The sequence below is a fragment of the Impatiens glandulifera genome, chromosome 1, assembly GCF_907164915.1.
Source record: "Impatiens glandulifera chromosome 1, dImpGla2.1, whole genome shotgun sequence".
NCBI classification, from domain to species: domain Eukaryota; kingdom Viridiplantae; phylum Streptophyta; class Magnoliopsida; order Ericales; family Balsaminaceae; genus Impatiens; species Impatiens glandulifera.
The window spans coordinates 26,779,326-26,851,414 of NC_061862.1; the positions used below are offsets into that span (position 1 = coordinate 26,779,326).

The 72,089-nt window shown below is 29.6% G+C and overlaps 3 protein-coding genes across 3 annotated transcripts in view; all 3 read right to left on the reverse strand.

Annotated features, from left to right (window-relative positions):
- Window positions 1-9,745: 9,745 nt before the first annotated feature.
- Window positions 9,746-10,438, reverse strand: LOC124922048 (secreted RxLR effector protein 161-like). The gene has a single exon (XM_047462777.1). The coding sequence runs from the start codon at window positions 10,436-10,438 to the stop codon at window positions 9,746-9,748; it is 693 nt and encodes a 230-aa protein (XP_047318733.1).
- A 982-nt stretch (window positions 10,439-11,420) lies between these two features.
- On the reverse strand, window positions 11,421-40,290 carry LOC124922058. Its single transcript, XM_047462788.1, has 4 exons — window positions 40,150-40,290; window positions 39,816-40,052; window positions 12,017-12,565; window positions 11,421-11,582 (listed from the first exon to the last, which is right to left on the reverse strand). The coding sequence occupies exons 1-4, from the start codon at window positions 40,288-40,290 to the stop codon at window positions 11,421-11,423; spliced, it is 1,089 nt and encodes a 362-aa protein (XP_047318744.1).
- A 31,038-nt stretch (window positions 40,291-71,328) lies between these two features.
- The window catches only part of LOC124921031 (N-acylphosphatidylethanolamine synthase), a 2,607-nt gene continuing 1,846 nt past the window's right edge, over window positions 71,329-72,089 (reverse strand). The window contains exon 5 of the mRNA XM_047461630.1: window positions 71,329-71,776. Coding sequence (XP_047317586.1) covers window positions 71,483-71,776 — 294 coding nt within the window. The 3' untranslated portion in view covers window positions 71,329-71,482. The remainder of the gene's footprint in view (window positions 71,777-72,089) is intronic.

The window sequence follows — 72,089 nt, forward strand, 5'->3', positions numbered from 1 at the left end:
GCATGTTTAGCGCAGTCTAAGGTCATGTTCAGCGTAGTCTAAGGTAATATTCCTTAAAAAAAATATAACTACAAATATAATTATTAAATTAACACTTTCATTTCTATAAATAATAAATACTGGATTATGAAATTAAAATTTTAATTTTTATAAATTATAACATGCGCAGTCAAAGTCAATGTTTAGTGCATTCTAATGTCATGTTCAGTTTAGTATAAGGCATGTTCAACACAGTTTAAGGTCATGTTTCTTAAAAAAACATACCTACGAATAGAATTATTAAACGGACACTTTTATTTATATAAATAATAACATACTAGATTATTAAACTAAAATTTACATTTTTATAAATCATAACATACTAGATTATTAAACTAAAATTTTTATTTCTATAAATCATAACATGTTTAGTATAAGTTAATGACATGTTCAATGCAATCTAAAGTCATGTTCAACGTAGTCTAAGACGATGTTCAACGCAGTTTAAGGCCATGTTTCTTAAAAAAACATAACTACAAATAGGATTATTAAACTAACATTTTTATTTCTATAAATTATAACATACTAGATTATTAAACTAAACTTTCATTTTTATAAATAATAACATATTAGATTATTAAACTAACACTTTTATTTTCATAATTCATAACATTTTAGTGCAAACGAATATCATGTTTAGCGTAGTCTAAGGCAATTTTCAGCGCAATCTAAGACTATGTCCAGTGCAGTTTAATGTCATGTGTCTTAAAAAATATAACTATACAAATAAGATTATTAAACTATCACTTTCATTTCTACAAATAATAACATACTGATTATTAAACTAAACTTTCATTTTTATAAATCATAGCATACTGGATTATTAAACTAGAATTTCATTTTTATAAATCATAACATATTTTAGTGCAAGTGAAAGTCATGTTCGGCACAGTCTAAGGCCATGTCCAATGCAGTCTAAGGTCATGTTTAGTGTAGTCTAAGGCCATTATCAATTCTTATATAACATAATTACAAATTAGATTATTAAACTAACACTTTTATTTTTATGAATAATAACATATTTGATTATTAAACTAAAACTTTCATTTTATAAATCATAACATACTGAATTATTATATGAATAGAGTTTGAATTTAACCCATTAAATTTAATACTGATTTTTAAGAGATTATTTCACGAATTTAATTTTCATGTAAAACGCTTTAAATTTAAATTAAAAATCATAGTTAGAGATGCTAGTTTTGAACCTGTCGATGAAACAATTGTCTAAAAACATTTTATCTATTATTGTATTTTTTTAATTCTCTCTAATTTTATGAACTTTTTTCATTTATGCATTATTTGTTCATAAACAATTTTTATTTTATTAAATATAATTAAAAATTACAAAAAACATATTACACGTTAGTATAGTTATACTAGTAATGCAAATATATATTTTAGGTAACACCATTAATATTTATTTTTAATATAACTTGTAAATTTTTTACCACTAATATATAATAAAATTAAGAAATATAATTAATAATTTTATAATTTATAGTAAACATAATAATTTTTAGATCAAGAAAAAAAAACATAAAAATTATAGCCAACTAGAATTTGATTAGTATATTGTCACTAAATGTGCAGATTTTGTTTACTTAAAACTATAAATAAACCCTTTTAATCTAAACAAACATAATTTTTTTTATCTCTTCATTACATATTATATCTCATGTGTTTCATCCATATCTAATAATGACCAAAACAAAGAAAAAAGTGCGTCAAAGAATCATCATGTCAAAATGAAAAACAAGAGTAATCTTAAGGTGACATTCTTCAAAAAAAAAAAAAAAGTTGGCTTTTCAAGAAATTCAGCGATCTTAGCGCACCATGTGAGGCTGAGATTTACTTTAGTATTTTCTCCAGCGAACAAAGTGTACTTCTACGTTCATCTCAGTGTAGGTGAAATAGATGGTCGATTGTTTGCTTCATCCTCTCTAACGGGCCTTCTTCTGAAACCCAACAAATGATTGAGGTTTATCGGTCGTCGAACATTAGGAAATTAAATGATAAAGTTATGCCTATTGAGGAGTTGACAGAGGTCTCGAAGTAACGTGAAAATAAAATAACAAATCATGTCAAGCAAACTAGGAGAACCAAAGATGTTGGAAGAGATCAAATAAAGAGATGAGTTATCAACAACTTGTTTTTGTTGATTATTCATCTCCTCATTTGATCTCTCCCACCATCTTTTGTCCCCGCCTAAATTGTTTAACTTGATTTAACATCTTTCCACGTTGCTTCTCAACCTCCAACAACTTCTCAACCTACATAACTTGAGCATTCAACTCCCAAATCTTCAACGCCGGTTAGCCTCAACATTTGCCGCTATTTCATCTACACTGGGATGAAGTGTGTATGAATGAATTATAGAAAATCTATTTATAGATTTAAATATTGAAGATTTGGAAACTCTATAAACAAAATTAAATGTGCCAGCTAATTTTGTATATGTTGTTAATTCTATAAATTAGATTTTTTTACTATATATTGAAATAAAAAATATTTTATTTCTTATTTTAATTATACATTTTCACCACTATTTTAAAATTAATAATAATGAAGTTACCTAAACAAATTATTTACATAAAAAGATACAACTAGAAAATATTTTATTTCTTATTTTAATTATACATTTTCACCACTATTTTAAAATTAATAATAATAAGGTTACCTTAAAAAATTATTTGCAAAAAAGATACAACTAGATGAAAGAAGCATCTATCCCATTTACGTTTACTTATTCGCTAAGTTTGAGAATTGATCAAGTGATAATAAGATAATAAATCCCTTTATTCGAACTATTATCGCATACGACAATTCACACACGACAACAATTTAAGATAAATTGTTTTTCTTATAACCTTAGTTTATAAATTACTATAGGGAACTATTTGATATTTTGCTTAATTAATAGTAATATTATTTGTTTACAAAGTTATATAATTAATATAATAGCCTAATTATTATTATTTATTTATTTTTATTAATATTATTTTTTATAGAAAATTTATATTATTATAATCTAAATAATTAATTAGATTTTGATTTATAATATAAATTAATTAAAATATATTATCAATTATTTGATAAATATAATTTATTTAATGCAATGGAATCATTCAATTAATATTTTATTTTATTATTAGTTTAATTATTTTATTTTATAATATTTAGATTATTAAATAATAAATCTTACCCAAATAATGTAGTTTACATCAAATATTTTTTTCACTCTAAATAATCTTAGATCAAATAATGCCCGATTGGAGAAATAAGAGTAATATTTCGCATGTCCAATGAGGGCCCAACGCAGAATATGATACTTTCGTAAAATGAATTTGCAATAAGTTATGTTAGAACAATTTTTTGTTTACTATTTTTCTTTTCTTCTTAGTCCTTCAAGTACAATTTTCTTTACTTCTTAGGAATTTGATCGTGTTATAGGCAGCTTCAACGACAACTTCCGCATTTCGTCGATCTTCTTATCCACTAGTTCTCGTATAAGTGTTATTTTTTTTTCTTGGATTTTTTCTCTGTATAGATTCATTCATGTTAGGGTTGATTTGGAATGATGTTTGGAGAACTATATTTAATTATCTTTTAATTTTTTGTTTCTGCGATTGTGTTTTTCGATTATATTATGATCAAGTTGTATGTATATCATCATCGTTACTATCTACATTGATTAAAAATGCCGGGATAAAATCTCCTTCCTTCCATCCATAGTCACTATAATAAGACTTCTGAATAGAAAATGAAAAATAAAGAATATATCATTGTTATCTAATTAAGAAATTTCTTTAATAACATTTTAGAACATAAATTCTCTTTTTAATTAAAAAAGCTCAAAATATAACTCCCTACTAATTAACTAATACCACTAACGAAGAATTAATAAAATAACAAAATACTATTACTAAATTAAAGGAAAATGCACGTTAACAAAACTCTCCCTTGAACTAGACTCTATTTTCATCTAGTTCATCTTCAACAACTTCTATTGTGTTTTTAAGTTTTTTTAAAAAAAATCGTTCTTCAGTGACTTGGTCATAATGCCAGATACTTAATTATCATTATAGATCATACTGTAATTGAGCCAAGCCGAATAGTGTCAGGCTCGAGCTCGACTCGTCTAGTATATATTCGGGATGGAGCTCGACTTGAGCTCATTTCGAGCTTGTAAAATAAAGCTCGAGCTCGAATCGTATCAATTTAGTTGAGCTTACGAGTCGTTCGTGCTCAGCTCGTTTAGAGCTCCTTTAGAAAGCTCGAACTCCTTTAAAGCTCGTCTAGTGAAATATTTACCTGGTTGTATACAAGTTAAATTTATAAATTTAACGAAACATTAAAATTAGAATTATATATACTTTTCAAATAATAAGAGGATTAAATTAGTGGAAGTAAACCTTCAAAAACGATATGCATTTTTTGCTTTTGTTTTAAATACTTCTAAATAGGCCCTACAAACAAATATTATCAAAAAAATATTTTATTGTCATCCAATAACATAAAGCATTTTGCTTTAGTTGAAGTATACTTAAAAAAAAAGAGGCCAAAACACTTCATAGGCCTTGAGATCTGCAAGCAAGTCGAAAAGCTCCATCTTATTGAGGTCTTTTGACTCCCTCATTGCCATGGTCTTGATGTCCCACTCTCTTGGTAATGCACACATGACCTTTATAGCAACTTCTATGTTGCTGTAAGTCTTGCCAAGAATATCTAGAGTGGTGACAATCTTGCTGAACCTTGCGTCGAACTCAGTCATAGTCTCTCCAGGACGCATTTTGAAGTTGTCGAACTGCTGAGTGACAACCATAATTTTGTTCTCTTTGGTATGCTCGTTGCCTTCACACAGTTGAGTGAGTCTGTCCTAAATTTCCTTGGCGGTCTCGCATGAAATGATGTAGTTGAATATGCTGTCGTCAAGAGATCTGTACAGAACGTCCATAACCATGTTGTTGAGGTTATTCTTCCTCTTGTCCTCGTTTGTCCATTCAGATCTTTCTTTTTCGATTTTGATGGGACCATCTATGACAACGCTCCACATGTCATCATGAAGAGAGGAGAGATGAACACGAACTCTCTTCTTCCATATCATTTGTTTTCTTTCGAAAACATGGGAATCGTGGTGGAACTGACATCTTTAGACATGATCAAGGTTTTTGGAGATAGCTTGAGAATAGAAAACAGAGCTTTGATACCACTTGATAGGATCAGTGCAACCAATAGAGACGGGAGTCTGACTATTGTTAGCAACTTCGGATTAATGGATTGATATGAATCTTTTTAGGGATTAATATCACTATCTATTCTTCACAAACAATCACAAACTCTTGAAACGATTCAAGTGCGGAACTGTTTATTTGGGGTTTGAAGCTTTTGAACCAATGATAAATGAAAGACATAAGGAAAGAACACAACAAGTTGTTTATGAATGTTCGGAGCTAACTCTCATACGTCACCCCTTCTTCCAACAACCGGAAGGATTTTACTAAACTTTTTTGAATCAAATACAACTTACTGAATAACTAACACTCTGTTGAACAGAACAAACTCTGTTCAACTTACAATATGATCAATAATATCTCTCAGCTAGACAGTGTTTTTGATTCTCTCTTAAACTTGGAAAAATGATGTACAATCAGTAAGTGCAAGAGTAATGAGTAAGAAGAATTCAATTCGATAACTGGTATGCTAGTGGTTCGTCCGTTGTCCTTGAGTATCTATAAATAGTAGAAGGTTACCAATGGTCGAATCTTTTGCATGGACACGTTGCAAGCATCCATTAAAAAGTCGCCCATAGTACAAGAGTATAGTAGACTCTATGCACATGGATTGTGGCCGTACAGAACGGGTAGTGTGCCAAATATTCTTCTGATCTTGTTTGGTACTAGACAAACCGTTAGAAGGACAAATGCGTATGTGGCGTTCTTTCATTGGATGCAATTAGTCGGATGTTAGACTGTACGGAAGTGAGTGGAGCAGAGTAGCAGACAACTAGTTGATCGTGGGTAGACGTATGCTAACTTCAAACGGTTGCTGAAGTGAGGCATTAGACGTGCTCCATTAAACTGCTAAGTCTAAGGGAGTTAGACGTCAACATCTAATAGCGTGTTCCATTATACCACTAAGTCTAATGGAGTTAGACTGCACGTCTAACTACGTATCTGTTAGACTGCACATCTAACTACGTATCTGTTAGACTGCATGTCTAACTATGTATCTGTTAGATTGCACGTCTAACTATGTATCTATTACACTGCACGTCTAACTACGTATCTGTTACATTGCACGTCTAACTACGTATCCGTTAGACTGCACGTCTAACTACGTATCCGTTAGATTGCACGTCTAACTACGTATCCGTTAGAATGCACGTCTAACTACGTATATATTAGACTGCACGTCTAACTACGTATCCGTTAAACTGCACGTCTAACTACGTATCCGTTACACTGCACGTCTAACTACGTATCCGTTACACTGCACGTCTAACTACGTATCCGTTAGACTGCACGTCTAAGTACGTATCTCTTCAGACTTGTCTGAAGGTGTTAGACGCCAACATCTAACTACGTATCTGTTAGACTGCACGTCTAACGGAATTAGACTTTGACATCTAACTTCGAAACATATCTATTTAGCCTACTTAGACCACGTATAATTTAGCATAGCTTGATGAACCTGCATACACACAAATAGACAACTTAGCTTCATTCTCAACTTATTAAGTTTTAGTTACATATAATCAAAATAAGATTGGTCAGAGAATATACTCATTCTCTAAATTATTTTAAAAAGAATAATTTAACCCAACAACTTCCATGAAAAATGACGAAAAAAAGAAAGAAAATGGGTCACCCTAACTGATGCACCTTGAGTTTTCAAAATTGGGAAAAATATTAAACTTACCAAGATTCATCTGCAATATAGAGCATGCCTCAATAACCAAATAATATCATGCGGATATTTGACATTTTTCTCTGACATTTATCATGCACAACGTATAGTTAGAAAAAAGAAGATTAAGTAAAGAAAAAATGAGTTATCATTTCCCACAATACACTCCTCTAATGAGATTAATTTGTTCTGCGAACAATAACATTTTAGAAAGAACTTCCATGAAAAATACTAACTAAAATGAAGACATTGGGTCAGATAGGGATTGATCCGCACTATAAGCATGCATGTATAACCAAATAATATCATGCAGATAATTGAAATTTCTGTTATAACATTTATCATGCACAACGTATAGTTAGAAAAGAGAAGATTTAGTAAGGAGAAAATAAGTTACCATTTCCCCCACATTCCACTCCTTTAACGAGGTTAATTTGTTCTGCGAGCATAAATATTTTAGAAAGAACTTCCAAGAAAAATGACGAACAAAAATAAAGACAATGGGTCACCCTATCTGATGCCCTTTAGTTTTCAAAATTTATTTTTAGAAATTTCATTCATATTTACAAAGAATTTGTTGGTCAAAACACATAATCTAATACATTCAATTCAGTTATCTGATTTTCATTCTATTAATGTCAACAATTAAAAATTCTCAATTCACGTAAACATATTTTTTCAATATCTAACTTAACAAAGACACACTTTCCTCTTATAAAAAAAGCCTATTAAAAGAAAAGAAAAATGTATGCATAATTAAAATAAGGGATTGGTCATATTATGGAGAGGAGATTCATTATGCTTTTATGTCACAAATATGTTTGCCATTGATTATATTTGACAATTATCTTTCATCAGCTCACTACATTCACAAAGATTTGATTGATGATTTTATTAATGAAGAGAAATGTCTAAATAATTTCAAATAAAACAAGTTGTATCATTTCCTCACAATCCACTCGTCTAACAAGAATAATTTATTCTTCGAACACAAACATTTTAGAAAGAACTTTCATGAAAAATGATGAACAAAAATGAAGACAATGAGTCACCCTATCTTAGGTCCCTTGAGTTTTCAAAATTGAGAAAAAATATTAAACTTACCAAGATTCATATGCAGTATAGAGAATGCCTGAATAACCAAATAATATCACACAAATGTTTGACATTTTTGATGTGACATTTATCATGCACAACGTATTGTTAGTAAAGAGAAGATTGAGTAAGGACAAAATGAGTTATCATTTCCCCACAATCCACTCCTCTAAAGAGATTAATTTGTTCTGCGAACACAAATATTTTAGAAAAAACTTCCATGAAAAATGAAGAACAAAAATGAAGAAAATGGGTCACCATATCTTATGTCCCTTGAGTTTGTAAAAATTGAGAAAAAAATTTTAAACTTATCAAGATTCATCTGTAGTATAGAGATGCCTGAATACCAAATAATATCAAGAAGATGTTTAACATTTTTGCTGTGACATTTATCATGCACAACGTAAAATTAGAAAATAGAAGATTGTAAGGACAAAATGAGTTATCATTTCCCCACAATCCATTCCTCTAACTATATTAATTTGATCTGAGAACACAAACATTTTAGAAATAACTTCCATGAAAAATATGATCAAAAATGAAATAATGGGTCACCCTATGTGATGTTCTTGAGTTTTTAAAATTGAAAAAAAAATATTAAACTTACCAAGATTCATTTGTAGTATAGAGCATGCATGTATAACCAAATAATATCACGCAGATATTTGACAGTTCTACTGTGACATTTGTCATGCAAAACATTTAGTTATAAAAGTGAATAATTAAAAAATAAGTTTTTATTTCCCACAATCCAATCCAGATTAATTTGTTTTGAGAATACAATCATTTTAGAAAAAAGCGGTTGAAATTAATTAAAATAATTCCATAATAAACTTAAATCATAAACTATAATACTCTAGATCTTTATTCTTGTTCCTGAGATATGAAAGACATAAGTGGAATATATATACCTGGATCTTTAGACATTATTAGATGAGTTGGTCTTTAAAAGGGGCATAAATCCTTTAGCCTTATTTCTCCGATGATGAGGATTCAGAGAAAGAGAGCGTGTGATAAAAATAAGTTCGTTCTTATTTTTTTATCAACCAATCTCCCTTTTATAATTTCTTCTGCCTTTTGGGGACCATAACCGTCATAACTGCCTAATTACGTTAATTTCTAATTTGTCCCTCATCAAATTAGAAATACACCAAGGTATCCACAATTTAACATTAATAACAATAACGTTCTTAAGTTAAATCCCAAACATCCTTACATCACATAATATTGACTTATTATAATCAATGACCATATATATCCATTTAAATATATAAATGTTCCTTTAAATTCTAACAATCTCCCACTGGACATATATATTTAAAAAATGAATAATATATCCTTATTGTGCACAGTATTGTCATCAATTTCGAAAACATTAATAATCTCGTCCATTAATCATATTAACAAGGATCAAGGCAGTCTTCGTTGTATCAATCACAACTAAACTTTCAATGGTCACAAATATCAATATGACTAAATGACATAGATTAATCATGAATTTGTGGCATGTAAAATTACATGCAAGGTGATCTATTCATGTCAATTTTCAACTGGTCCTACCTTAACTTTAGTGAGATCAAACTTTAACTTTATTGTACAAAATGCAATAAACCGTACAATACTTTATCTGATCAAAATTGAATTACATAAATATCCATAAAAGAAACTGAAAGACAACTGAATTTACAATCTCCCACTTAACCTAGAGATCATCCATATCTAAAATACCCATGTTAGTAGTGTGTTCATGAAAGACATTAGGTGGCAGACCCTTTGTCAAGGAATCATCTATCATGGAGTTTGTACCCAAGTGTTCTATAGAAATTTGACCACTTTGTACCATTTCCTTCACAACTAGGAACTTTATATTGATATGTTTTAACTTAGTCGAGCTCCTATTGTTATTCGAATATAACATAGTTGAATTATTGTCACAAAATAACCTAAGGGGTCTTTCAATCCCTTTCAAAATACGCAGCTCAGTGACAAAATTCTTTAGCCATATTTCTTGATTTGATACCTCATAACATGCTACAAACTCTGTTGCCATGGTGGAGGAAGCTGTAAGTCCCTGTTTGGAACTCTTCCAATGGAACGCTCTGCCAACCAACAAGAATACATAGCCCAAAGTAGATCTTAAACTATCTTGGCATCCCGCAAAATCAGAGTCAGAATACCAAATGATCTCAAGATCATCTGACCTCTGATATGTGAGCATGTAACTTCTAGTTCTCTTTAGATATCTCATAACCCTTTTAGTTGCCTTATAGTGATCCAAACCTGGGTTGCTCAAATATCTTCCTAATACGCCAACTATGTACGCTATATCTGGACGCGTACAAACTTGAGCATACATTAGACTTCCAACTGCCGAAGCATATGGAATCTTTTGCATTTCTTGAATTTCCAAATTTTCTTTAGGGCATTGTTGAAGACTAAATTTGTCTCCCTTAGCGACTAGGAATTTCCTAATTTACAATCTTGCATGCCATATTTTTTAAGTACTTTATCGATATAGCTCATCTGTGACAATCCAAGAATTCCTCGAGAACGATCTCGATGTATTTGGATCCCTAATACAAATGAGGCCTCACCAAGATCTTTCATCTCGAAATTTCTCGACAGAAAAGTCTTAGTTTGGTTCAATAAGCGTATATCATTTGAGACAAGCAAAATGTCATTAACATATAAAATTAAATATATATGTTTACTCTCACTGAATTTGTGATACACACAATCATCAATTAAATTCCCTCAAAACCAAATGAAAGAATTACCTCATAAAATTTATGGTACCACTACCAAGATGCTTGTTTGAGCCCATAGATGAATTTCTTTAATTTGCAAACCATATTCCTTGAATCTCCTAACACAAAGTTTTCTGGTTGCACCACATAAATTGTTTCATCAATTTCTCCATTGAGAAATGTTGTCTTTACATCCATATTATGTAGCTCCATATCAAAATGTGCAACGAGTGCCATGATTGTTCTAAAAGAGTCTTTAGTTGAAACCTGAGAAAAACTCTCTTTATAATTAATTCCGTATTTTTGAGTAAAACCTTTAGCCACAAGATGTGCTTTATACTTTTCCACATTACCTTTAGAATCCCAATTTGTTTTAAAAATCCATTTACAACCAACAAACTTCACCCCTTCTAGTCATGGGACAAGTTCCCAAACTTTATTGTCTTGCATAGATTTATATTCTTCATTCATTGCATCAATCCACTTTGTTGAATTAGAACTATCTATGGCTTGATGAAAGTTTATTGGATCATCTTCCATAATACCAAGATTATCCTCATGTTCTTGAAGAAATACATATTCATCCGACATAGTACTTCACCACATGGTGTACTGAGGAACGATACCACACTACTCTAGGTATTTAGCGAAAGGCCCTGGACGTTGTTCACATGAACCGTCATACCGACCGTAGTATTCACCACCATGATCGAATTTAACTTTCTTTATCTTTTTGTTAGGTTGATTTTCAACTTCAACCTTAAATGACTTGAACACATCCAATATTTGGGCCTTTTCTTGAATAAGAAAAATGTATGCATATCTAGAGAAATCGTCTATGAATGATACAAAATATCGTTAACTATTCCAAGACGGAGTCCGAAACGGCCCACAAACATCCGTATGTATCAACTCAAGTATTTATGTAGCTCTATATGCATTCAATTTTCTATCTTTGGTTTGTTTTCCTTTAATACATTCGATATAGACATTAAAGTCCGTAAAATCAATGGAATTTAGAATCCCATCTGACACAAGAGGTTCAACTCTATTTCTAGAGATGTGACCTAAGCGTTTGTGCCATAATGTACCCGAATTATTATTATTTAGCTTTCGTTTAGTACCTCTTGATTCCACATTCAGAGTTTCATTATATAAAGCAATTGTATCAAGTAAATAAAGATTGTCATAATGCATTAATGAACCGGTTCAAACATCCGAAGTACCAATAGATAACTTAAATTGACCATTTCCAAACAAACTAGATAACCATGTTTGTCCAAATAACGAATAGAAACCAAATTTCGTTTAAACGAAGGTACAATAAAAGTATCCTTTAAGTCCAAATAGAAACTAGAACTAAGCAACAATCTAAAGTGTTCAATTGCTTCAACTTTTGTCGATTTTCCATCGCCCACAGAGATACGTCTTTCAGCATCACTTGGCTTTCGGTAGCTCAGGAAACCCTGTATTGAAATACTGATGTTAGTAGTAGCACCGGAGTCTAACCACCAAGTATTTCCAAGTATTGATGCTAAATTAACTTCAGAATAAACCAGATTAAGAAACGTACCTTTCTTTTCACGCCATGCATGATATTTAGTACAATTCTTCTTTAGATGTCCAACCTTATTGCAAAAGAAACAGTCATTGTTAACTTTTTTCTTTGCATTTGGACCCTGAGCAGCATCAACATTCTTCCTTTTCTTGCCCTTATCCCTAGAGGTGCTTGCCAGATGAGCACATTCTATTATTTCTTGCTTTAATCTCTTCCTCTTGAACACAATGAGAAATTAGTTCATTCAAGTTCCACGTTTCTTTCTAACCGTTAAAACTGACTTTAAAGTGGTTGAATTGAACCGGAAGAGAAATCAGAATGAGATGCACAAGTAAATCCTCATGCAAATCAAGCTTTAGTGCATTAAGTTTTGATGCAAGATTAGACATCTCTATGATGTACTCCCTTATATTACCATTGCCCTTATACTTCATTGAAATCAAGCTCTTAAAAATAGTGCTTGTTTCGGCCTTATCGCTATTAACAAAGTTCTTTTCAAATTCTGCAAGCTAATCTTTAGCATTGGTGGTGTCTTCAGACACAACACCCCTGAACACCTCCGAAATTACACGCTTTATGATCATAAGACTAATGCGGTTAGAGCATTCTCATTTCTCAAATTTAGCCTTCTCTTTAAGAGAGCTAATAACCGTAGGTGTAGTGAGTTGCTTTGTCCGTATCGCAAGGTCCATGTCCATGAAACCGAGAACTATCTAAATGTTCTCCTTCCAATCCTTAAAGTTAGAGCCATTAAGGACTGGGACTTAACTTAAGTTGGCATTAATATTTTCAACATTAGCTGAAAACATAATTTAAACTGTAACTAACATGATCAATTCTTTAATTTTCAATCAAATTTAAAATAATTAGCAAATCCCATCCAAAATATCTAGTGCACCATTAAATTCAAGTCTTTGGACAATAAAATTTAATTGTTAGTGATATTTTGTTGCAATAATCAAACACTAACAATAATGCATGACAAATAACAAACCTTTCTTTGGAATGATTTGATATTCTCATGTAAAAATCCTTATAATTGTTACGTGCTTATTATCACAAGTAATTGTGAACTTCGGTCAACTAGTAACCTTTCTTTGGCCGATTATTTAGTCATATTAAAATTCACCATTACAAACATTAAAAATTCGAACTTAAACAAACTAAATTAGAGAGGTCACTTTTGTGACGTCATAACTTAACTTATTTAATTTAAATAAAGAACAATCCGCTAAATTATTAAATAAGATTAAAACCTAAATAAAATTAAAAGAGTTTGACTCTTTTTTATATTAATTAAATAAATAAATAATAATATTATTTAGAAACTTAACTGTGTTAAAATAAAATCAAAATTTTATTTTATTTTTAAATTTTATTTTCTTATAAAATAATTAAATAATATTATTTCTTAAAAAATCCTAAATTGAATAATATTATTTTATCCAGATATTATTTCTTAAAAAAATCCTTAAATAAAAAAATTATTTTTCAATAAAATAATTATATAATATTATTTACTAATTACTCAATAATATTATTATTTTCCCAAAAATAAAATATTTTACCGAATTTTCTTTTTAATAGAAGATAATAAAATAAAATTATTTCCTTTAAAATAAATAGGAATTGAAATAATATTATTTTCAAAAAATATATTTTATCGAATTTTCTTTTAATAAAAGATTATGAAATAAAATAATTTTTTAAAATAGGAATTGAAATAATATTATTTCCCCACAAAAAAATATTTTAACGATTTTTTTTTTAATAAAAGATAATGAAATAAAATTATTTCTTTAAAATAAGAATTGAAATGATATTATTTCCCAAAAAAAAAAGTATTCATCATACATTTCAACTTGATTGTTAAACCGTTACCTTTCAACATGATTGTAGAACTTCAATTTAGGGTTTACTAATTAGGGTTTCTCTATACAACAAACTTCAAAATTAGATTTATTTTCCCCCAAATTCATGACAAGAAGAATAAATTCATGTATAAGAATAAGTCGTTCTGATAAAATTGTTGGAATTAATTAAAATAATTCCATAATAAATTTAAATCTTAAACTATAATACCAATTGTTCCTGAGATATGAAAGACAAAAGCGGAATATATATACCTGGATCTTTAGACATGAATAGATAAGATGATCTTTAAAAGGGCTAGAAATCCTTTAGCCTTATTTTTCCGATGATGGGGATTCAGAGAGAGAGCTTGTGATAAAAATAAGTTCGTTCTTATTTTTTTATCAACCAACCTCCTTTTATAATTTCTTCTGCCTTTTGGGGACCATAACCGTCATAACTGTCTCATTACGCTAATTTCTAATTTGGCCCTCATCAAATTAGAAATACCGCAAAGTATCTACAATTTAACATTCATAACAATAACGTCAAATCCCAAACATCCTTAGATCACATAATATTGACTTATTATAATCAATGACCATATATATCCATTTAAATATATAAATGTTCCTTTAAATTCTAACCAGAGCTTCTATAAAAAAATATGAACAAAAATGAAGACAGTGTCACTCTATATGATGCCCCTTGAGTTTTCAAAATTGAGAAAAAAATATTAAACTTCTCAAGATTCATCTATAGTATGGAGCATGCCTGAATAACCAAATAATATAACGGAGATGTTTGACATATCTTCTGTGACATTTATCATGCACAATGTATAGTTAAAAAAAAAGATTGAGTAAAGATTAAATGAGTTATTATTTCCACCACAATCAACTCCTCTAACGAGATTAATTTGTTATGCGAACACAAACATTTTAGAAAGAACTTCCATGAAAAATGACAAACAAAAATGAAGACAATAGGCCTATCAGGTGGCCCTTGAGTTTTTAAAATTGATAAAAAAAATATATATATTAACCTTACCAAGATTCATCTGCAGTATATAGCATGCCTGAATAACCAAATAATATTACACAAATGTTTGAAATTTCTGTTGTGACATTTATCATGCACAATGCATAGTTAGAAAAGAGAAGATTGAGTAAGGACAAAATGAGTTATCATTTCCCCACAATCCACTCATTAATGAGATTAATTAGTTCTTTAAACATATATATTTTAGAAAGAACTTACATGAAAAATGACGAACAAAATTGAAGAAAATGGGTCACCCTATCAGATTCCCCTTGAGTTTTCAAAATTGAGAAAAAAATATTAAACTTACCAACCTATCAGATTCCCCTTGAGTTTTCAAAATTGAGAAAAAAATATTAAACTTACCAAGATTAATCTGCAGTATTGAGCATGCCTGAATAACAAAATAATATCACGCAAATGTGACATTTTTGCTGTGACATTTATCACGCACATCGTATATCTAGAAAAGAGAAGATTGAGTAAGGACAAAATGAGTTATCATTTCCCCACAATCCACTCCTTTAACGAGATTAATTTGTTATGCGAACACAAACATTTAGAAAGAACTTCTATAAAAAATGACGAGCAAAACGAAGACAATGGGTCACCATATCTGATGCTCTTTAAGTTTTCAAAATTGTGAAAAAAATATTAAACTTACCAAGATTCATCAGCAGTATAGCGCGTGCCTAAATAACCAAATAATATCACGCAGATGTTTGACATAACATATAATTAGAAAAGAGAAGATTGAGTAAGGACAAAATTAGTTATCATTTTCCCACAATACACTCCTCTAATGAGATTAATTTGTTCTGCATTTGTTTTGCAAAGACAAACAGTTTAGAAAAAACTTCCAATAAAATGACGAACAAAAATGAATACAATGGGTCACCCTATCCGATGCCTCTTTTAGTTTTCAAAATTGAGAAAAATATTAAACTTACCAAAATTTATCTGAGTATAGAGCATGCCTGAATAACTAAATAATATCACACGGATGTTTGCGGATGTTTGACATTTCCACTGTGACATTTATCATTCACAACATATAGTTAGAAAAGAAAAGATAAAGTAAGGAAAAAATGATTTATCATTTCTCCATAATCCATTCCTCTAACAAGATTAATTTGTTCTGCGAACACAAACATTTTAGAAATAACTTCCATGAAAAATATGAACAAAAATGAAGACAATAGTGTTAGATATATTGTCTTGAATAACAGAAAAATATATATACATACGATGTTACAAATAAATAAAAAATAAAATAAGATATACGAAGAACAATATCACTGTATTTGATGATTGATTCGAGGCATGTGTTAAACACATTTCCCTTAAAACAGTTCCACCGTCTCCCCGTGTGCTAGAGTTTATCACAGGTGGCTGTCTTCCAGGGTACAACGAATCTAGCAGTGATTCAGCACCGGAATCACTACACAACGAGCTTGATAAAGTACCTGAACTATCACCGGGTTTCAACGGAAAATATCGAGCGAAGAACTCGAAGAACACTCACAAAACAAGAAGAAGGCTTTTGGAATTCTAGAGTGAGAAAGATGAAGGATGAAGATCTGTAAAATGAATAATGAATGGGTATATATTGTTGAGAATTAAACCTGTAAATAAAACCATCCAAACGTTTATTAGCAATAAATATTGCTCATTCATTTGTTAATTAATCCATAACTAATTAACATCAGCCTATACGTTGATTTGCATAAATGCAATGTTAGACATTCAATGCTAATGCTAGCTGATTGAAGAGTCCATACGTTGGCTAATAGACTAATTAAAGCTAAATGTTTATCCTAACATTATGCTTTAATTTTCTAATTAGGCATTAAATATTAATTAAACAATTAATATTTAATTATAATTTGGATTAAATTCACTGTTAATTCACGTTTGAATTTGTGTGAATTTTATTTGATTTTATTTATTTACAATCTTATTTCCATTCATTAATGGAATTTTAATAGTTGAATTTTACATAGGATAGGTAGGTGTAACCCTTTGAACCTTCCCTTGTGAAAGCATATAACTTTACTAGCTGATTAGTAGACTCGATGTCCTTGAACTATGCTGCCTTTTGTGTAAACGATTACACACTTTCACATAGAATTCTCCCTAATACATGTCAAGCTCTCATGGTTGTGTCCATTTTGGCCATAGAACACGCGCCTGGTTCTGTGAGAGGGTCTAGAATTGAGTCGTGCAATTCTTTCGAAGCGGCCCCACTTCTCCCTCACATAGGTGATCTCTTTGTTCACAAAGAATCATTAAAAGCGATATGCTTATCCTCGTCAAAATATATATTGTTTCATTATAGGATTAATCCTCAACAATAACTTTCCAAGTTAGTACAATTAGGTTGTCCCATTGAACCTAGTTCTTGGGATCTCCAGTCTGCATAGGTTGGGTTTTCCTTCATACCAACTTATAGTAGGCTAATGTCTCAAAAGACTTCATATTATCTCTCTATTCAATAATCTGATTAGTGGATCCACAATGTTATCTTTGACATACATAGTCAAATTTGATAACTCCATTAGAGAGTATAGTCTAATGACATTATGTCTAAGACGTGTATGTCTAGACTTGTCATTTACTCTAAGCTTGTCCAATTTCTAATTACTATCACAATAATTAGAAATTTATGTTGGTACATTCTTAGTTAACCTTGGAACATCTTCTAATAAGAAGCATAATCATTCGTACATGCTTATCATTTATTTTTATTTTTATGAAAATATTGTTTACTTGGCTAACTAGTAGACAAAATGTCTTTGAACTATTCTGCCTTCATGTAAACGATTATATATTTTACATAAAAATATTTTATTTTTCGACATAAGTCAAAAATATAGATTATAACATTTAATCTATCCATCATAAGTTTCTTAGAAGATTTCCATATGAAGATTGCACTTCTAAGTGTAAACATATTCACTGTAAGACGTAAAGTCTTTCATTTAATAATATCAATATATCATTTGATAACAACATGATATTTCGTTTAGTGCAATTCATATCCTTTATGGATTTAATCATTTTTATCGTAATTTTCAACGATAAAAATATCGTACAAAAGACACGTAATGAAATAATTTTCATTGTCTTCATGATATATATAATTGTCACATCCACTTTTTAATAAAAGTATGATCAAATTTTCATATCATTATTATAAAATTTGTTATAAGTCATATCAAAACTTTATAAACTTCATTTTCATTTATTTCATAAAATCCTTTTGAAGACATTGGTTCTTCATAGTTTTATGAAAATAATGTCAAAATATGACACGTTTCTTGATTTCAAAATCCTCAAATCTAAAATATCGATTTGAACACCAACTCAGCAAATATAAACAAGACATTTTCTTGTTATTTTCTTTCTTTTTGTAAAGTTGCGCAACTTTATCTTTTATAGAGAACATATTTCTCTAACAATAAATTATCTTTTTTATTTATCATAATATACACAATTATTTTTGTGTTATAATCAATAAAAATATTTGCCCCCACATTCGTGTTGGTATCCTTTTTTAAATCACACACTTATATGATTTAAATCAATGATTTTCTAATCAAGAAATTGTCACACAATTCTTTTACAAATTTCTTTTGTTATACTTATCATACAATGAATAAGATAACTATATCATAAATATTTAATTGAATAAAATATAATTTCTATATAAGAGATTAGAATGTTTATTCATATATAAATCATTCTTCACATAATCTCTACATAGGAAATTAAAATATTTAATCAATTAAAATATTTATTTCAACACTTAATTTCTATAAAAGAAATTAGAATATTTAATCAAATAAATATTCACCATATCACATGATTTATACAAAAGAAATCATAATGTTTCAAGCATCTTTGACCGAAGTCGCTTAAACATTTATTTCCGGTTGCACGTTTGCATCCCGTAATATCGGCACGTTTGCCACATTATTCTCAAATCAAACAATACTTTGCTTGTAATTATTTGATTTCAAAATTATCAAATATATTATATTAAACCAAAATTAATATATCCATATATATATATATGATATTATATATTATTCTTCTTTCATTTTAGTCACCACGATGACAAAACAACTATAATATATATAGTCAATAAATCAGATACATAATATGTCATATATATTCTTAAACAAATATATATACAACTTCGTTTATCATTAAAAATACCGTTTAAAAATTATATAATAATTAATTAGAATATTAATTATTACACTTAATTAGAATGTTGATCATTTATCTTTAATCGAATATAAAACTAACTAATTATAAAAATAAATATTCATGTCATCAATTATTCGTTTCTTAATTAATTAGATGACCTTTAACATTCTATAAGAAATCTTTGTCAATCAAAGAACACATGATTTGTGACAAATTTCAAAATTATCTATTAAAATAAAAATACATAGAAAACAAATCTTAATTTATATATATATATAAATTTCTAGATAATCATACTTATTATGAATAACATGAATCATCTTTATATTAGCTAATATGCATGATTTATATTAATAATCAATTAGCACATAATTAAATTAAATATAACTACAAATATATTTCATATCTTAATCGAAGCACTTACATTGCCATGTTTTGAACAATAATCGACGTTAAACGACTATGCATGCTCAGAATACATCTGAGTAGATTATTTTCATCAAGGCAAATTTTGCGAAGACAATTTCGACTAACATAGTCGTGTCTTTTTAAATGCATGATTATAATAAGTTCTAAAACAAATAACTTATTTAATCTCATTATACATATGACCTTCATTTTCTGTCATTATGAATCACATAATTTCTATAAAAGAAATTATTAGGATACCCAATTCATTTCATAATTTCTACATAAGAAATTATAATGATTTCAACCTTCATGATTAATGTCATTTAGACAAATCATATTATATATTTATATATATATTTTATAAAAATCATTATGAACCCATTAATCACATAATTTTTACACAAGAAAATTATAATGATTTTTACATCAAGACTCATGTCTGATTTCTACCAAGAAATCATTGACTACCCATTCATCTCATAATTTCTACACAAGAAATTAGAATGGTTTCAACATCAATGACTTTAACAAGTCTGATTTCTACCAAGAAATCATTGACAATCTCATTCATCTCATAATTTCTACACAAGAAATTGGAATGGTTTTTAACATCAATGACCATAGTCATTTTAGTAGATCTGATTTCTACAAAAATAAATCAAATCATCTCATTCTCATAATTTCTACACAAGAAATTAGAATGGTTTTTAACATCAATGACCATAGTCATTTTAGTAAATCTGATTTCTACAAAAAAAAAATCATCTCATCAGTTGGATTTGAACACATAACCTCCATTCCGTCACGCGCCATTGTGTCTAAACTTTAAACCACTTCACCAATGCACCATTTCATTGTTGTACCGCTTTTATGACCTTTTGTCTTCTTTCTAGAGACAACTTATACTTCATATTTGACTAGACTCTGTCAATCAATAAATATACACATTTAAAACGATAACTTATTACCATAATAAAATGTAATATATAAAAGAATATATATAAATAAAGATATCATCTCTCTTTATTTATTAAATCATCCTACCATATTATTATTAATTATATTGGTTAATTAAAAAAAAGTATATATCCTAATTAATTTTTTCAAACTGAAACCATATGTTTCAATTATAATTAATTTTTAACACCATAAATTTTATAAAAATTGAAAGCTAACATATTAGTTACTTTCTTATTTTTATTCATTATTATTAATAATTTTAATAACCAACAAACATTTATTTAAAAATAAAATAAATTATTGTTTTCTAATTTATTTTCTAGAAAACTTTTGTATAATAAATATACATCATTTTTCTTTAGAATATTAGCTTATAAAGGTAAGCTTTCATACAAATAATATTAATAATAATTAACATTATATATATATATATACAATAAAGACTTATCTTTGTAGATTTTTCTATTTCTTTAGATTAACAACTTTATCTTGTCGAAATAATCGATCATCTGGTTTATAACATCATAACTCATATTCCTGAAACATCAAAGACAAAAATTTCGATGGCACAAGCTACTAAATAACTTAGCACATAAGTTATCTGTTTTAAGATTGTTAGATATATTGTCTTGAATAACAGAAAAATATATATACATACGATGTTACAAATAAATAAAAAATAAAATAAGATATACGAAGAACAATATCACCGTATTTGATGATTGATTCGAGGCATGTGTTAAACACATTTCCCTTAAAACAGTTCCACCGTCTCCCCGTGTGCTAGAGTTTATCACAGATGGCTGTCTCCCAGGGTACGACGAATCTAGTAGTGATTCAGCACCGGAATCACTACACAACGAGCTTGATAAAGTACCTGAACTATCACCGGGTTTCAACGGAAAATATCGAGCGAAGAACTCGAAGAACACTCACAAAACAAGAAGAAGGCTTTTGGAATTCTAGAGTGAGAAAGATGAAGGATGAAGATCTGTAAAATGAATAATGAATGGGTATATATTGCTGAGAATTAAACCTGTAAACAAAACCATCCAAACGTTTATTAGCAATAAATATTGCTCATTCATTTGTTAATTAATCCATAACTAATTAACATCAGCCTATACGTTGATTTGCAGAAATGCAGTGTTAGACATTCAATGCTAATGCTAGCTGATTGAAGAGTTCATACGTTGGCCAATAGGCCAATTAAAGCTAAATGTTTATCCTAACATTATGCTTTAATTTTCTAATTAGGCATTAAATATTAATTAAACAATTAATATTTAATTATAATTTGGATTAAATTCACCGTTAATTCACGTTTGAATTTGTGTGAATTTTATTTGATTTTATTTATTTACAATCTTATTTCCATTCATTAATGGAATTAGCTTAATTCCAACAAATAGGTCACCCTATCTGATGCCCCTTGAGTTTTAAAAAAAATATATATATATTAAACTTACCAAGATTCATCTACAGTGTAGAGCATGCCTGTATAACCAAATAATATCTTTGACATTTATGCTGTGATATTTATCATGCACAACGTATAGTTAAAAACTTCTGTGACATTTATCATGCACAACGTATAGTTAAAAACTTCTGTGACATTTATCATGCACAACATATAGTTAAAAAAGAGAAGATTGAGTAAGGACAAAATGAGTTATCATTTCCTCACAATCTAATCCTCTAATGAGATTAATTTGTTCTGTGAATACAAACATTTTAGAATGAACTTCCATGAAAAATGATGAACAAAAATGAAGACAATGATTTATTCCCTTGAGTTTTCAAAATTGAGAAAAAAATTATTAAACTTACCAAGATTAATCTGCAGTATAGAGCATTCCTGAATAACCAAATAATATTACACAAATGTTTGATATTTCTGGTGTGATATTTATCATGCACAACGTATAGTTAAAGAAGAGAAGATTGAGTATGGACAAAATGAGTTATCATTTCCCCCACAATCCACTTCTCTAATGAGATTAATTTGTTATGCGAACACAAACATTTTAGGAGGAACTTCCATGAAAAATGACGAACAAAACCTATGTGATGTCCCTTGAGTTTTTAAAATTGAGAAAAAAATATTTAACTTATCAAGGTTCATCTGTAGCATAGAGCATGCCTGAATAACTAAATAATATCACCCAGATGTTTGACATTTATGTTGTGATATTTATCATCCACAATGTATAGTTAGAAAATAGAAGATTCAGTAAGGATAAAAGATTTATCATTTCCCCCCCCCCACAATCCCCACCTCTAACATGATTAATTTGTTTTGCGAACATAAACATTTTAGAAAGAACTTCCATGAAAAATGACGAACAAAAATAAGACAATAGGTCGCCCTATCTAATGCCCCTTGAGTTTTCAAAATTTCTACTTTCATTCATAATCACAAAGAATTTGGTGGTCAAAACACATAATCTAATACATTCAATTCAATTATCCAATTTTCATTCTATTAATGACATCCATTAATAATTCTCAATTCACCTGAATATATGTATTTTCAATATCTAACTTAACAAAGACACACTTACCTCTTACCTCACTACATTCACAAAGATTTGATTGATGATTTTATTAATGAAGAGAAATATCTAGATTATTTCAAATAAAACAAGTTTTATATTGTTTTAAAGAGCTCAACAAGATGTTTCCACTCTCCAATGCTTCAAATTGAAGTCATGTTATGTTGACTTTTAAAGATCTTACTTCAGGAGTTGTTTTAAAACTTTGGAATTGGGCATTTATCCAAAATGAATCATTTCATATACTATTTCAAATAGCTTGAAAAAAATGTTAACAAGAATCTTCGCAATTGGATTATTAGAGGAGACACGACAATGGTCAAGCCGAACACCCTTATTACGAACCAGAACCATCTTTATTCATGAGAATTTCCAAAAAAACTAAGAAGCAATTTCAATAAAGATCAACAACAGAATGAATTAAAGCAACAAACCATTCAAATAAACCACTTATACTTTAATTAAATATTTCAGAATTTTTTAAATAATCCTAAAGATCACACAAGGAATTCCTTTTGTGTTGGAATCACCCACTGCAGATTCATATGAGTCTACAGTTTGTTCGCAGAACAAGTCTTCCACCTGAAAAAAATCGATTTCTTTAAACGTGAGAAAGAAAAGAAAAGAAACAAAACATATTATGTAAAAAATTGAGTTCTTTACAACTGACTAGTTAAAAAAATGTATGATTTTGAATAAATACACTATAAATAGTTTTTAAAGTCTGAGATTACCTAAACTGAGACGAACAATCCTAAGAATTACTCAGTTGATTGAGAAAATATGAAGAACTCCAACTTTATTTCTCACTTTTACAATAATATAATGCGCAGGAAACGCAAAATATTACTGTTGTTTCTGCAATTAGATGTTAAGATTATTTAGAGAAAAAATTATTTGGCGTAAAACAAAATATTTGGATAAAATGATTACATAATATATTTTTTTTATTTAATATTTTAAATCAAAATCTCATTAATTATTTAGATTATAATAATAAAATAATATTATATAATAAAATAATATCATTAGAAATAAATAAATAATAATAATAATTATATAATTTTGTAAAAAATATTACTATTAATTAAAAAAAGGTCAAGTAGTTCTCTATACTAAATTTATAAACTAAGATTATAAGAAAACTATTTATCTTAATCGAATTTTGTTTTCATATGCGAATTGTCGTATGCGACAATTGATCTAACAAAAAGAACTATTACATTATTGTCGCTTTATAAATTTTCGAACTTAGCGGATAGATACTAGAATCATGTGAGTGGTATCTTTCATCTAAATAATTTGTTTAGGTAACTTCATTATTATTAATTTTAAAACAGTGATGTGAAATGTATAATAAAAATAAGATAAAATATTTTTAATTCCAATATATATATATATATATATATATTAAAAAAACTAATGTATAGAATTAATAAAATATAAAAAAAAATTAGTTGGCCCATTTAATTTTTTTTTTATAGAGTTTTAAAATCTTCAATTTTTAAATCTATAAATAGATTTTCTCTAATTCATTCCTACACATTTCATACAAAACAAATGGTGAAGGCTAACCAGTCGTTGAAGATTAGGGAATTGAAACGTGAAAATGTGTTAAATTGAGTCAAGTGAGCAGGGAGAGACCAAAGATGGTGGAAGAGATCAAATGAGGAGATGGATTATCAACAACTTGAACATCTTAAAATGTCTCTCATTTGATCTCTCCCACCATCTTTGGTCCCGCCCAACTTACTTGACATGATTTATAACCTTTGCATAACTTTATCATTCAATTTCCTAATGCTCGATGACCGATAAGCCTTAATCATTTGTTGGGTTTCACAGGAAAAACCAAACAATCGACCAACTATTTCATCTACACTGGGATGATGACAGTAGAGTCACACTTTGTTTGCTAGAGAAAATACTAGAAGTAACATCTCAGCCCTAGACAATATGATAAGCTCGCTGAATTTCTTGAAAAGCCAACTTCTTCTTATTACTCTAGTTCTTATTTTGGCCATGGTGATTTTTGACGCCCTTTGTTTGTTTTGGTGATTAGATAATGATAAAACACATTAGATATAATATGTGATGAAGAGATAAAAAGTTTATGTTTACTTAGATTTGAAGGGTTTATTTATAGATTAAAGTAAACCAAATCCACAATTTAAGTGACAATATACTAATCAAATCAAATTCTAGTTGGCTATCATTTTTATTTTTATTTTCCTGATCTAAAAATCATTTTCTGTACTATAAATTATAAATAATTAATTATATTTTTTAGTTTTATTATACATTAATGGTAAAAATTTTATAAGTTATATTAAAAATAAATATTAATGGTGTCACCTAAAATGTTTATTTGCATTACTAGTATAACTCTACTATTGCGTAATTATTATTTTTTTAATTTTTTTATTATATTTAATAAAATAAAAATTATTTATGCACAACAACAAATGCATAAATGAAAAAGGTAAAAAAAAAAATTACAAAAAAAAATACAATAATAGCTAAAAAAAAGTTTTTAGACAATTGTTTCATCAGTTGGTTGAAAACTAGCCTGACACCTCTAAATATGATACCTCTAAATATGATCTTCACGTCAACTTAAATTGTTTTAAATGAGAATTAAATAAGAATTGAATTTGTGAAATTATCTCTTAAATATCAGTATTAAGTGTAGGGTTAAATTCAAACTCTATATTATATAAGAATAGTGATTTCTAAACCAAGACTTCATGATCATCACATGAAAGTCTTGAAACTTCAAATATTGAACAAAGGCACATTATGAATATAATGAAAGAAATTTAATTAATGGACATCTAAATTTGTTTGTAAATTCATGAATTTAATGTTTAGTACATTACAAAATAAAAAATATTTATATGTCCTAATTTGACTATACATTAATAGAAATATTATGACCACATATATTTTAATAATTAAATATTTATAGTGCTATTTAAAAAATTATTTACATACTTTATTTCTAATTAATTGTTAAATTTTGAAAATAATGTAACAATTATATATTTGTTTTATTTATTTTTCACAAAATTCAGGAGATCATTTTTTTATATATCAAACTGACTCATAAATTGATTAGGAATATATAATGTTATCCCATAACCAATTTATGAGCCAATGTTATATATATAAAAATATTTATCTTGAATTTTGTGAAAAAATAAATAAAACAAAGATAATTGTTACATTATTTTTCAAAATTTAACAACTAATTACAAATAGATTATATAAATAATATTTTTAAATAACACTATAAATATTTAATTATTAAAATAAGTGGTCATAATATTTCTATTAATGTATAGTCAAATTAGGTATTATAATTATTTTTTATTTTATAATATATAGTAAAACATTTAATTCGTGAATTTAAAAACAAATTTAGATGTCCATTAATTAAATTTCTTTCATTCATTATATTCATAGTGTGCCTGTGTCCAATATCTGAAGTTTCAAGTCTTTGCTTGTGATTTTCATGAAGTCTTGGTTTAGAAATCACTATTCTTATATGAATACAGAGTTGGAAATTAACCCACTAAACTTAATAAAGAGATCATTTCACGAATTCAATTCTCATTTAATTCTCATTTAAGTTAAAGTTAGAGTAAATCATAGTTAGAAGTGTCATGCTAATTTCCAATCAGTTGATGAAACAATTGTCTAAAACAATTTTAGCTATTATTGTATTTGTTTTTGTAATTCTTTCTTAGTTTTTGAACCTTTTTTCATTTGTGCATTTTTTGTTGTGCATAAACGATTTTTATTTTATTAAATATAATTAAAAAAACACAAAAAAAAAATGCGCAATAGTAGATTTAGACCAGTAATTAATGCAAATAAACATTTTTTTTTGTAACACCCTTAATATTTATTTTTAATATAACTTGTAATTTTCTTACCATTAATGTATAATAAAATTAAGAAATATAATTATATATTTTATAATTAATAATAAAAAAATTATTTTTAGATCAAGAAAATTAAAATTAAAATTATAGCTATCTAGAATTTGATTAGTATATTGCCGCCAAGGTTCGGATTTTGTTTACTTAAGTCTATAAATAAACCATTCTAATTTAAACAAACATAAACATTTAATCTCTTCCTAACATATTATATCTGAGGTGTTTCATCCTTACCTAATCGGGACCAAAACAAACAAAGTACGTCAAAGAATCATCATGACCAAAATAAAGAAGGAGAGTAATCTTAAGATGACATTCTCTAAATAAAAAATAAAAAATAAAAAGGGGGATTTTCAAAAAATTTAACGAGCTTATAATATTTTCTCAAACGAACAAAGTGTTACTCTACTGTCATCCCAGTGTAAATGAAATAGTCGGCTGATTGTTTAGTTCATCCTCTCGGAGCTTTTTCTGTTGAGGAGGTGAAGCAACGTGGAAATGAGATAAATCATGTCTTGCTTGACTTGATTTAACACATTTCCACGTTGCTTCTTAACCAACTTGAGCATTCAACCTTCATCATTTGCCGTTATTTCATCTATACTAGGATGAAGTGTATATGAAGGAATTAGAGAAATCTATTTATAGATTTAAATATTGAAGATTTGGAAACTTTATAAAAAAAATTAAACGTGCCAGCTAATTTTGTATATTTTGTTAAGGAGAGTAATCTTAAGGAGACATTCTTAAAAATAAATAAAAATTGAAGTTGGCTTTTCAAGAAATTCAGCGAGCTTATCACACCCATGTGAAGTTGAGATTTACTTCTAGTATTTTCTACAGCAAACAAAGTGTACTTCTACGTTCATCCCAGTGTAGATGAAATAGCTGGCCGATTGTTTGGTTCATCCTCTCTGACGGGGCCTTCTTGTAAAACCCAACAAATGATTGAGGCTTATCGGTCGTTGAACATTAGGAAATTAAATGATAAAGTTATGCGGATTGAGGAGGTTTCAAAGTAACGTGAAAATGAAATTATAAATCATGTCAAGCAAACTAGGAGGACCAAAGATGTTGGAAGAGATCAAATAAAGAGATGAATTATCAACAACTTGTTTTTGTTGATTATTCATCCCCTCATTTGATCTCTCCCACCATCTTTCGTCCCCACCTAGATTGTTTAACTTGATTTAACATCTTTCCACGTTGCTTCTCAACCTCCAACAACTTCTCAACCTACATAACTTCAGCATTCAACTCTCAAATCTTCAACGACCAGTTAGCCTCACCATTTGTCGCTATTTTATCTACACTGGGATGAAGTGTGTATGAATGAATTAGAGAAAATCTATTTATAGATTTAAATATTGAAGATTTGGAAACTCTATTATAAAAATTAAATGTGCCAGCTAATTTTGTATATTTTGTATATTTTGTTATATCTATAAATTAGATTTTTTACTATATATTGAAATAAAAAATATTTTATTTCTTATTTTAATTATACATTTCACCACTATTTTAAAATTAACAATAATGAAGTTACCTAAACAAATTATTTGCATAAAAGATACAACTAGAAAATATTTTATTTCTTATTTTAGCTATACATTTTTCACCACTATTTTAAAATTAATAATAATGAAGTTACCTTAAAAAATTATTTGCATAAAAGATACAACTAGATGAATGGATCATCTTATCCCATTTATGTTTACTTATTCGCTAAGTTTGAGAATTGATAAAGTGATAATAGGATAATAAATCCCTTTATTCGAACTATTATCGCATACGACAATTCACACACGACAACAATTTAAGATAAATTGTTTTCTTATCATCTTAGTTTATAAATTTACTATAGAGAACTATTTGATATTTTGCTTAATTAATAGTAATATTATTTGTTTACAAAGTTATATAATTAATATAATAGCCTAATTATTATTATTTATTTATTTCTATTAATATTGTTTTTTTATAGAAAATTTATATTATTATAATCTAAATAATTAAATAGATTTTTATTTATAATATAAATTATTTAAAATATATTATCAATTATTTGATAAATATAATTTATTTAATGCAATGGATTCATTCAAATAATATTTTATTTTATTGTTAGTTTAATTATTTTATTTTATAATATTTAGATTATTAAATAATAAATCTTACCCGAATAATGTAGTTTACATCAAATATTTTTTTCACTCTAAATAATCTTAGATCAAATAAGGCCCAATTGGAGAAATAAGAGTAATATTTTGCATATTCGACTCATGTAAAATGAGACAGTGCATAACCCAGAATATAATGCTTTGTAAAAATGAATTTGCAATAAGTTATGTTTGAACAATTTTTTTTACTATTTTTCTTTTCTTCTTAGTCCTTCAAGTACATTTTTCTTTACTTCTTAGGAATTTGATCGTGTTATAGGCCACTTCAGCGACAACTTCCGCATTTCGTCGATCTTCTTATCCACTAGTTCTCGTATGAGTGCTATTTTTTTTGTCTTGGATTTTTTCTCTATATAGATTCATTCATGTTAGGGTTGATTTGGAATGATGTTTGGAGAACTATATTTAATTATCTTTTAATTTTTTGTTTATGCATTTGTGTTTTTCAATTATATTCTTATCAAGTTGTATGTATATTATCGTTACTATCTACATTGAATTGAAAATGCCAGGATAAGATCTCCTTCCATCCATACTCACTATAATAAGATTTCTGAATTAACCTTTGCATATAAAATTATATTTTAGAGAATAAGATATTGATTTACTTACTTTTTTTTAAATAAGTCACAACCACATATGAAACTTTCTGATCAGACTTCCACAAATCAGTAGTCACACTTACCCTATTCACATTCTTCAATGTTGCCGAAGTATTTTCTTCTCCATCTCATAAGTAGTTAAGAAATATTTCTTTGTAATATCCCGACTAATTTTTGATAATGTGGAATAGTAGTCCTCATCAATAAGTTAAACAATTCATACTCTGCGAAAGAGAATGGAAGTTCATGAACAATAATCATGCGTGAAAGAATCTTCCTAATCTTTGTGTGATCGTATTTAAAACTTTGCACCACATTAAAAGTTTTTGTCTCCGATAAGGTTGTGATGATACTTAGATTTGATTGCCCTTTCTCTTTCATCATCTTCCTTATACAATTTCGACTATACCTAGTCAAATGTGTCACAGAACTCGACTTACCATATATGTTAACTGATGTTTACAATGAATACATTCAGCCTTTGTCTTTTCGTCTGTAAGTGTGATCACTTTAAAATCATCCCAAACTTTAGATACATGCTTCCTTTTATTCGTATCATATGGGTTGTTTTCATTTTCATAGCATTATCAAGTTCATCCACCTTATCAGGTTCAATCACCTCCTTATTTTGAGAAGCTTCAGTGTTATTGATTTCATTTGGTTGAAGTATACTTGAACTTTGAACTTCTCCCATAGTTGGTGTTGTACTCAATTCCTGAATTAATGATGATATGTTTGGAAAAATCATGAATTTTGGTGCCGTAGGTGGCCCAGAATAAGTATAACAAAAATCAATGAAACGAGAGTGTCTACTTTTTAGTTAGAGCATATGAAAACAAATCTTTAAGGTTTAATGCAAAATCAACTTCAAATAGTGACTTAAACCTAGAAGAGCCTCTGAAGTTTGTGTGCTGTAGGTGGCCCAAATGAGCCTTTCACCACCTCCTTGTTGTCTAGCCTTAGGTTGATATTCAATGAATTTGTAGGATCATGCTTATAAAGGAAAAATCTACTTAGGCGAAATTAAAACAAAAGTGGAGATACTCAATTTTCTTTTTGAATTTAAATTGTCAACTGAAGTAGAGGAAAAATGTGTTAAGGAATGGGAAATATAGTGGTTGTAAACTAAATAGGGAAGAACATAATATCCTTCCCAGTCACCAAATAAGCCTTAATGAAATAATGGGAACATAAGAAACTAAAGAAGGTTTTTGTAAACATACATGATCTCTATTTTTTTGCAGTTCAAAAAGGGATAAAACATGGATGCTATTTTGAAGTATGGGCATACTTATATTGGATCCAACTATATGAAGCTAGAGAGATGGTCTGAAGAATTTAACTTGCTAAGCAAACTAAAGGAAACAACCCAGATATGGTTTAAGCTTTGGAACATCCCAACACATATGTACAATGCAAAAACTCTAAGGATGTGTTTGATGAGGGGAATTGGAATTGGCATTGGAATTCTAATTCCAATTCCATGAGAATTGGCATTGAATTACAATTCAATTCCTATGTTTGGAAAAATTATAGAATTGTAATTCAATTCCAATTCTTATGTTTGGAAAAATGACATAATTGTAATTCAATTCCAATTCCTATGATTGTAAAATAAAATATCGGTTCAAAATATTAACTTCTTAAATATATTTTGACGTTTTTGGCACGTTTAATACGTTTTTGACATGTTTAACACATTTTTGACATGTTTAACACGTTTACACGTTTTTGACATGTTTAACACGTTTAACACATTTTTACACGTTTAACACATTTTTGACACGTTTAAACACGTTTTTGACATGTTTAACACATTTTCACACTTAAAACACATTTTACATGTTTAACATTTTTTCACGTTTTTGGTATGTTTAACACGTTTTGACATTTTCAACACGTTTAACATGTTTTTCACAAGTTTTGACAAGTTTAACACGTTTTCACGTTTTTGGCACGTTTTTGACATGTTTAACACGTTTTTCACATGTTTAACATGTTTTTCACGTTTTCGGCACGTTAAACACGTTTTTGGCATGTTTAACACATTTTTCACACGTTTTACACATTTTGACACATTTAACATGTTTTCACGTTTTGGCACGTTTTTCACGTTTTTGGCATATTTAACACGTTTTGACATTTTTAATATATTTAATACGTTTTTCACGTTTTCGCACATTTAACACGTTTTTCACACGTTTTGATAAGTTAAACATATTTTTGGCATGTTTAACACATTTTTCGCACATCTAACACATTTTGACACATTTACCACGTTTTTTACATTTTGGCACGTTTAACACGTTTTTCACGTTTTGGCACATTTAACACGTTTTTGATATTTTTAATATGTTTAATGTGTTTAATGTGTTAAACGTGTCAAAAACGTAAAAACTTGTTAAACGTATCAAAAATGTGTTAAATGTGCCAAATAAGTGAAAAACTTGTTAAACATGCCAAAACGTGAAAATATGTTAAACATGTTAAAAATGTGTTAAACGTGTCAAAAACGTGTTAAATGTGTTAAAAATTTATCAAATGTGTCAAAAACATAAAAAAAACATGTGAAACGTGTCAACAACGTGTTTAATGTGTTAAAAACGTTTTAAACGGGTTAAAAACATGAATATATGTCAAAAACGTGTTAAACGTGTCAAATATGTGAAAAACTTGTTAAACGTGTCAAAATGTGAAAAATGTGTTAAAAATGTCAAAAATGTGGTAAACGTGTCAAAAACGTAAAGAAATATGTTAAATGTATCAAAAACGTGTTAAACGTGCCCAAAACATGATAAACATGTTTAATGTGTTAAAAACGTGTTAAATGTGTCAAAAATGTGAAAACGTGTTAAACGTGCCAAATATGTGAAAAACTTATTAAACGTGCTAAATGTGTCAAAACGTGAAAAATGTGTCCAAAATGTGGTAAACGTGTCAAAAAGGTAAAAAATCGTGTTAATCGTGCCAAAAATATGATAAACGTATTTCATGTGTTAAAAACGTGTTAAATGTGTCAAAAACATGAAAACGTGTTACACGTGTCAAAAATGTGTCAAAATGTGTCAAATATGTGAAAAATGTGCCAAAACGTGCAAAATGTTCCAAAATATGAAAAACGTGTTAAACGTGTCAAAAACGTGTTAAACGTGTTAAAAACGTGAAAATCGTATTAAATATGTGAAAAACGTGTTAAACGTGTCAAGGACGTGAAAAACGTATTAAACGTGTCAAAAACATGTTAAACGTGCCAAAAACGTGTTAAACGTGCCAAAAACATGAAAACATGTTAAACGTGTTAAAAACAGGTTTAATGTGTGAAAAACGTGTTAAACATGTCAAAAACGTGTAAAAAGTGTTAAACATGTCAAAACGTGAAAAACGTGTTAATTTAGAATTACAATTCCGACCTAAAAAGATTAGAATTGAGAACTATCAAATTACACTATATTGAATTCCATTGGAATTCTAATTCCAATTCCAATTCTTAATATTAAAGTGTCAATTCCAATTCCAATGCCAATTCCAGGGTTATCAAACACACCCTATTGAATTTTATTGGAATTCTAATTCCAATTCTTAATATTAAAGTGTCTAACAAACATAAGAATTGGAATTGGACCCTCCAATTCCAATTCCAATGCCATTTCCAGGGTTACCAAACACACCCTAAGTCACTTTGTAAATTTATTGGGAAAACCATTATATATGAACCCAATTACAGAAGGAGGAGTGCAACTTATATTTTCTAGATTAAACATTGAAGTACATCCTTGAAGTACGTTGCCAAAGAACATGACAATAGTTGACATGAAAGAAAAGTCTATGTTTTTGTGAGAGGAAACCAAGTCTCTTGGAAAAATAAGAAATAATTTTATAAAACAACCAAGCGCGGAGACAATATTGCTCTATGACCTATAGTCATGGAAATCTCATATGATTGGAGGCTATATAGGTGTGCTTTTTACATTACTTTATAACTGTTAGCACTAAATATGCAAAATCAATTGAGAAAGAACAAAAAATCCTGAAAACCCAAGAAGAAAAAAAGTAGAAAAATGAAATAGAAGAATCAAGAATCAAAGACCATATTGGAGAAGTTAAAGACAATCAGCAAAGAAAAAAGCCAGAGGAAGAAATCAAGGAGGGATCAGAAAAGGAAGAAAGAAATGATGTAGAGAAATAAAGCAAGGTAGAATTAGATAATGAAGAAAACAGTGAAATTGATGAAACAAGGGATGCTGAAGAAGATAAACCTAAAGACAATGAAGAAGAAGAGACAAAAGATGAAAGAAAAGATATAGAAGAGGAGAAAGGCAAAGAGGAAACTAAAATTCTTGATCCTTAAACACGTAGAACTGAAGCAAAGAAAAATACATTTTATCATATTAGTACGGGTTCATACAAAAGAAAACTAAACAATGAGAGCAGACATGTATCATCATCTGCTTTAATTCAATCTCCCTTCATAAAGAATGAGAGAGGAAGGGGACGTAGAAAAAGGCAATATGGTCAAAAAGACGGAAATGGAGACAACATAGGTTGGGATATATAGATATAGTCTTTGTTCATTATAATATGTATTTGTAATGTGATTTGACTACTACAATTCAGAAACTTTTGGGTCGTTTCTTTGTATCTTACAATCAAAACTAGGGTGTGTCTAATTTTGATTATTAACCGTTTCAATTTTTGGACTTCTTAATAAATTTGTGTTAAACCGTTTTTAAAAAATTTCTTAAAAACAAAATAAATATATTTAAAAAGTAAAAATTATTCTTACACATGAAACAACTAGAAATTAACTTGTGGTAGTCAATCAACACGTGGTCAACTTATTCTCAAAAAAATCTAGGAAAATAAGTTTCCTAATATATTTTGTTTATTAAACAAAACTTTCATTTCTATAAATAATAACATGTTTAGTGCAAACGAAGGTAATGTACAACGCAGTTTAAGGTCATTTCAGCGTAGTCTAATGTCATGTTTCTTAAAAAAAAAACATAGCTACAAATTGGATTATTAAACTAAAAATTTTATTTATATAAACAATAACATATTAAATTATTAAACTAAAATTTTCATTTTTATAAATCATAACATATTGAATTATTAAACTAAAACTTTTATTTTTATAAATCATAACATGTTTAGTGCAAACAAAGGTCATGTTTAGCGCAGTCTAAGGTCATGTTCAACGTAGTCTAAAGTAATATTACTTAAAAAATATAACTACAAATATAATTATTAAATTAACACTTTCATTTCTATAAATAATAAATATTGGATTATGAAATTAAAATATTAATTTTTATAAATTATAACATACTCAATTATTAAATTGAAACTTTAATTTATATAAATAATAACATATTTAGTGCAAGTGAATGTCATATTCAGCGCAGTCTAAGTCAATGTTTAGTGCATTCTAATGTCATGTTCAGTGTAGTATAAGGCATGTTCAACACAGTTTAAGGTCATGTTTCTTAAAAAAACAAACCTACAAATAGAATTATTAAACTAACACTTTTATTTATATAAATAATAACATACTAGATTATTAAACTAAAATTTACATTTTTATAAATCATAATATTCTAGATTATTAAATTAAAACTTTTATTTCTATAAATCATAACATGTTTAGTGTAAGTTAATGCCATGTTCAATGCAATCTAAAGCCATGTTCAACATAGTCTAAGACGATGTTCAACCCAGTTTAAGGCCAGGTTTCTTAAAAAAAACATAACTACAAATAGGATTATTAAATTAACATTTTTATTTCTATAAATTATAACGTACTAAATTATTAAATTAAACTTTAATTTTTATAAATAATAACATATTAGATTATTAAACTAACACTTTCATTTCTATAAATCATAACATTTTAGTGCAAACGAATATCATGTTTAGCGTAGTCTAAGTCCATTTTCAGTGCAATCTAAGACTATGTTCAGTGCAGTCTAATATAAGTGTCTTAAAAAACATAACTATACAAATAAGATTATTAAACTATCACTTTCATTTCTACAAATAATAACATACTGGAATTATTAAACTAAACTTTCATTTTTATAAATCATAGCATATTGGATTATTAAACTAGAATTTTCATTTTAATAAATCATAACATATTTTAGTGCAAGTGAAAGTCGTGTTCGGCGCAGTCTAAGGTCATGTTTAGCGTAGTCTAAGGCCATGATCAATTCTTATATAACATAATTACAAATTAAATTATTAAACTAACACTTTTATTTTTATGAATAATAACATAATTGATTATTAAACTAAAACTTTCATTTTATAAATCATAACATACTGAATTATTATATGAATAGAGTTTGAATTTAACCCATTAAATTTAATACTGATTTTTAAGAGATTATTTCACGAATTTAATTTTCATTTAAAACGCATTAAATTTAAATTAAAAATCATAGTTAGAGATGCTAGTTTTGAACCTGTCGATGAAACAATTGTCTAAAAACATTTTAGCTATTATTGTATTTTTTTAATTCTCTCTTATTTTTTGAACTTTTTTTCATTTATGCATTATTTGTTCATAAACGATTTTTATTTTATTAAATATAATTAAAAATTACAAAAAAAAAAAAAATATTACGCGTTAGTAGAGTTATACTAGTAATGCAAATGTATATTTTAGGTAACACCATTAATATTTATTTTTAATATAACTTGTAAATTTTTTACCACTAATATATAATAAAATTAAGAAATATAATTAATAATTTTATAATTTTTAGATCAAGAAAAAAACATAAAAATTATAGCCAACTAGAATTTGATTAGTATATTGTCACTAAATGTGCAGATTTTGTTTACTTGAAACTATAAATAAACCCTTTTAATCTAAACAAACATAATTTTTTTATCTCTTCATTACATATTATACCTCATGTGTTTCATTCATATCTAATAATGACCAAAACAAAAAAAAGTGCGTCAAAGAATCATCATGTCAAAATGAAAAACAAGAGTAATCTTAAGGCGACATTCTTAAAAAAAAAATAAAGTTGGCTTTTCAAGAAATTCAGCGATCTTATCGCACCATGTGAGGCTGAGATTTACTTCTAGTATTTTCTCCAGCAACAAAGTGTACTTCTACGTTCATCTCAGTGTAGGTGAAATAGATGGTCGATTGTTTGGTTCATCCTCTCTAACAGGCCTTCTTCTGAAACCCAACAAATGATTGAGGTTTATCGGTCGTCGAACATCAAATATTAGGAAATTAAATGATAAAGTTATGCCTATTGAGGAGTTGATACAGGTTTCGAAGTAACGTGAAAATAAAATCATAAATCATGTCAAGCAAACTAGGAGAATCAAAAATGTTGGAAGAGATCAAATAAAGAGATGAGTTATCAACAACTTGTTTTTGTTCATTATTCATCTCCTCATTTGATCTCTCCCACCATCTTTGGTCCCGCCTATATTGTTTAACTTGATTTAACATCTTTCCACGTTGCTTCTCAACCTCCAACAACTTCTCAACCTACATAACTTGAGCATTCAACTCCCAAATCTTCAACGTCGGTTAGCCTCACCATTTGCCGCTATTTCATCTACACTGGGATGATGTGTGTATGAATGAATTAGAGAAAATCTATTTATAGATTTAAATATTGAAGATTTGGAAACTCTATAAACAAAATTAAATGTGCCAGCTAATTTTGTATATTTTGTTAATTCTATAAATTAGATTTTTTTACTATATATTGAAATAAAAAATATTTTATTTCTTATTTTAATTATACATTTTCACCACTATTTTAAAATTAATAATAATGAAGTTACCTAAACAAATTATTTGCATAAAAGATACAACTAGATGAATGGAGCATCTATCCCATTTACGTTTACTTATTCACTAAGTTTGAGAATTGATCAATTGATAATAAGATAATAAATCCTTTTATTTGAACTATTATCGCATACGACAATTCACACACGACAACAATTTAAGATAAATTGTTTTTCTTATAACCTTAGTTTATAAATTACTATAGATAACTATTTGATATTTTGCTTAACTAATAGTAATATTATTTGTTTACAAAGTTATATAATTAATATAATAGCCTAATTATTATTATTTATTTATTTTTATTAATATTATTTTTTTATAGAAAATTTATATTATTATAATCTAAATAATTAAATAGATTTTGATTTATAATATAAATTAATTAAAATATATTATCAATTATTTGATCAATATAATTTATTTAATGCAATGGATTCATTCAAATAATATTTTATTTTATTATTAGTTTAATTATTTTATTTTATAATATTTAGATTATTAAATAATATATCTTACCCAAATAATGTAGTTTACATCAAATATTTTTTTCACTCTAAATAATCTTAGATCAAATAAGGCCCGATTGGAGAAATAAGAGTAATATTTCGCATGTCCAATGAGTGCCCAACGCAGAATATGATGCTTTCGAAAAATGAATTTGCAATAAGTTATGTTTGAACAAATTTTTGTTTACTATTTTTCTTTTCTTCTTAGTCCTTCAAGTACAATTTTCATTACTTCTTAGGAATTTGATCGTGTTATAGGCAGCTTCAACGACAACTTCCACATTTCGTCGATCTTCTTATCCACTAGTTCTCGTATAAGTGTTATTTTTTTGTCTTGGATTTTTTCTCTGTATAGATTCATTCATGTTAGGGTTGATTTGGAATGATGTTTAGAGAACTATATTTAATTATCTTTTAATTTTTTGTTTCTGCGATTGTGTTTTTCGATTATATTATGATCAAGTTGTATGTATATCATCGTTACTATCTACATTGATTAAAAATGCCAGGATAAAATCTCCTTCCATCCATAGTCACTATAATAAGACTTCTGAATAGAAAATGAAAAATAAAGAATATATCATTGTTATCTAATTAAGAAATTTCTTTAATAACATTTTAGAACTTAAATTCTCTTTTTAATTAAAAAAGCTCAAAATATAACTCCCTACTAATTAACTAATACCACTAACGAAGAATTATTAAAATAACAAAATACTATTACTAAATTAAAAGAAAATGCACGTTAACAAAACTCTCCCTTGAACTAGACTCCATTTTCATCTAGTTCATCTTCAACAACTTCTATTGTGTTTCTAAGCTTTTTTTAAAAAAATCGTTCTTCAGTGACTTGGTCATAATGCCAGATACTTAATCATCATTATGGATCATACTGTAATTGAGCCAAGCCGAGCCGAATAGTGTCAGGCTCGAGCTCGACTCGTCTAGTATATATTCGGGATGGAGCTCGACTTGAGCTCATTTAGAGCTTGTAAAATAAAGCTCGAGCTCGACTCGTATCAATTTAGTTGAGCTCACGAGTCATTCGTGCTCAGCTCGTTTAGAGCTCCTTTAGAAAGCTCGAACTCCTTTAGAGCTCGTCTAGTGAAATATTTACCTGGTTGTATACAAGTTAAATTTATAAATTTAATGAAACATTAAAATTAGAATTATATATACTTTGAAATAATAAGAGGATTAAATTAGTGGAAGTAAACCTTCAAAAACGATATAAATTTTTTGCTTTTGTTTTAAATACTTATAAAAAGGCCCTACAAACAAATATTATCAAAAAATATTTTATTGTCATCCAATAACATAAAGCATTTTGCTTTAGTTGAAGTATATTTAAAAAAAAAAAAAAGGCCAAAACACTTCATAGGCCTTGAGATCTACAAGCAAGTCGAAGAGCTCCATCATATTGAGGTCTTTTGACTCCCTCATTGCCATGGTCTTGATGTCCCACTCTCTTGGTAATGCACACATGACCTTTATAGTAACTTCTCTGTTGTTGTAAGTCTTGTCAAGAATAGCTAGAGTGGTGACAATCTTGCTGAACCTTGCGTCGAACTCAGTCATAGTCTCTCCAGGACGCATTTTAAAGTTGTCGAGCTGTTGAGTGACAACCATAATTTTGTTCTCTTTGGTATGCTCGTTGCCTCATTGCCATGGTTTTGATGTCCCACTCTCTTGGTAATGCACACATGACCTTTATAGAAACTTCTATGTTGTTGTAAGTCTTGCCAAGAATAGCTAGAGTGGTGACAATCTTGCTGAACCTTGCGTCGAACTCAGTCATAGTCTCTCCAGGACGCATTTTGAAGTTGTCGAACTGCTGAGTGACAACCATAATTTTTTTCTCTTTGGTATGCTCGTTGCCTTCACACAGTTGAGTGAGTCTGTCCAAAATTTCCTTGGCGGTCTCGCATGAAATGATGTAGTTGAATATGTTGTCGTCAAGAGATCTGTACAGAACGTTCACAGCCATGTTGTTGAGGTTATTCTTCCTCTTGTCCTCGTTTGTCTATTCGGATCTTTCTTTTTCGATTTTGATGGGACCATCTATGACAACGCTCCACATGTCATCATGAAGAGAGGAGAGATGAGCACGAACTCTCTTCTTCAATACCATGTAGTTTTCTTTCGAAAACATGGGAATCGTGGTGGAACTGACATCTTTAGACATGATCAAGGTTTTTGGAGATAGCTTGAGAATAGAAAACAGAGTTTTGATACCACTTTATAGGATATGTGCAACCAATAGAGACGGGATTCTGACTATTGTTAGTAACTTCGGATTAACGGATTGATATGAATCTTTTTAGGGATTAATATCACTATCTATTCTTCACAAACAATCATAGACTCTTGAAACGATTTAAGTGCGGAACTGTTTTTTTGGGGTTTGAAGCTTTTGAACCAATGATAAATGAAAGATAGAAGGAAAGAATACAACAAGTTGTTTATGAATGTTCGGAGTTAACTCTCATACGTCACCCCTTCTTCCAACAACCGGAAGGATTTCACTAAACTTTTTTGAATCAAATACAACTTACTGAATAACTAACACTCTATTGAACAGAACAAACTCTGTTCAACTTAAAATATGATCAATAATATCTCTCAGCTAGATGGTGTTTTTGATTCTCTCTTGAACTTGGAAAAATGATGTACAATCAGTAAGTGCAAGAGTAATGAGTAAGAAGAATTCAATTCGATAACTGGTATGCTAGTGGTTCGTCCGTTGTCCTTGAGTATCTATAAATAGTAGAAGGACACCAATGGTCGAATCTTTTGCATGGACACGTTGCAAGCATCCATTGAAAAGTCGCCCATGGTACAAGAGTATAGTAGACTCTATGCACATGGATTGTGGCCGTACAGAACGGGTAGTGCGACAAATATTCTTCTAATCTTGTCTGGTACTAGACAAACCGTTAAAAGGACAAATGCGTACGTGGCGTTCTTTCATTGGATGCAATTAGCCGGCTGTCAGACTGTACGGAAGTGAGTGAAATAGAGTAGCAGACAACTAGTTGATCGTGTGTAGACGTATGCTAACTTCAAACGATTGTTGAAGTGAGGCATTAGACGTGCTCCATTAGACTGTTAAGTCTAAGGGATTTAGACGTCAACGTCTAATAGCGTGTTCCATTAGACCACTAAGTCTAATGGAGTTAGACTGCACGTCTAACTACGCATCTGTTAGACTACACGTCTAACTACGTATCTGTTAGACTGCACGTCTAACTACTTATCTGTTAGATTGCACGTCTAACTACGTATCTATTACATTGCACGTCTAACTACGTATCTGTTACACTGCACGTCTAACTACGTATCCGTTAGACTGTACGTCTAACTATGTATCCGTAGATTGCACGTCTAACTACGTATCCATTAGAATGCACGTCTAACTACGTATCTGTTAGATTGCACGTCTAATTACGTATCCGTTAAACTGCACGTTTAACTACGTATCTGTTACACTGCACGTCTAACTACGTATCCGTTACACTGCACGTCTAACTACGTATCCGTTACACTGCACGTCTAACTACGTATCTCTTCAAACTTGTCTGAAGGTGTTAGACGCCAACATCTAACTACATATCTGTTAGACTGCACGTTTAACGGAATTAGACCTTGACATCTAACTTCGAAATATGTCTATTTAGCCTACTTAGACCACGTCAAATTTAGCATAGCTTGATGCACCTGCATACACACAAATATACAACTTAGCTTCATTCTCAACTTATTAAGTTTTAGTTACATATCATCAAAATAAGATTGGTCAGAGAATATACTCATTCTCTAAATTATTTTAAAAAGAATAATTTGACCCAACAACTTCCATGAAAAATGACGGAAAATAATGAATAAAATGGGTCACCCTATCTGATGCACCTTGAGTTTTCAAAATTGGGAAAAATATTAAACTTACCAAGATTCATCTGCAATATAGAGCATGCCTCAATAACCAAATAATATCACGCGGATATTTGACATTTTTCTCTGACATTTATCATGCACAACGTATAGTTAGAAAAAAGAAGATTAAGAAAGGAAAAAATGAGTTATAATTTCCCCACAATACACTCCTCTAATGAGATTAATTTGTTCTGCGAATAATAACATTTTAAAAAGAACTTCCATGAAAAATACGAACTAAAATGAAGACAATGGGTCAAATAGGGATTGATCTACACTATAGAGCATGTCTGTATAACCAAATAATATCATGTAGATATTTGAAATTTCTGCTATGACATTTATCATGCACAACATATAGTTAGAAAAGAGAAGATTTAGTAAGAACAAAATGAGTTACCATTTTTCCACATTCCACTCCTTTAACGAGCTTAATTTGTTTTGCGAGCATAAACATTTTAGAAAGAACTTCCAAGAAAAAAAATGACGTACAAAAATAAAGACAATGGGTCACCCTATCTCTGATGCCCTTTAGTTTTCAAAATTTATTTTTAGAAATTTCATTCATATTCACAAAGAATTTGGTGGTCAAAACACATAATCTAATACATTCAATTCAGTTATCTGATTTTCATTCTATTAATGTCAACAATTAAAAATTCTCAATTCACGTCAACATATTTTTTCAATATCTAACTTAACAAAGACACACTTACCTCTTATAAAAAAAAGCCTATTAAAAGAAAAGAAAAATGTATGCATAATTAAAATAAGGGATTGGTCATATTATGGAGAGGAGATTCATTATGCTTTTATGTCACAAATATGTTTGCCATTGATTATTTTTGACAATTATCTTTCATCAGCTCACTACATTCACAAAGATTTGATTGATGATTTTATTAATGAAGAGAAATGTCTAAATAATTTCAAATAAAACAAGTTGTATCATTTCCTCACAATCCACTCCTCTAACGACGAGAATAATTTATTCTTCAAACACAAACATGTTAGAAGGAACTTTCATGAAAAATGATGAACAAAAATGAAGACAATGAGTCACCCTATCTTATGCCCCTTGAGTTTTCAAAATTGAGAAAAAATATTAAACTTACCAAGATTCATATGCAGTATAGAGAATACCTGAATAACCAAATAATATCACACAAATGTTTGACATTTTTGTTGTGACATTTATCATGCACAACGTATAGTTAGTAAAGAGAAGATTGAGTAAGGACAAAATGAGTTATCATTTCCCCACAATCCACTCCTCTAAAGAGATTAATTTGTTCTGCGAACACAAATATTTTAGAAAAAACTTCCATGAAAAATGAAGAACAAAAATGAAGAAAATGGGTCACCATATCTGATGTCCCTTGAGTTTGTAAAAATTGAGAAAATTTTATTAAACTTACCATGTAGTATAGAGCGTGTCTGAATACCAAATAATATATGTTTGACATTTTTGCTGTGACATTTATCATGCCCAACGTAAAATTAGAAAATAGAAGATTGTAAGGACAAAATGAGTTATCATTTCCCCACAATCCATTCCTCTAACGATATTAATTTGTTCTGAGAACACAAACATTTTAGAAATAACTTCCATGAAAAATACGATCAAAAATGAAATAATGGGTCACCCTACGTGATGTTCTTGAGTTTTTAAAATTGAAAAAAAATATTAAACTTACCAAGATTCATTTGTAATATAGAGCAGATATCACGCAAAACAAATTATAATATTTAGCCACCAACCTGGCTTTATACCTATCAATCTGTCCATCTAGTTTCAACTTTAATTTATAAACCCACTTAGATTAAATAGCTTTCTTACACATATGTAATGTTGTATCATACCAAGTATCATTAAGCTTTAAGGCTTGTAGTTTTTCTTCCATCGCTTGCATCCAATTTGGATCTGTAGATGCATGTTTATATGAACTTGGTTCCTGCATGTTAGATAATTGTGCCAAAAATGCTATATATGATTGATCATTACATGATGAGGACATATATGGGTAAGTAGTAGGTGTGTATTTATAGGTATGGGTATGTGGAACAGGCGATTCTGTATTAGGTTTAGTGGAAACATTTGTAACAAAATCTTGCATCCATTTTGGTTTAGTTTTAATCCTAGTACTTCTTTCTACAGGAACTGATGGTTGAATATAAGATATGTTTAGTGGCATATTTGATGAAGGAAAGGTGTCAGAAGAAGGTGGATTTGTTGATGATGTATGTGGAGTAAATGAATTGGAAATATCACATGAAATTGATCTTTTTGTAGGTATTTCAGTAGGTAAATCAAATGTATCATCAATAGGAGCATAAGGAACTGGAATATCAGAAGATAAATTATCTGATAAAAAAAGAGATGTTCATGAAAAATGACATCTCTACTAACAAAAATGGTATGATCATCTAGATTGAATGATTTGTAGGTCTTCTATCCATGACTTGATCCCAGATATATGCATTTAGAAGCTCTAGAATCAAATTTATCTTTGTTTGGCATAGTATTAGTTGCATAACAAATACATCCAAAAGTTTTTAGAAGTGTAATCTGGTTTCTTACCATACAGTCTATGAAATGGTGTATTCCAGTTGAAAAGATTGGTGGGTAGTAAATTGATAATATGAGTTGCATGAAGCATGGAAAAAAGGCCACAAATTTTTTCTTAAATTAGACTGGAATCAAATTGCCCTAGCAATTTGCAGTAGGTGTTTGTGTTTTCTTTCCATAACACCATTTTGTTGTGTAGTATAAACACAACTCTTTTGATGAATAATATCAAATTTACGAAGAGCTGTTGACACTGTGTGAAGATGTAAATTCAGTGTCATTATTGGTTCGAATGCATTTTAACACTTCTATCAAAGAAAGAAACGTCATTTGTCATGTGAAAGAAATTTCCAAGAGTAGGTGTCACTTTGAGTTTTAGAATACATCATAAACGTCCATGTACAACTAGTATAATCATCTACGACAGTAAGCATAAATGGAGTATTAAGGATGGAAGTTTGTCTATATAAGGACCTCATACATCAATGTGTAATAGTTGAAATGGAAGAGTTGATTTAATATAGCTAGATGGAAAAGACAATCGATGTTATTTGGCATTTGGACAAATTTCACAATCTGAAATTAGTCTAAACTTGACAGTGAAACAAAAAGATATATATGTTTTATAGCATCAACAGAAGCATGTCCTAGCCTTCTATGCCATACAGTAGGTGAAATAGAAAAGGTACTAGAGCTAAAAGTATTACAATTAAAACTAAATTTCATATTAACTTCGATACAAGATTCCCTAATCCCACTACATCATTACTGTCCAGGTCCTGCAACACACAATAATCTGGATGAAAAATAAATTTCAATTTCATGTCTTTGGTTAGTTTGGCTACCAAAAACATATTATGTTGAAAAGTGGGTATACACAATACATCAGTAAGTGTAATTTTGTAGTAAGGTGAATGGTACCAGTGTGTGACAGTTTTAGTGGTGTTATCCGGTAGGGATACAGGATACTTGTATAGGTTTAATAGAAAAAATGTTTTGCATCATGTTTGGATCACAACATATATGTTTCCTGGCACCGCTATCTAAAATCCAATAACTAGTTTTCATTTTATTAACACTAAGAGTATACAAATCCATACATGCAGGATAGGGTCGGTCCTGGGTAAGACAACTTATACAGTTACATAGGGTACTTCACCTTTATAGTCACAACATTTATGTAAATGGTGTATCCTTATAAAATGAAGAAAAAAAAATAGAGCAAGACAGTAATTTAATTTGACGGTACACAAATTATCCTTATAAAATGAAAAAAAAAAATAAAAAAAAAATTAGAGCAGAGATAGTAATTAAATTTGACAATGCAAAGATTCTATTTAGATGACTAACCTTTGTTCTATTTAGATGTTTATAATTTGTTTTAGGATTAGTAATTATCTAAATGTTTTAGATATATATAAAAAAATAAAATTCAAAGATTCTTGTAATCAAATTTAATAAAAAAATAATAATTTAAATTATTAAAAATATAGGTCAAATGAAATAAATATATATATAAAATAATTAACAAACCGAATATTAAATAATCAAAATACTAATTGATTTATTTGGCAAATTGGAAAACAAACAGGTCTTTCGGATTATTTAAATAATTCATTTAAAAGCCTTCTGTTGTAATTGCAACAAAGAAGATGGGGGATCGTTAGCTGCTGCCCGCTGCCCAGAAATGTACAATGCTTGCGGGGATCCCACATCGAAATTGGAAGGATTTTGAAGAGCTCCACGTTTCCTATAAATAGAAGCAGCTGCCTATTGTTATTAATCTTTAATTTCGATTCTCCTTTACAATTTTGTTCATCTGGAAGCAATAGATTTAGGGTTTCAGCTTTTGTTCAAGTAAGTTATTTTTCTAGCTAGATTGTTTGACTCTTGTATTAGTTCCATGACTAGTCGAACATAGAAATCATTCATGCCTAGGGTTCATTGATTCTAATATATTTCTTATTTTTCTGTGTTTAGATTGATTGGTTTATGTTTGAATGGCATGATTCTTTGGTTTTAAGTGAATAGATTTAATAACTGAGCAAGGTTGAGAATTGAGATGAAATGATGAATTTAGAAATTAGTGAAACATATATGTTTACAATTTGGACAATGCATTGAGTTGAGGATGTTTGAAATATGGGAAATAATTTTGGAGGAAGATGTGATGATTTTGATTTTATGTAAGCATGTCTTAAGTGTATCTCTCTTGATGAATTGATTGAATATATAGAACTTTATGATTATCATGAGGATCATCATTTATCTACCATTAATCAATAATTTGAATAATGTATATATTTTAGGCCTAAAAAAATAATAATTGTTAATGATTTAGACCTTTTTCAAAGTTAATATTTGATTTTCCTTCTTACAGAATTTGTATGGAATCTCCATGGATATAATATATCATCTCTAACATTGATTATGTAATATAAATCTTTAATTTCTTTTCTTTACTGATTTTATATTTTTTTTCTTCTTTATTGACACTTCATGTTTTTCTTCTATTTACCAACTAAGAAGAAGAGGTTTGGCACTGTCAAGTCTTTGATATTAGCAGAAAAATATGAAGAGATTCAAGAGTAGTTATAATTGTCTGGAAATTTTTTTTGTATAAAATATTTTGTAGGTATTGATGTGTTATTCCTTAAGTAGAATACATATTTGAAAATTTTCTCATCTATTAGTTTTTTAATCCACTAATTGAATTATGACAAATAATTTCCTAAAAAAATACATATTTTGGCCTTACTTGAACTTGTGAATAAAGATCTTAATTCTCATTTATACAGGAAAATATCAGATTGAGACCATCGTTTTCATATAGGAGTTGACACATAATCTCTTCCTAGAGACTCATAGTAGGAGAGGGATCGTCGAGGATACGACTCCCGTGGTTCTTCCGCAAATTCAGGAGAAATTAGTGGTAAGTTCTAATTTTTTCTATCGTTTTAGTTTGTATGTGTAAGTTTAAAATTATCTACAGTGTTGTAAATGGTTGTAGACTGTGATGCGCGAGCGGCTTCAAGAAAACTCTGATATGACGTCGTTCGAAGTGTCTGAAGCTCCTTTTGAAGCACAGGGACACGGGAAGGTGATCGAGATGGGATCCGGAGTACGTCCAACGAACATCCGAGCGGATCAACGGGAAAGTTCTTCCTCAAGTGTCAACAGCTATCAACGGGTATCACAATGTGAAGAGACACAAGCATTGCGCGAGGAGAACAGGTTGTTGCGGGAAGGGATGGAGCTGATGCGCGCACAACTAGATGCTCGCACAGAGATGCTCGCAGAGGTGCGCGCAGATTTGCGCGCAGAACAAGATGCTCGCGTAGAGATGCACGCAGAGATGCGCGCAGAACAAGATGCTCGAACAGAGGTGCTCGCAAAGATGCGCACAGAACAAGATCTTCTACAGGCGCAGATCAATATGGTTATGTCTAGAATGTCTCCCCCTCCCGATCAGCAGTATACATTTATTGATATTTTTGTATTAATATGTATTGATTTTTCTTTATAAATGATCTTTTTGTTAATCGGTTGAACAAGATATGAAATAGGTTGCTCTCAATAAAAATTGAGCGAAAACTCAAGAGCAATGATTATCAGCTACGGTGAATGGGGATATGTCGTCGCTGATATTATTAACTATCAGCGTCGGCGAATGAAGATCTGTCATCGTTTATAGTTAACTATATCAGAGATGACTCTCTAATAGTTAACAATATCAACGTCGACGAATGATTTGTCATTCGCTGATATTGTTAACTATCAGCGATGACAAATGATCCGTCGTTCGATGATATTTGCGTCGTCGTTGAAATTCATTATCTTTCAACGATGATGTTTTCAGCGACGAATGACGGTGATTTTATTTGTCGTCGTTGATATTTATTAGCGATGGTTTTTCTGTCGCTAATAATACATTTTGTACTCGTTGAATGACAAATAATTTCCTTAAAAAAATACCTATTTGGGCCTTACTTGAACTTGTGATTAAGATCATTCTCTTTTTTACACAGGAAAAGATCAGATTGAGACCATCTCATACAGGAGTTGACACATAACTACGAGATCTTTATTTTCAACTAACATTGATATTCTAATTTAGCCTTAAATCAGCAAAATACCTTGTTTGGAAGAGTCATAAATTTTATTTCCTCCTTTTTCATAAGCTTGACTAGTGGTGCAATTGGGCCAAATTTCAATGTGAGCATCATCTTATTTATGATATCGTCTTTATTACCTCTCTTGTTTTATCGCAAGATTTCAGAATAAACTTGACTAAAACAAATCAATTGTAATTGAATGAAGAATGGATTTCTTATCAGCCAATGATAACTTATTTCATCAAATAATAAAATATCATGAAATGTGTTGTCATTACAGAAGATATTATTTTTCCATGTTGACCGAACTTGGTTAAGAATTATGGGGTGGTTCTACGACAAAGATGTGAATAAATGACTAATCTCTCTTAGCTCAATTTTTATTTGGGTTCTAACATTAGTCATTCTAATAAAACAAAACTCAAATTTTAACCAAACTCAAATTTTAAAATGTGTTATATGGTTTGAATTTTATTTATTTTTTTCTAAATGAATAAAACAAATTTTATTTGTTTTTTTCTAAATGAATAAAACAAATAGACTAAATGAGTAATAACGATAAATACTTTATAAAGTTTGAATAGTTCATTCGTTTAAATCAACAAATAAAATAAATATGTTTAAATGAATTATTTTCTTAATATCTAACCACTAAAAAATGAGTAACTCATTATAAAAACATTTTTTAAATTGTTCAAAATTGGTCAATATTTACATAATTTGGAAGATTTTGGAAAAACGTAAGCAATGGTCGAAACTTCATGCAATAAGACATTATGAGAAGAAGGTAAGACTAAAACAAGATTTTATAAATTTTCAAATAAACCATACATGTAATCAAAATATATATAAAAAAAAAAGAATTGTATTCATAATAACCATCATCTTCCTTCAAATAAATTGGTTTTAAGGTAGACCTGAATGTTGAATTATTGCCAATTCCAAATTAAGAAAATATCACAAGCTTCAAATAAAAATTATTTATTAAGGAATGCTTTCCCAACTTCTCGGAGACCCTCCATGGCACTCTGGATGATCTCCGACATGGCGGAGTAGAGGTGTCTCTGAGCAGCCTGGTTCAGTCCATGGCGGTTTGGCCATCCATTATCAGTAGACGAAGATGATAAAGATAAATCCAAAGAAGAAATAGCTATTGTGTCATCTGACGATTCTTTCTCGAAGATGAGCTCTTTGATTACTCTCTCTAGCCATTAAGCATACACTTTTACGTTGAGAGAAAATATTTTGTACCAAATCTGATAGTAAATTCAGTGTTGTAAGTTGAATAGAACATTGTTTGTTTAACAGTGAGTGATAGCTAGGAGCTCAGAGCAAGCAGTTGTTAAGACTTGTGATCTAACTGGGTTTGTGTAGACGATATACAAATCAAAGTCTGGTAGTGAAATCCTTCTAGAAACAGAAAAACGGGAGACATAAGAGTTTTATCTCCGAACATCCATAAAATCCTGTGTTTTTTACTTACTACTTTAGTCAATCATTTATCCGCCGCTTCAAATCCCACAAGTATTTCCGCACTTGAAACCGCTCAAGAGAGTTTGCTATGATTTGTTGAAGAATAGAAACAGATTTTTAAGTCCTTAACAAGATTAAAATCGCATTGAAAGTGAAAATTAGTACAACAATATTAAACCCCTTTTTATTGTTGTCACCGATCCTAACAAACTCATCTCAAATTCGGTCTTTATAATTTTTTTAAATTGTTTGATCATACATTCATTATTATTTGTAAGAATCAGATGTCTACATACAAGCTAACAATCTTAATTTCATTTTCAGATTTATGACAAATGAATAATATAGGCTCCAATAGAAATTTGACAAATTCATGTTTAAGAAAGTAATTAACAATGCGATTATACCAAGCCCTATGAGCTTGTTTCAGCCCAGACAAGGTTTTCTCAAGTTTATAGAACTTACTTTCTTCTACTTATTTAACAAAGTCTTTAGACGACCCATCCTTAGTCAAATTACCATAAGAAATGCACTTTTTAAATACATCAATTTATAGGTCTCACTCTTTTCTATGGAAAATATTTTTTTTGTTTCATGGCCTCCTTTCTAGTTAGTTTCATTTATAAAAGCTTCCACAAAAGAAATTGGATCCATATTTATATATAGAGCTATATCACTCCATTCTTCTTTTTCTTCAATTGTTTCGTCTCCCATATCATAGTCTTTATGCTATATGGGGCACTCATAATTCTTTCTTCTATAGTAGTAGGTTGAATTGAAGAACTTTCTATATTTACACTATTCCCCCATAAGTTCAACTTATTCAGGCATAGTTTATTGTTCTTCATTTACAAAAGGCATAGAAGCTGGTGTGATCGGACCACATATTTGAATGAATGAGCTAAATCCATTTTTAAGCTCTCCACTTACTCCGTTTGGACTGCCTATGTCTGGTATATTTGTCATGTTGGTCAATCATACAATTTTCAGATTTATTATCTAGAATATTTATTATTGGTAACTCATCAACCAACTGTTGGGGAAAACCGTTTCCGAGCACTAAGGCTATCAATTAATAAGGAAGAAGAGATACAAATTTGGGTGCAATAAACCAAAGAGGGGAGAGTTTCTTTTATACACTAAGAAACTTCCCCAACTCCCATCATCTTCCGATGTGGGATTTATGCTAATTGTGAATATAGTTTCTTTTATATACTAAGAAACTTCTTTCACTCCCATTATCTTCCGATGTGGGATTCTAATTGTGCCAAAAACAACAAATCTCCACCTTGGCACAATATCCAAATACTAATTCTTCAATATTAAAAATAGTCCTTCAGTGCTTCCAATTGGCGCTCTTCAGCGCCGACTCAAACGCGGAAGATGTTTACCAAATCTAAACAATTAGATTTGGTTTTCCCCATGTCTTTCATCTCGAACTCTTTACCCAATTGAGCCTTCAATTTGTCAACTTCATATTGGCTCTTTGATACTATCAACATATCATCAACGTACAAGAGTAAATAGATATAAGACTCATCTTGCAACTTGCGCAAATACACACATGAACTGAATCTGCTTCTTGTGTACCTGTGCTCCATCATAAACTTGTCAAGTCGCTTGTACCATTGTCTCGACGATTGCTTCAACCTGTACAATGATCTGTTCAACTTGCAAACCCAATTTTCTTTATCAGCAACTTTGAATCCATCTGGTTGATAAATGTAGATTTCCTCATTCAAATGACCGTGTATGTCTGCGGTCTTCACATCTGGTTGAGCTAGCTCCAAATTCATCTGCGCTACCAAGGCCAACAAAATTCTAATGGAAGAGTGTTTAACAACAGGAGAAAGTATCTCATTATAATCACCTCCTTCCTTCTGAGCGTAGTCTTTAACTACCAATTTTTCCTTGTAACGAACATCAAATTTTTCAGGAAATCCTTCTTTCTTAGCAAAGATCCATTTACAACCAATAGCATTCTTCTCTTTTCGTAGATGCTTCAACTTGCATGTCTCATTCTTCTGAATAGATTGCATTTCATCTTCCATAACACCTCTCCTTTTTCCATTTTCAGTACTTCGACTGACATCTGAAAAAGTGGATGAAACATCATCTACGACTAGAAGTGCATAGGCCGCCATGTCAACAAACCGACCTGGTTTTTGAATAACTCGTTTTGGCCTATTAACAGCAATTGATTCACTTTGTTCTGAAGGTTCTTGGGTCAGAACCTCTTCCTCATTTAACTCTTCGTCTGTCGTCGGAGAGTCACTTCTAGTTGGGCTTATCTTTATCTGCTCAAACTCCACCTGTTGCGGAGTACAATCAATCTTGTCTGGTGTTACCTTATTCAACATTGAATAATCATCAAAAGTAACATCTCTTCTGATAATGGTTTTCTTTGCATCCAAACACCAGAGACGATACTCTTTAACTCCTGTAGTAAATCCCATAAAAAGAGCCTTCTTTTCTCGTGGATCCAAATTTGATTCAACTCCATGATAATATGCAGTAGAACCAAAAATATGCAAAGAATCATAATCAGTTGCAGGTTTTCCAGACCATACCTCTAATGGAGTCTTGCCACCAATTGCAGATGATGGTAGGCGATTTACCAAATGTTGAGCGTATGACACAGCTTCTGCCCAAAATTTCCTGTCTAACCCAGCATTAGACAACATACATCGAACTTTCTCCACCAATGTCCTGTTCATACGTTCCGATACTCCATTCTGCTGTGGTGTTTTTCTAACTGTGAAGTGTCGAACTATGCCACACTCTTGGCATAACTTCTGGAATGGATCATTCTTGTATTCTCCACCGTTATCAGTCCGGAGAACTTTGATCTTTCTTCCTGTCTCGTCTTCAACTTGAGTTTTCCATTTAAGAAAAATCTCAAACACTTCACCTTTGTTCTTCATAGTAAACACCCAAACTTTTCTGGAAAAATCATCAATAAAAGTAACAAAATAATGTCTACCTCCAAGAGAAGGAGTCTTGGCAGGTCCCCAGACATCTGAGTGCACATAATCCAAAATACCCTTGGTATTATGCGTAGCAGTGCCAAATTTTACTCGCCTTTGTTTTCCCAGAATACAATGTTCACAAAAATCAAACTTACAAACTTTTGTACCTTTCAATAATCCTTGCTTGACAAGAGTTTGCATAGATTTCTCACCAGCGTGCCCCAATCGCATATGCCATAGCTTTGTTGCCTCTAACTCCTTACTGCTCCCGGAAGTTGATACACATGATGTCCCATTAACTGTACTACCTTGATAATAATACAAATTATTACTCTTCCTGATAGCTTTCAACATCACTAGCGCTCCAGATATTACCCTAAGAACTCCATTTTCCAATTTCACATGTAAGCCTTTCGACTCCAAGGCCCCCAAAGAAATGAGATTCTTTTTCATATTCGGTATGTACCGAACATCTCTAATAATTCTGGTGGATCCGTCTTCATTCCTCAGTTTGATTGAACCTATCCCCTTTATTTTACATGTATTAGCATCTCCCATGTAAACAACTCCACCATCTAGCTCCTTAAAGTCAAAGAACCACTTTCGAACTGGTGTCATATGATAAGTGCAGGCTGAGTCCAATATCCACGCATCAGGATGTGATGTTGTGTGTGACATCGATAAAGAGTATTCTGAATCTGCATCACCATTGTTTTCTGCAACATTCGCATCTTCAGAATCTTTCTCTTTCTTCTTCAACTTTGGGCAGTTAATCTTCCAATGTCCTTTCTCACGACAGAAAGCACATTCATCTTTGGCAACTCTACTTTCAGATCTTCTTCCTTTCCCTTTTGATTTGCTCTGCTGATGACCCCTGACCATCAATGCTTCATCTGCTGTACCTACTTTACTTTTCCTTTTATCCTGCTTTCTCAATTCATGACTATATAAAGCAGAACTTACAGCATCAAGAGAAACATTTCCCTTCCCATGAAGTAACGTTGTTTCTAAGTGTTCAAATTCATCAGGAAGGGACGATAGCAACATCAAAGCCAAATCTTCATCCTCAAACCTAACGTCAAGGTTTAACAAATCTGCTACTAACTGATTAAACTTAGTTATATGCTCATTAATCGTAGTACCTGATTGGTATTCAAACCGGAACAGTCGCTTCTTCATAAGGAGCTTATTCTGACCACTCTTCTTCAGAAACTTGTCCTCCAATGCTTGCCACAGCTTCTGTGCAGAAGTTTCATTCTTCACAGCATACTTCTGCTCTCTGGACAGGCACGACCGAATTGTTCCACACGCCAACCGATTCATGATACTCCACTCTTTTTCTTCTATACCATCTGGCTTTCCGACCTCAATAGCAACATCTAGACCCTGCTGAAAAAGACAATCTAGAACCTCACCTTGCCACATGCCGAAATGCCCAGTTCCATCAAAGATCTCCACCGCAAACTTCAAATTCGACATCGGTGTCCTCGTCCAGGATGACGAAGGAGTTGACGCCCCTTTTGAAGACTCCACCATGCCAAGGACGAACCTTCGGCTCTGATACCACTTGTTGGGGAAAACCGTTTCCGAGCACTAAGGCTATCAATTAATAAGGAAGAAGAGATACAAATTTGGGTGCAATAAACCAAAGAGGGGAGAGTTTCTTTTATACACTAAGAAACTTCCCCAACTCCCATCATCTTCCGATGTGGGATTTATGCTAATTGTGAATATAGTTTCTTTTATATACTAAGAAACTTCTTTCACTCCCATTATCTTCCGATGTGGGATTCTAATTGTGCCAAAAACAACACCAACTTCTTTAATTGCATAGTTTGGAGACTTTATAGTTGATGTGACATAATCTACAACGTCATAGTTATGGTTCTTGGTTAATAGAGGTTTAAAAACACTAATCAACAAAAGTTTTTTCTCATCATCAGATAACTACACTACATTCAAAGATTAGGACTCATTTTTGTACTCATCAATAGCCATTTGATTGAATGAAAGATTTTACATTCATCCTCATGAACTAAAATAACTAAAATTTTCCCTTGGGGTTGTCCCATTTTTAATAGATTACATTAAAATATAAAGTGTAGTAAACATAAAAAATAATGTGTTTAATTCTATTTACCTTCATTGTGACATCTCATTTGCCAATGTAATGTCATTTCTAAGTCTTACTTAGTGTTTGAAATTGTTGCCTAGGTGTGTAAACCATTCATGATTTCTACACATGTGATTGGAACAACTACAATCAATAAAACGACTTATTTATTGATGTTTTTCTTGTGGAGTCTTTAGGTAGTACACTATAAGTCATCAACAAAACTGTTTTTTCAACACATTCGGCATAGTTCACCTTACTTTCCCAATTAGGACATTTATAAGAAAAATATCTAATTTTGTAACATTTATAGCATTAAATTGTTGATTTATCAATTAATCATCATCTTCCTCTTCTTCGTCTATTTATTGTTCTTCCTCTCCTTTCTGGAGTACTAAATACTTTAAGAGCATGATCTTCTTCTTTCTCAATCCTTTTTAACTTTTGTTAAAGTATAGAAAGTGAGCTTTGAAGTTCATCAATAGATATCAACCTATTATCCCTTGCTTCCTCTCTATATACCACAACATAGGTGTCTATCATTATTTCTCCATTAATTCTCATCTTATTTGTCAGAGTTGTGACTCTAGCAAAGTAGTCTTTGATGGTTTCACCATTTTTCATCATTAACACTTCAAATTCCCTTCTTAAAATGTTTAGCATGGATATCCTCATCTTTTCATTACCACCATATTTACTTTCCACATAGTTCCACACTATTTTACAATTAAGAATATGTTCAAATATAGTCCTATTCATTGCTAGATAGAGGGAGTGTTTTACCTTGCGGTCTTTGGTTCTTACCTCCTCTAATTGAATTTTTTGAACCTTAGTTATAATTTTGTCATATGTGGGTTCTTCAAACCCTCTTTAAATTATACTCCACAAACCTTTAGACCTCGATAAATTTTCCATATGTTCGCTCCAATATCGTAATGTTGGAATTTTAAAGTAACTAGCGAGATTTCTATACATTTGTACGATTAAAAACAAATCAACTCGGTCAACCAACAATCTTATTGTCACCCACTTACCAAGTCACTTTAGTTAACCAACATATTCCATATTACCAAACCATCTCCTCAATCAATATATATTTTATTTCCTCTTCATAATTAATACAAATTTCAGCGAGTGAGATTCAAACCTTTAACCTTTATTATGCATAATGAACACTTAACCATTACACCACTTAAGATTGTTAAATTTTTTTTATAAATTTATGTACGAATATATAATTGATATGACTAACAATTATATATATATGAAATGTTATATATATATATATATATATATATATAATTATGAATATATATATAAAATAAATTAGATAAACGAATTTAATATATTATTAGTTTAGTTGTTTAAAATGTTGAAGTTATATGATTATAAATGTCATACGTTCATCAATTTTGAAGTTAAGTTTAAAATTTAAAATGTTATTAGCTTATTTGGTTAAAATGTTAAATTTATATTGTGAGGTTGTAAGTTTGAAACTTGTGTATATCATATTTTTTTATTTAGTTTTTCAAGTTTATGGACAGACGGGTCAACCCACGATCCGACACAAATATCTATTTACTCTCACATACATATCCAGATTAACCACGACACTCACCTGTCAATCTGGACACTTTAAAAAATAAGCATTGTTATATATAGAGATTCTATTAATTAAATATAAATGATAATTTGAATAAATAAATTTAATGTAATTTAATCTAAATAAATTTAAATTCATACTAAATTTAAATGTAAATTTTTGGTTAAATTTTAATGCCAATGTATACTATCGATTCACAATGGATAACATTGAATTCCAAGAGTCTAGGATTACGAGAGTCGTTGGATTAATTATCAGTCATTAAATTGATAAATGAATTTATTGTGATGGTTTAATATCTCCTCATGTTAGAACACTTTATATATCTGGTTTTTTCATTCATTTAATTATCTCTCTAAAACTCGAAAATCTTTTCTTTGTTTCTTGAGTATTTTTCGAGTTCTTCACTCAATCGAGTGTTCTTCGAGTTCTTGACTTGTCGTATTTCTATTGAATCCCGGTGATCGATTTAGGTATTTTGTCTTGTTCGTTGCGCAGTGATTCTAGTGATGAATCACTACTAAATTTGTTGTACCCTAAGACAGTCATCTGAGATAAACTTCAATACAAAATGAGATGGTGAAACTATTTTAAGGGAAATGTACTAAACACATGCCTCAAATCAACATTGTATTTTGGTGATTTCGTTTTCTGTATATTATAGTTCACTTTTGTTGTAACATCGTATTTATATATATATATATATATATATATATATATATATATATATATATATATATATATATATATTCACTTATTTCAAAGACAATAACACTAACAATTTTAAAATAGTTTTTGTGTGCTAAGTTATTTCTTGCGTCGTCGAAAACCTTTGTATTTGATTTTCAGAAATATGAGTTGTGATGTTACAAAGAGATTATAAATGTTGAATCAAGGATGAAGTCGATTTGGAATTTCAAAAAGAGTGGTCAAATGGTCATTATTTTTTTGTTGAATAATGCTAATGAAAAAATGGCAGTATCCTCAATATCTCTTTTATATATATATATATATATATATATATATATATATATATATATATATATATATATATGAAATTTAATAAATCAAATATTAATTTGTAGAAAAAAAAAGTGAAAGGATCTGTTTTGATTTCTATAATTAATAAGTCATTTACGATAATTAATTTGTTTAGTAATTATTTATGACAAAAATGAAATGGTTTTAATGTTAATTAAAAATTAGTAATTTAATAGCTAAATAAATTAGCATGTATACAAGTATGTGTATTATAATTCTCCATGAATACATATTGAGTGGTTACTTGATTTCTTTAATTCTTTAGGTTCAATCAACAAAAATATGAGTTATTGTTCGTTACATTTCTAATCTGAAATAAACTATTTTGGAGAGATTACAGCTCAAAGTATAATCAAAGAGAATAAAACATATTGATTAAAAGTGAATGTGTAATTATATATATCATGAAGACAATGAAAATTATTTCATTGCGTGTCTTTTGTACGATATTTTTATTGTTGAAAATTACGATAAAAATTATTAGATTCATTAAGGATGTGAATTGCACTAACATGAAATATCATGTTGTTATCAAATGATATATTGATATTATTAAATAAAAGACTTTACGTCTACAAGTGAATTTGTTTACACTTGAAAATGAAATCTATGTATGGAAATCATCTAAAAAAATTGTGATCGATAGATTAAACGTTATAATCTATAATTTGACTTATTTCGAAAAATAAAATATTTCTATTAAAAAATATGTAATTGTTTACACGAAACCAGAATTGTTAAAAGACATTTTTTCTACTAGTTAGTCAAGTAACAATATTTTCATAAAAAAATATTTAAACGGTAAACATGTACAAATGACTATACTTTTTATTAGAAGATATTCCAAGATTATCTAAGAATGTATCAACGGAAATTTCTAATTATTATGATAGTCATTTGAAATGGACAAACTTAGAGTCAATGACAAGTCTAGACATAGACGTCTTAGAAATAATGTCATTAGACTATACTCTCTAATGGAGTTATCACATTTGACTATATTAGTCAAGGGGTAACATTGTGGATTCACTAATCAAACTATTGAATAGAGTGTTAGTTTGAAATTTTTTTAAAGACATGAGCCTACTATAAGTTGGTATGAAAGAAATCCCAACTTATGCAGACTACAGATCCCAATAAATAGGTTCAATGAGACGACCTAAATGTACTGACTTGGAAGATTATTGTTGGATATTAATAATATAACGAAACAATATATATTTTGACGATGATAAACATATCGCTTTTAATGATTCTTTGTGATCAAAGAGATCACCTATGTGAGGAAGAAGTGGGGTCGTTTCGAATGAATTAAACGACTCAGTTCTAGACCCTCTCACAGAACCATGTGCGTGTTCCATGGCCAAAACTGGCACAACCATGAGAGTTTGACATGTATCAGGGAAAATTATATGTGAAAGTGCGTAATCGTTTACACAAATGGCATAATATTTCAAGGACATCGAGTCTACTAATCGACTAATTAAGTTATATACTTTTATAAGGGAAGGTTCAAAGGATTACACATACCTATCCTATGTAGGATTCAACTGTTGAACATTTCTCCGAGTTAATCTTTCAATTTCCATTAATGTGAATGATTGTTATAATTTTAAACTAATTCCATTAATCAAATGGAAATGAGAATTTAGATAAATAAATTAAATGTAATTTAATCCAAATAAATATAAATTTATACTAAATTTAATGCGAATTTTTGGATAAATTTTAATGCTATGATAACATCGAATGACAATGGATAAAATTGAATGCCAATAATCTAGAAATATCAAGACTCTAGGATTGACCTTAGTTGAATTAACTATCATTGATAAATGAATTTATTGTCATGGTTTAATTTTCAGCTATATATATCCCCTAATGTTAGATCTCTTCATATATCTAGTTTTTTCATTCATTTAATTATCTCTTTAGAGTTCAAAAAGTCTTAGTTTCTTGAGTGTTATTCAAATTCTTCACTCGGTTGAGTGTTATTCGATTTTTCACTGATTATATTTCTGTTGAAACCTAGTGAACAATTCAGGTACTTTGTTCTTATTTTTGCATATGCAATTTAAAAAGAAAAATACTCGCCTGACCGTTTATATGCACTAATTGGAAGTAATATTGGATCTTTCTTTGATTGATCCATTTATTGTATTTTGTGCTTTCTTAATCTTTATTGTTCAAGGACTAGATGGTATTTTACAAAAACATTGATGGAGAAACTACAGCACAAGGATTGAATATGTGGTTTCATTAGACAAAAGCCTATTCAACAGTTATACCTAGGGATGGCAATTTGAAACCGCCCGCGAAAACTGAACCGAATTGCCCCGTTTGGGATGGTTTTTCCCCGAAACCGAATGGAAATGGGACGGGGATGGTATTTGTGTCCCCCGCCCCGTCCCGATTTCACCCTGAATCTGCCTCGAACACCATAAACATAATTAAATATATTAAATTATCAATATATTTATTTATTCACTATATTTTATAAGAGTAGTAATGTTATTTCTTTATAATAATATAAATTTTAATATATTATAATATATATTATATTAAAAAACTTGTTTATATAATTTTATTGTATAATTTTTATTTTATTTTAAATAAAAATAATTATTAACGGTGCCCCGCGAGATTCCCCGAAACCGAAAAAAACCGAACGGTGCGGGGATGGTATTAAAAAATTTCCCGAAATTAAAACTGTTTGAGGACGATAAATGCATTCTCCGCCCCGAACCGCCCCATTGTCATCCCTATTTATACCCTAATATTAGAATATTGAGTGCTTTGCCACTTAATTTCTTCCGGTAAACTTCTTACTCCTTGTAAGAGTAATTATTTATTTAATGCCTTGAGTTGGTTCACTTACCTATGTGGATATTAACATTTATGTAAATTAACCACTTTATACTGCCACATTAAGAGAATTGTGTCATCAATTGGGATTTCTGGGAACCTATTCTTTCTTTAGCTTACTAAGTTTCTTAATAATAATAATAATAATAATAATAATAATAAGAGTTATGAACCTCATTTTTAATGCTAGTAGAGTTATAACATCACATGATTATTTTACTTTTCACATGCTAGTTATATTACATCTTACTATTTGAAGATGTAGTATAGTTTAATGTAAGTCCTGAATCTTCCATCTGAGAGTAATATTTTGAATCTAATGTTTTCTGTATTACCATATCTTGATGCCAATTATCTTAATAACAATGAGATATGTCCCCAGTATTAACAAATAAATAATCTCTTTAGGGAGCAGATGATATTTAGAGGCCACAAGTTCAGGAGAAAGTGATAAATTCTAATTCTTTCTATCAATTTAGTTTGCATGTCTAAATTTAAAATAGAAAAATGCAGTAAGTGTTTATGTTTTCTTTTCACAACACCGTTATATTGTGAAGTATAAACACAACTCTTTTGATGAATAATATAACTTATGAAGGAGTTGTTGACAATGTGAATATGTAAATTCAGTGCCATTATTGGTTCGAATGCTTTTTAACACTTCTATCAAAGAAAGAAATTTTCAAGAGATTTTGAATTTAGAGTAGGTGTCATCTATGCTTGGAGATTTATGTTGGAATTAAGCTAATTCCATTAATAAATGGAAATAAGATTGTGAATAAATAAAATCAAATAAAATTCACACAAATTCAAACGTGAATTAACGGTGAATTTAATCCAAACTACAATTAAATATTAATTATTTAATTAATATTTAATGCCTAATTAGAAAATTAAAGTATAATGTTATGATAAACATTTAACTTTAATTGCCTATCAATTGCATAACGTTTAGACTCTTCAATTTGCTAGGATTGAATGTCTAACATTGTATTTCAACAAATTAACGTATAGGCAACGATGTTAATTAGTTATGGACTAATTAACAAATGAATGAGCAATATTTATTGCTAATAAACGTTTGGATGGTTTTATTTGAAGGTTTAATTCTCAACAATATATACCCATTCATTATTCATTTCAAATCATTTTTCAATCATCTTATATTTTTCTCACTCTAGAATTCCAAAAGCCCTCTTCTTGTTTTGTGAATGTTCTTCGAGTTCTTTGCTCGATATTTCCGTTGAAACCCGGTGATAGTTCAGATACGTTGATCAAGTTCGATGACTAGTGATTTTAGTGCAGAATCACTACAGGATTCGTTGTACCCTGGGAGACAGCCATCTGCGATAAGCTCCAGCACAAACGGGAGACGATGGAACTGTTTTAAGGGAAATGTGCTAAGCACATGCCTCGAATCAAGATTTAATCTGGTGATTTCGTTCTTTGTAACATTGTATTTATTTAATTTGTTTGTAACATCGTATATATATATATATTTTTGTTATTTTTCAAGACAAGATTTCTAACAATCTTAAAACAGTTTCGTGTGCTAAGTTATTTAGTAGCTTTTACCATCGAAAATCTTTGTCTTTGATGTTTCAGAAATACGAGTCACGGTGTTGCGAAAGAGATGATGTTCATTTCGAAAAAAATGAAAAAGATTCATCTTAAGAAATCAACAAATAAAGATAAGTCTTTATTGCATATAAATATGTTTGATTATTAACACATATGTTCTTATGCTTTTAAAGCTTAGTTTTATAAGCTAATATATTTTGATATAAAATTTTCTCAAGAAACATTAATTTGTATATTCATTATACAAATGTTATATATAAAATAAATTAGAACACAATAATTTAATTTGTTCTAGTCTTATTTAAAGATTTGTTTGGTTATTAAAATTATTAATAATAATGAATGAAAATAAGAAAATAACTATTATGTTAGCTTTCAATTTTTATAAAATTTATGGTGTTAAAATTAATTATAATTGAAACATATGGTTTCAGTTTTAAAATAATTAATTATAATATATACCTTCTTTTTAATTAAGCAATACAATTAATAAGAATATGGTAGGATGATTTAATAAATAAAGAAAGATTTATCTTTATTTATACATATCTTTATTTATACATTGTTTTATATATTACATTTTATTATGGTAATAAGTTATCGTTTTAAATGTGTATATATTCATTGGTTGACAGAGTCTAGTCAAATATGAAGTATAAGTTATCTCCAGAAAGAAGACAAAAGGTCATAAAAGCGGTACAATAATGAAATGGCACATTGGTGCAGTGGTTCAAAGTTCAGACGCAATGGTGCGTGACGGAAGGGAGGTCCCCTGTTCAAATCCAACTGATAAGATTATTTCTTTTATAGAAATCAGACGTGATAAAATGACATTAGTCATTTACGTTGATTTCTTTTATAGAAATCGGACGTGATAAAATGACACTAGTCATTTATGGTGGAACCATTCAAATTTCTTGTATAGAAATTATTAGATGAATGGAGCCAATGATTTCTTTCATAGAAATCTGATGTGTTATAAAATGACACTAGTCATTTATGTTGAAACCATTCCAATTTCTTTTGTAGAAATTATGAGTTGAATGGGGGTAGTCAATAATTTTTTTATAGAAATCAGATTTGTTAAAATGACACTGGTCATTGATGTTAAAAACCATTCCAATTTCTTGTGTAGAAATTATGAGTTGAATGGGGGTAGTCAATGATTTCTTTATAGAAATTGGACTAGCTAAAATGACTTTAGTCGTCATTGATATTGAAACCATTCAAATTTCTTGTGTAGAAATTATGAGATGAATGGGATAGTCAATGATTTCTTTGTAGAAATCAGACTTGTTAAAGGTATTGATGTTGAAACCATTCCAATTTTTTGTAGAAATTATGAGATGAATGGATAGTCAATGATTTCTTGGTAGAAATTTGACTCCTTAAAATGACTCTATCCATTGATGTTGGAGATGAATGGGTGTAGTTAATGATTTCTTTATAAAATTCAGACTTGAGTCTTGATGTGAAAATCATTATAATTTTCTTGTGTAAAAATTATGAGATTAATGTGTTCATAATGATTTCTTATAAAAAAAACATGATTTGTCTAAATGACATTAATTATGAATGTTGAAATCATTATAATTTCTTATGTAGAAATTATGAAATAAATTGAGTATAGAAATTTTAATTTCTTAAGATTAAATAAGTTGTTTGTGTTAGAACTTATTCTAATCATACATTGAAAGAGACAATTATGTAAGTCAAAATATTTTCGCAAAAATTATCTCGGTGAGAATGATCCACCTAGATTTGTTTTGAGCATTGTCGTTTCACGTGGATTATCGTTCATAACACGATAATGTAATTACTTCGATTAAGACATGAGGTACGTTTGTAGTTATGTTTTATTTGATTATATTGCTAAGTGATTATTTATATATATCATGCATATTAGCTAATAATATGATGATTCATGTTCATTCATAATAAGTATGATTATCTAAAAATTTATATACATATATAAATAAAGATTTATTTTTAATCTATTTTATTTTAATAGATAATTTTGAATTTTGTCACAAAACTATGTATTTTTTGGTTGACAAATATTTGTTATAGAATGTTAAAGGTCATCTAATTAATTAAGAAACAAATAATTGATGACATGAATACTTATAGTTAGTTAGTTTTATATTTGATTAAAGTTAAACGGTCAACATTCTATTAATTATTATGTATTTTATAAATGTATTTTTATATATATGAAAGTTTATATATATTTGTTTAAATAATATATGACATATTATTTATTTGATTATGTTTCTAAGTTATTGACTATATATATATATATATATATTTGTTTTTGTCATCGTGGTGACTAAAATAAAAGAAGCAATAATATATAATATCATATATATATATATATATATATATATTAATTTTGGTTTAATATAAGATACTTGATATACATTGTCCAATTGCATCATTAAGACTTAATTTGATAATTTTGAAATCAAATAATTACAAGTAAAGTCTTCTTTGATTTGAGAATAATGTGGCAAACGTGCCGATATTACGGGATGCAAACGTGCAACCGGAAATAAATGTTTAAGCGACTTCGGTCAAAGGTGCTTGAAACATTATGATTTCTTTTGTAGAAATCATGTGATATGGTGAATATTTATTTGATTAAATATTCTAATTTCTTCTATAGAAATTAAGTGTTGAAATAAATATTTTAATTGATTAAATACTTTTAATTTCTTATGTAGAGATTATGTGAAGAATGATTTATAAATGAATAAACATTCTAATCTCTTGTATAGAAATTATGATTTATTCAATTAAATATTTATAATATAGTTATCTTATTCAATGTATGATAAGTATAACAAAAGAAATTTGTAAAAGAATTGTGTGACAATTTTTTGATTAGAAAATCATTGATTTAAATCATACAAATGTGTGTGATTTAAAGGATACCAACACGAATGTGGGGGCAAATATTTTTATTGATTATAATACAAAAATAATTGTGTATATTATGATAAATGAAAAGATAATTCATTGTTAGAGAAATATGTTCACTATAAAAGATAAAGTTGCGCAACTTTACAAAAAGAAAGAAAATAACAAGAAAATGTTTTGTTTATATTTGCTGAGTTGGTGTTCAAATCGATATTTTTAGATTTGAGGATTTTGAAATCAAGAAACGTGTCATATTTTGACATTATTTTCATAAACTTTGAAGAACCAATGTCTTCAAAAGGATTTTATGAAATAAATGAAAATGAAAGTTTATAAAGTTTTGATATGACTTATAACAAATTTTATAATAATGATATGAAAATTTGATCATACTTTTATTAAAAAGTGGATGTGACAATTATATATATCATGAAGACAATGAAAATTATTTCATTACGTGTCTTTTGTACGATATTTTTATCGTTGAAAATTACGGTAAAAATGATTAAATCCATAAAGGATATGAATTGCACTAAACGAAATATCATGTTGTTATCAAATGATATATTGATATTATTAAATGAAAGACTTTACGTCTTAAAGTGAATATGTTTACACTTAGAAGTGCAATCTACGTATGGAAATCTTCTAAGAAACTTATGATGGATAGATTAAACGTTATAATCTATATTTTTGACTTATGTCAAAAAATAAAATATTTTTATGTAAAATATATAATTGTTTACACGAAGTCGGAATAGTTCAAAGACATTTTGTCTACTAGTTAGCCAGGTAAACAATATTTTCATAAAAAATTAAATGATAATCATGTACGAATGACTATGCTTCTTATTAGAAGATGTTCCAAGGTTAACTAAGAATGTACCAACATAAATTTCTAATTATTGTGATAGTAATTGAAAATTGGACAAGCTTAGAGTCAGTGACAAGTCTAGACATACACGTCTTAGACATAATGTCATTAGACTATACTCTCTAATGGAGTTATCAAATTTGACTATGTAAGTCAAAGATAACATTGTGGATCCACTAATCAGATTATTGAATAGAGAGATAGTTTGAAGTCTTTTGAGACATTAGCCTACTATAAGTTGGTATGAAGGAAAACCCAACCTATGCAGACTGGAGATCCCAAGAACTAGGTTCAATGGGACAACCTAATTGTACTGACTTGGAAAGTTATTGTTGAGGATTAATCCTATAACGAAACAATATAATTTTGACGAGGATAAGTATATCGCTTTTAATGATTCTTTGTGAGCAAAGAGATCACATATGTGAGGGAGAAGTGGGGCCGCTTCGAAAGAATTGCACGGCTCAATTCTAGACCCTCTCACAGAACCAGGCGCGTGTTCCATGGCCAAAATGGACACAACCATGAGAGCTTGACATGTATTAGGGAGAATTCTATGTGAAAGTGTGTAATCGTTTACACAAAAGGCAGAATAGTTCAAGGACATCGAGTCTACTAATCAGCTAGTAAAGTTATATGCTTTCACAAGGGAAGGTTCAAAGGGTTACACCTACCTATCCTATGTAGAATTCAACTGTTGAACCTTTCACCGGGTTAATCTTTCAATTTCCATTAATGTGGGGGATTGTTGGAATTAAGCTAATTCCATTAATAAATGGAAATAAGATTGTGAATAAATAAAATCAAATAAAATTCACACAAATTCAAACGTGAATTAACGGTGAATTTAATCCAAACTACAATTAAATATTAATTATTTAATTAATATTTAATGCCTAATTAGAAAATTAAAGTATAATGTTATGATAAACATTTAACTTTAAGTGCCTATCAATTGGATAACGTTTAGACTCTTCAATTTGCTAGGATTGAATGTCTAACATTGTATTTCAACAAATTAACGTATAGGCAACGATGTTAATTAGTTATGGACTAATTAACAAATGAATGAGCAATATTTATTGCTAATAAACGTTTGGATGGTTTTATTTGAAGGTTTAATTCTCAACAATATATACTCATTCATTATTCATTTCAAATCATTTTTCAATCATCTTATATTTTTCTCACTCTAGAATTCCAAAAGTCCTCTTCTTGTTTTGTGAATGTTCTTCGAGTTCTTTGCTCGATATTTCCGTTGAAACCCGGTGATAGTTCAGATACGTTGATCAAGTTTGATGAGTAGTGATTTTAGTGCAGAATCACTACAGGATTCGTTGTACCCTGGGAGACAGCCATCTGCGATAAGCTCCAGCACAAACGGGAGACGATGGAACTGTTTTAAGGGAAATGTGCTAAGCACATGCCTCGAATCAAGATTTAATCTGGTGATTTCGTTCTTTGTAACATTGTATTTATTTAATTTGTTTGTAACATCGTTTATATATATATTTCTGTTATTTTTCAAGACAAGATTTCTAACAATTTATGATCCACCCTCTTGGAGATTTTGAATTTAGAGTTGTATGTATTCTTCCCTTTTGTCACATCCCTCTGTCCCTTGTACCAATCGGGATATCCAATGATTTTGAAGCAATAATCATGTCTATGCCCTTCCAAATTGCAATTAGTACAGGTTTTAGTAACAAACCTTTTGTTATAACTGCGTTCAACAGCTCCTCCTTTATTTGGCTAATAAAATTTTACACCCTCACAATCATTGCAGATTGTTCCATCTTCTCCGGGCATGTTGCTTGAATCTCCAAGTGTTTCTCAACACTCAAAGCCATTGAAAAAGCTTTGTTCATAGAAGGGAAGGGAGAGGGTCCATAACCAAAATCTGGTTATGCATCTAAGAATAAGGCTCACTAAGACCCATAAGAAACTGCATCAACTTCCTAATGTATGACCGTTGGAGAAGAGAGAAGAGCTGAGAGGGTGTGTGTTTCCTCATGGTAACAATGTCAACAATTTCCTAATTTATTTTGTAGAATGGTTTTTGAAATAGTTTTGGTCATCCCTTGTCATTTAAATTGATTTTATAAGTTTGTACAGTGATATTTTACCTAATTTAAATTCTAAATAAGAAAAATTAGTGTAAGAGAAAATGGAGTAAATAAAACTGATAAACTAATTTAGTAATTTCTGATACCAACATGTAAAATTCTCAAAATCATCCACCTTTCCTATAAATAGAAGCAGCTGCCCGCTGCCCAGAAATGTAGAATGCTTGCGGGGATCCCACATCGAAATTGGAAGGACCACCTTTCCTATAAATAGAAGCAGCTGCCCGCTGCCCAGAAATGTACAATGCTTGCGGGGATCCCACATCGAAATTGGAAGGACTTTGAAGAGCTCCACCTTTCCTATAAATAGAAGCAGCTGCCTCTTTTTATTAATCTTTAATTTCGATTCTCCTTTACAATTTTGTTCATCTGGAAGCAACAGCTTTAGGGTTTCAGTTTTTGTTCAAGTAAGTTATTTTTCTAGCTAGATTGTTTGACTCTTGTATTAGTTCCATGACTAGAAGAACATAGAAATCATTCATGCCTAGGGTTCATTGATTCTAATTATTTCTTATTTTTCTGTGTTTGGATTGATTGGTTTATGTTTGAGTGGCATGATTCTTTGTTTTTTAAGTGAATAGATTTAATAACTGATCAAGGTTGAGAATTGAGATGAAATGCTGAAGTTAGAAATTAGTGAAACATATATGTTTACAATTTGGACAATGCATTGAGTTGAGGATGTTTGAAATATGGGAAATAATTTTGGAGGAAGATGTGATGATTTTGATTTTATGTAAGCATGTCTTAAGTGTATCTCTCTTTATGAATTGGATTGAATATATAGAACTTTATGATTATCATGAGGATCATCATTAATCTACCATTAATCAATAATTTGAATAATGTATATATTTAGGCCTAAAAAAATAATAATTGTTAATGATTTAAACCTTTCAAAGTTAATATTTGATTATCCTTCTTACAGAATTTGTATGGAATCTCCATGGATATAAAGTATCATCTCTAACAGTGATTATGTAATATAAATCTTTAATTTCTTTTCTTTACTAATTTTATATTATTTTTCTTCTTTATTGACACTTCATGTTTTTCTTCTATTTACCAACTAAGAAAAAGAGGTTTGGCACTGTCAAGTCTTTGATATTGGCAGAAAAATATGAAGAGATTCAAGAGTAATTATAATTGTCTGGAATTTCTTTTTGTATAAAATATTTTGTAGGGATTGGTGTTATTCCTTAAGTAGAATATAAATTTGAAAATTTTCTCATTTATTAGTTTTTTAATCCACTAATTGATTTATGACAAATTATTTCCTAAAAAAATACCTATTTTGGCCTTACTTGAACTTGTGAATAAAGATCTTAATTCTCTTTTATACATGGAAAATATCAGATTGAGACCATCATTTTCAAACAGGAGTTGACACATAACTAGTTACCCTCTAGTTATGCTCTTCCTAAAGAATCCGACTCCCGTGATTCCTCTGCAAATTTAGGAGAAAGTGATAAATTCATTTCTTTTTATCGTTTTAGTTTGCATTTCTAAGTTTAAAATTACTAACGGTGTTGTAAATGGTGGTAAAACTCTGATATAATGTCGTTCGAAGTGTCTGAAGCTGATTTTGGAGGACAGGGACACGGGAGAGTGCTCGGGATGGGATCTGGAATACGTCCAACGAACATTCGAGCGGATCAACGGGAAAGTTGTTCCTCGAGCGTCAACAACTATCCACGGGTATCACAATGTGAAGAGACACAGGTGTTGCGCGAGGAGAATAGGATGTTGCGCAAGGAAAACAGGATGTTGCGGGGCAAGATGGAGAAGATGCGCGCAGAACTAGATACTCGCTCAGAGATGCGTGCAGAGATGCGCGCAGAGCAAAATTTGCGCGCAGAGATGCGTGCAGAACAAGTTGCTCGCGCAGAGAGGCTCGCTGAACGAGATGTTTTAGAGGCGCGCGCAGTTCAATATAACTAATACAATTTGGTAAAAAATGTGCTAAAATCCGAGAGTAATGATTATCAGCGACGGCGAATGGGTATATGTCGTCGCTGATCTTATTAACTATAAGCGAAGGCGAATGGAGATTTTTGTACTATCAGCGGGGAATGGAGATCTTTTGTATTATCAGCGACGGCGAATGGATATCTGTCGTCGTTGATAGTTTTTTTTTGGAAAACCGTCTTTGATTGGCGAATGGGGATCAGCCACGGCAAATAATCCGTTCCGTTTGGTGATATTGTTAATTATCAGAGTTTATATTTTGATGAATATGTTGGACTCTGCTGTGATCAAATCTTTCAAAGAAAAGAAGATTTTTCTAACTCAAATTTGAAGGACAATGTTTGTAATTGAATGAAGAATGGATTTCGTTTCTTCCTATGCAATGATATCATCAATAATAAAATATCATGAGATATGTTGTACTTAGTTAAGAGTTATGAGGTAGTTCTATGGCAAAGATATGAACAAATAACTATATGAGTAAAAACGATAAAGTTTGAATTGTTCGTTTAAATCAGTAAATAAAGTAAATATGTTTAAATGAATTTTTTATATAATATCTATCCACTAAAGAAATGAGTAACTCATTATAAAACATTTTTTACGTTGTTCAAAATTGGTCAATATTTACATAATATGAAATATTTTGGAAAAAAACGTAAGCAAAGGTCCAAACTTATGAGAAAAGGTAGGACTAAAACAAGATTTTATAAATTTTCAAATAAACCATACATGTAATCAAAATATATATATATTTAAAAAGAATTGTATTCATAATAATCATCATCTTCCTTCAAATAAATTGGTTTTAAGAAGACTAACGGTAAACCTGAATGCTGAATTATTGCCAATTCCAAATTAAGAAATGCATATCACAAGCTTCAAATAAAAATTATTTATTAAGGAATGCTTTCCCAACTTCTCGGAGACCCTCCATGGCACTCTGGATGATCTCCGACATGGCGGAGTAGAGGTGTCTCTGAGCAGCCTGGTTCAGTCCATGGCGGTTTGGCCATCCATTATCAGTAGACGAAGATGATAAAGATAAATCCGAAGAAGAAATAGCTATTTGTGTCAACTTAGGGATATCAAACTCTATGGGTTCTCCTATTAGAATATTGATGGTCTTCCCGGGCAAAGGAAATGGTGGTCTTTTTCTGCCAAATAAAAACTTCTCTGGCATCACCTGGCAAACACGAAAACAAAACAAAAAAGGGGAGAGATTTGAGTTTCCAATATCAAAAGGTATTTCCAAAATTTATCAGACACACAATTTCTCATCTGGTTATAAAAATCCAGATCCAGAAAGTATATCCAAAATATGCTCATTGTTGTACATTGAAGTTAACTTGGATTGAAATGTGTTTTAACTACATGTAAAGTTTGCATTCCTCGTTCGAGACTCAATTGAAGAAGTTTAAATGGATAATCCCGTCTGAGTTTGAGACTAGAGACACACGTAAGGGCAGGTTGAGCATATAGACTTTTATGGACACTTA

What these genes read in the sequence shown, in the direction of transcription:
- LOC124922048 (XM_047462777.1), bottom strand. Translation starts at nt 10,438, where the DNA reads ATGCAAAAGATTCCATATGCTTCGGCAGTTGGAAGTCTAATGTATGCT.
- LOC124922058 (XM_047462788.1), bottom strand. Translation starts at nt 40,290, where the DNA reads ATGGTTGTCACTCAGCAGTTCGACAACTTCAAAATGCGTCCTGGAGAG. An exon ending in ACATAGAAGTTTCTATAAAG is followed by an intron (nt 40,053 to 40,149) that starts GTCATGTGTGCA and finishes GTCACTCAACAG; the next exon opens with CTCGACAACTTTAAAATGCG. An exon ending in TAGATCTCAAGGCCTATGAA is followed by an intron (nt 12,566 to 39,815) that starts GTGTTTTGGCCT and finishes ATTGTGTTCAAG; the next exon opens with AGGAAGAGATTAAAGCAAGA.